Genomic DNA, 72,089 nt, shown 5'->3' on the forward strand with positions numbered 1-72,089 from the left:
CCAGGTTTGAATGCAGGTTCCCCTTCTTATTAGCTTTGCATCTAGAGTAGGTTTCCTCATTTGCAAAACGTAGATAATAGTACCTATCTTGAAAAATTGTTAAGTGGTTAACAATCCACTGCAACTGACTTAGTATTTTACTGCCAGTCTAATATAAAGACAGGCTATGACAAAAAGAAAATATCCAAGTAGATTGCTTCACTGTTTGGCTTGATATTGGTGGAAAAAAACCCACATGATTTCTAATGGTTTCTAAAATCATATACATGCTTTATTTATTTAAACATATTGGGCTGGGGTTGTGGCCCAGAGGTAGAGCACTCGCCTAGCATGTGAGGCACTGGGTTCCATCCTCAGCACCACATCAAATAAAATAAAAATATTGTGTCCACCTATAACTAAAAAATAAATATTAAAAAAATGAACATATAGAAATAAAAAAATTAACATATGTATTTCAACAAAGATCTGATTTAAGTGGGATTATGGTTTGGGTCTAGAATGGCCCTCAAAGACTCGTGTTGAAGGTTTGGTCCCCAATGTAGCAATGTCAGAGAAGTGATTGGATCATGAGGGCTGTAACTTCATTAATGGATCAACCCAATGGGGATTCATAGCTGCATGGACTATTGGGAGGTGGCGGAAACTGTAGTGGGCATAGCTCATCCCTGAACCCTGTTTATTCTGTTTCCCTGCTGCCATGAGATGAGCAAGCCTCCCCTGTCACATTCTCTTGCTGCCATGATGTTCGCCCTCACCTCAGATCAGACCCAAAGCAATGGAGCCAGCTGACCATGGGCTGAAACCTCTGAAACCGTGAGGCAAAATAAATCTTTACTCTTTTAAGTTGTTTATGTCAGGTATTTAATCACAGCAACAAGAAAGCTGACTATCACAAGAAGATAAAACATGTTGATTTCATCACATATTCGTTCCAGCTGTGAATTGGGGATTCCTGAAGACTCCACAGCTGTGATGGGACAGAAGAGATGCACAGTGGTTTCCTAGTCATATATACTCACTGCCTATGGGAGAAGACACCACATGTTACTTAGGGTGGCACACAGGAACCCAGGGACCCATCGGTGGATGTGAGAGTCAGGCTTTAAAGTACCAACAGGGTAAGGTGTCTGCTGGTTCCCACAGAGAATGTGCCTGGATTATTGCTTGAATAATTCTGCAAACTGGTTGGGGGGGAAACTGCTTCTGGTGCTCTTGATAAGGAAGGTTGTTCATCTACAGCACCTTATCCATTGGAGCAGAGCAGGGATGAGAAATTGCACTCAGAACATTCAAGGCCCTGCTGATTTCACCGTGTCAAGGCAGCACATAATACTTACCCTTAGGACTTACCCTGGTATGTCAACAGGATGGACCTTCCATTCTCTTGGTATGTGAACCAGAGGGCATGAAAGTTCCAAAGGTGACCATAATTTGCTAAAAGACTTTTTTCCCCATTTCTACACACTATACAAGCTTTAGACTAGATACTGTTGAGAAAGAACTAAGTATTTGGTATTTTAAGGAAACAAAAGATTTGATTTCTTTCCATGAAATATGTATTTATTTCTGTTCCTAAAACCTAGTTCCCAGTGTTGCAGCATGTTACTGTGGATATGATCATTGATTAAAAGGAGAACAAGATAGGATTCGCTTTTGGTCAATATAGATTTCATCAAAACAGAAAGAGCAGTAATTTTCTTATGTACTGTGTAGCCATTGTTTCACAACCCTCCCCTCCCCCCACTGTTGACAACTTCCTTTATTTTCTTATATGTTTCATAGAACACTTACCTATGTTTTTATTCTTGGCAATATTATAAAGCCTTAGAACGACAATAGAAGCTCTCTACTTTTTAGAGGTTATTATGCTCTCTCCCTTAGGAAGAATGGTCATATGACCCTCATTCCTACAATGGTGTCTCCCCAGAAGGAGACACTAGGTAACAGCTAAAAAGAATAAGATAAATCTGTAACATTATACAAATCATATTTGGAAGAAGTTGACCCAACTAGGAGAATATCTAAAATGGTGCTTAGCATATAGTACATTCTTATTTCAATATTTGGTAACGAATGTCTACTGTAAGTATGAATAAAATGAACCAGTGCATGGTCCAAAGAAATGAGCACACTTAAATGAAAACCCAGGGAGTAAAGGCTGACTTTTAAGGTCCTCAATTGGACCACCTACCAGTGTTAGACTTGAGTCAGATATTGGATCATTTCTGTTAGAATCACCTAAAATGGTTTCACTCTGTGACATCCTGGTTTATTCAGGCACAAGAACTGGCACTTCAGAAATGCATCCCAGATGCTTCTTAGACCAACTGCAGGTTAGGAGTATTTGGGCTAAATAATTAAATGTGTACATTTGGAAAAAAAGAAGGTGAGAGATACTTCAGCTACCTAGCAGATGTCCACTGAGTCTGCTATACTTAAGGTCTGAATGCAGGTGTTTGAGTCTTCCCTCAGCATCTCTTCTCCCTAACATGTTTGAGGGTTTCACAATGAAAAAAACGTATGCCTTTTGATTATGCTTTACAGGTTTCTTTTGCTTTGTCTTTTCATTCTTAGAATGTATTTTATTTTTTTACTTATAACTAAAGCCAACTAAACTGGAAACACCTTGGTCTCTGTCCATGCTTAGACTCCATTTTTGGATTCAGATATGGCAACAGCAATCCCCAAGCCCTCTGACAGCATAGTGGCCCTTTTTGGGGACACCAGCAGCTACACCCTGGACATACTCTCTGAGAACAAAGATATGCCTGCAAGCACTTGCTCCAATACGTGAAGACTGATTCTACTTCCTCCTGGATCCAGGAAGACTGCTCCTGCTAATGCTGGGTATGTGCCCTGAGTTGGTAGACTTTGGTGCCTCCACGTTCACAGCACCTGTGTGGTGCCAGATGTTGTCATTGCTGCAACCATCCCCATTTCTGCCCCTTTGTCTGGAGGTGCTGTGATTCCAAGACAGAGAGTACTTCTATGAACACACGTGTGCAGGTAGCATACTCCGTGAACACGTTTAGGAGGCGTGGTGGATTTCTTTTTATTTTATTTTATTGGTTGTTCAAAACATTACAAAGCTCTTGACATATCATATTTCATACATTAGATTCAAGTGGGTTATGAACTCCCATTTTTACCCCAAATACAGATTTCAGAATCACATCGGTTACACATCCACATTTTTACATAATGCCATACTAGTGTCTGTTGTATTCTGCTACCTTTCCTATCCTCTACTATCCCCCCTCCCCTCCCCTCCCATCTTCTCTCTCTACCCCATCTGCTGTAATTAATTCTCTCCCTTGTTTTTTTCCCTTTTCCCTCACAACCTCTTATATGTAATTTTGTATAACAATGAGGGTCTCCTTCCATTTCCATGCAATTTCCCTTCTCTCTCCCTTTCCCTCCCACCTCATGTCTCTGTTTAATGTTAATCTTTTCCTCATGCTCTTCCTCCCTGCTCTATTCTTAGTTGCTCTCATTATATCAAAGAAGACATTTGGCATTTGTTTTTTAGGGCTTGGCTAGCTTCACTTAGCATAATCTGCTCTAATGTCATCCATTTCCCTGCAAATTCCATGATTTTGTCATTTTTTCGTGCTGCGTAATACTCCATTGTGTATAAATGCCACATTTTTTTATCCATTCATCTATTGAGGGGCATCTGGGTTGGTTCCACAGTCTAGCTATTATGAATTGTGCTGCTATGAACATCGATGTGGCAGTATCCCTGTAGTACGCTCTTTCAAGGTCTTTAGGGAATAGTCTGAGAAGGGCAATAGCTGGGTCAAATGGTGGTTCCATTCCCAGCTTTCCAAGGAATCTCCATACAGCTTTCCAGATTGGCTGCACCAATTTGCAGTCCCACCAGCAATGTACCCTTTTCCCCACATCCTCGCCAGCACTTGTTGTTGTTTGACTTCATAATGGCTGCCAATCTTACTGGAGTGAGATGGTATCTTAGGGTGGTTTTGATTTGTATTTCTCTGACTGCTAGAGATGGTGAGCATTTTTTCATGTACTTGTTGATTGATTGTATGTCCTCCTCTGAGAAGTGTCTGTTCAGGTCTTTGGCCCATTTGTTGATTGGGTTATTTGTTTTCTTATTGTTTAATTTTTTGAGTTCTTTGTATACTCTGGATATTAGGGCTCTATCTGAAGTGTGAGGAGTAAAAATTTGTTCCCAGGATGTAGGCTCCCTATTTACCTCTCTTATTGTTTCTCTTGCTGAGAAAAAACTTTTTAGTTTGAGTAAGTCCCATTTGTTGATTCTAGTTATTAACTCTTGTGCCATGGGCATCCTATTAAGGAATTTGGAGCCTGACCCCACAATATGTAGATCGGAGCCAACTTTTTCTTCTATCAGGCGCAGAGTCTCTGATTTGATATCAAGCTCTTTGGTCCATTTTGAGTTAACTTTTGTGCATGGTGAGAGAAAGGGATTCAGTTTCATTTTGTTGCATATGGATTTCCAGTTTTCCCAGCACCATTTGTTGAAGATGCTATCCTTCCTCCATTACATGCTTTTAGCCCTTTTATCAAATATAAGAAAGTTGTAATTTTGTGGATTGGTCTCTGGGTCCTCTATTCTGTACCATTGGTCGTGGTGGATTTCTTTTACCTTGGCATAATCAGAGGAGGCAGCCTCAAACAACTGAGAAACCCTGAGGTGACCCTTTCTCCACGGAGCTCAATAGTCAATGAGATCTGCTTCAAATATATGTATATATATGTATATATATCCATTGTGTCCTCAGCTGAGAGGCCTGAGTACAAACTTGGTGGTCTTAGGGGATAAATGCATGTGCCCGGAGACCTAAAAGACCTTTAGCATGTGAAAGGAAAGAGCAGAGGGTGAAGAGGTGCCAAAGGTGAGATTCCGGTGGACCTGTTCTATACTAATTACTGTGGGTGGCTGGCTTCATAAGCTTAGAAGAAAGCAGCCTAGGGAGCTCTATAGTCTTTTGTAGGCTGTGAACTCTTCTCTGGGTATCTTCACCGGTTTGATGGGGCCAGCAGCATACCATCATGTATTGCACAGTTACCATTGGCAGTATATATGTATATACATATATATATATACACACACACACTCACACACATAAATCATGTCTCCTCTTTTGCTGACCTGTATAACTCAAAGATCAGCGTGTACTTGAATATGAAATACTCTCCTTAGTATAGTTCCAATTGCAGTTTCTCCACATTTATTGAACATGCCCGTTGCACGCTTTGCCTGCCGAGTAACATGGTAACACATTCGCTGCTCATGGCTTTTTATCAAGGCAGCTCTTCGTGGCTCCTCCACACGTTCTAAATCATAAATTGAAAGCATCTTCCATCCCTAGGCCTCTACCACATATGGATAAGCCAAGGGCTTGTTGCTCCAGCACCACCCCAGAAATCTCCTAGGAAGCCACTTTCTGGTCATTCAACTCTTTGGGTCAGCTGGGGCAAACCTGTCTCTGGCATCCTGACAGTGACCATCAAAGGCACAGAGATGTAGGGCACACTCAGGTGGACTCCCCAGCCTGTTCGGCCAGACCCTGTTCACTGCCGACTCTGCTTGTCCATCCTCAATCAGAGCCACAGTCTGCAAGGGGCCCTCCACAGTCTCCACCTGTCCATTGTGACCTATCACCACCTCATTGCCCTTTGACCACATCATCTAACAACTGGCTCCTCAGAGTAGGGGCAACACAGGGACCCCACTCCAGCAAATTGGCAACTTAATGGTGGGCCTGGGAAGGAAGGAGATGCACATGCCTATTCATGGCCTCCACCAGGATTGGCTCAAGGCTTTGCAGCTGCAGCCAGTGGATGATTTTCTTTTCTACTTCCTTGCCCTCTTCTTCCCTCCCCCATCTCCCTTCATTTCTTCTTACTCAAAAATAAAAGAGTTCACTTGAGAATCCAAAGGGGCTTAATTTTCCACTGGGGAGAAAACATCTAAAGGCAGGAGTGTATTCAAATTAGTCTCTCTGAAACAAAAAGGATTTTAGAAATAATTTCTACAGACCAAGGTGGCTTGCCCTCAGGTAGGATGGTTTTTGGTGTCACTATATGAACACAGGGTCCAACTCATACCAAGGTGGCAATTGCCAATTTTTCTTATGTGCTTTGAGGATCTCTCTCTCTTTCTTTCTTCCTTTCCTTTCTTCCTTCTTTCTTTTTTAATCACATAAACACCAAACAAGTTTGATTTATCATATAAAGAATCTGAAAGCATTTTTTTTAAAAACAAGTTATTTATGTAAATAGATATAGAAGGAAGCTTAGTAACCTTAGCTATTGCTGGCTGTATTTGAGCTATCTTGTTATATTTGGAGTCAGATAACATGGCGACATCAAATTTAGGAGAAACAAAATTGCAGCTGTTTAGTTACTCAGAATGCCTGGAGCTGCTCAGAAAGGTTGGATCTAAATCTGGAAAGCACTTTCTACCACAGAGGCCTGAGTTGATGTAATAGGGGACAATGATATAGTGACATGTGGATTAATAAATTCTCTAAGGGCCAAAAGCACTTGAAGCAAAATTGGCCTAGGAATAAATGCAGTCGTGGGAGGCTTTGGTTCTCCCCATGCTGGATTAGAAATGCTGTCAGCTACGAAATAAGGATCAGAGTCCAAGGTTTAGAGTCCAGCATTTTCAAAAAAACTAGGGTCAGAATCATATTATATCGGTGTCCAGAATTCTGGCAGCTTATATGAACTGGTCAGCTGGGAGTGGAAGGGTCTTTAAAAACCAATACATGGGGCTGGGGTTCTGGCTTAGTGTCAGAATGCTTGCCTAGTACACGTGAGGCACTGGGTTTGATCCTCAGCACCACATAAATATAAAATAAGGATATTGTTTCAACCTAAAACTAAAAAATAAATCTTTAAAAACAAACAAACAAAAACCCAATATGAGTATGGGCTGGGGTTATAGCTCAGTTAGTAGAGTGCTTGCCTTGTAAGCACAAGGCCCTGGGTAAGATACATGTAAAAATCATAGTTTTCACAAATTTCCATTTGATAGTGGTTGTTTACTTTGGAATCCGAGGCCGAGAAATATAAAATGACACAACACTTCCATCAACTTACTAAGAACATAACAAGCAAAACAAAAAAATGATACACATACCAGAACATATTCCTACATCTCACATTTTACGTAGACTTCTCTTAAGATATTTCTGATTTTTGCAAGGCATTTTGTTTAATCATGTGTTTGTGTTTGGTTTCATAAAGAAATTGGTGGGATCAAATAGAGTTCTGAAAATATGGGAACCAACCTACTGCCTTAGTTCTCTGGAGCACCTAGCTTAATGCTTCCTTATCGACAAAAACATCAAAGGTTGGATCATCAAAAAACACCATTGTCTTTTGACTAACCTGAAGTTTAGCAGAGTCTGGCTTCCCTCAGTCTTATTTTATTGTATCTATATTCTTAAACTTGTTTAAAACCCTATATTTTATTACTTTTGTAATACATAGTTGCTGTGGTCTGAATATTGGTGTCCCCTCTCATATTCTTATGTTGGAGGCTCTGTATATGAGAGTAATAGGGGATAGGTCTTTTTATTTCTTAAGAGAGAGAGAGAATTTTAATATTTATTTTTAAGTTTTCGGCAGACACAACATCTTTGTTTGTATGTGGTGCTGAGGATCGAGCCTGGTCCTCACGCATGCCAGGCCAGCGCAATACCGCTTGAGCCACATCCCTAGCCCCAGGGATAGGTCTTTTTAGGAAGTGATTAGGTCATGAGGAAGGATCCATCACAAAACCCTCATAAATGGGACTAGTGGCCTTATGAAAATGGAGGGGAGGCTTTCTGCCATGTGAGAACACAGCAATCACGAGGGCCATCTATGAAGCAGGAGTGCACACCCACATCAAATATGCTGGCACCTTGATTTTGGACTTTCCAGTCTAAATCTGTTGTGTATAGATGATGAGTTTAGGGTATTTTTATTATAGCAACTAAATGAACTGAGACGTTAAATAAAGAATTATTTGTGTTGTTTGATTAATTATTTTCACTTACATTTAAAAGAATGTCCTCTCATTTAGCTATGTCAGAATTGGAAAAGAGATGTTTATCCTTTTCTTTGGTCCAAGGCTCTAAGCCTGACTTAAGCATGCACTAGATACTGACTAAAACTTATTTGTAATGCTCATCAATTTGATGTATTTCATATATTCCATTTGCTTGTCATTTTATCTTTTAACTTTACTAACCACTAACCTACTTGCTTGTTCTTATGTATTATGTTCTTGTCTTGATGCTTGATCTCTACATTACATTTTCATCTCAAGGTCATTTACTGCCATCCATAGATTTTTTTTTTTTTTTTTTTGGCAGAGGTCGGGGGCAGGGGGTGGTACCAGGGATTGAACCCAGAGATGCTTAACCAATGAACCACATCACCGGTCCTTTTTTTTTTTTTTTTTTAAATTTTGAGACAGCATCTTGTTAAGTTGCTTAGGGTCTCACTAAGTTGCTGAGGCTGGCCTTGAACTTGTGATCCTCCTGCCTCAACCATCTGAGTTGCTGGGATTACAGGCATGAGCCATCATGCCTGGCTCATAGATTGGATATTGAATGTTCCTTAAAGGTTTGTGTATTAAAGGATTGTTCCTCAGGTGGGTGTTATTGGGAGTTGGTGAAGTCTTTTAAGAGATGGGGTCTACTTGGAGGTCTTTAGGTCATTGGTGGCATGTCTTTGAAGGGAATTAAGGGACCTAGACACCCTTCCTCATTCCCTTTTGCTTTTTGGCCTTTACTCTCACAGGTGCTCCTGCCATGTTGCTCTGCCTCATCACATACCCAAAGCAAAAGAATCAACCTATCAAAATCTAGAACCTCCAAAATTAAACCAAATAAGCCTTTTTTTCTTTATAAGTTGATTATCACAAGTATTTGTTATAGTGATGAAAATCTAACACATGTACTCCTCTATCATCTGAAGTCATCATCTCTCCTTTATAGCAGTGAACTGGTGGACCCAGATCATCTGGGATAACCCAATCACAGGTATCTTCCTTCTTGACATGTTTGATCTTTTCATTCCCTACCCAACTAACCTAGTCTTTCAGACAAAAACTGCAGTAATAGTCACCTTATCCATGCCACTCATTTTATGAATTGTAATCCCAAATCCTTTATGATTTACCTAATAACTCAGATTTTTAAAATATCATACAGGAACTGAAAATATGACAGGTAAAATTGCTCTGTATGCCTTTATCCTCTACACTAGGAGACAGCTTAACTAAGTTCCATAACCTTGGAGATGTATACACAAAACAAAGTCACATGGGAGGAAGACAGTGGTAGGGGGTTCTCTATATTGAGAGGCATGAGAGAATTTACCAGATTTCTAGTACATTCAAGAAATTTTTGAAGGTTTACGTGGTGTTGGTCACGAGTACTAGGGATTCCTTTTCAAATAGGCTGATATTACAACTTTATTTCCACTTATTTGTCTTAGATATAATTTTTATCATGTAAGTTTTTGTCCTAGGAAACTGTGTTACATTTTCCATTTCACATATTTAATTCTATAGGCTTTACTTTGCCCTCTCGTGGCACAAGTGACCATAGGAGCAGTTGAGCATTCAGGCAAACATGTTTCTGTGTGTAGCACCAGAGTCCTTTATTGATCTTTTATTCAACAGTTTTTTTATTGACAACTTGTTATGTGTTCTAGGCACCAAATATACAGAAGTGAGTAAAGTAAATACAATCCCTTGTGGCATTTATATTCTTTGGAGGAGACAAAAAGTAAATAAGATAGATAAAACAGAGAGAATTACTTCAGAGAAAATTACTATAGGTTGAAGAAGTGGGACTGAAGGTGATAAACAGACCTGGCAAGTCACCACAAAAGAGGTGATATTTGCACAAAAGCCTATGAAAAGAGAGGAGGGTAGCCCTGAGAATGTCTATAGGAAGAGCACCCCAGGGAAGAGGAATGGAAAGGACAAAGGTCCTGACTCCTCAGGGCCAGTGTGACTGGAGAGGAGACACACACACAAAGAACAGGGAGACCAGCAGGAGATGAGGTCAGAGATTGGGGGAACAGATCAAGCCCTGACTTGAGTCAGGATCAGGATTTAGGATTGTCCTCAGAGTGGGTAGGAAGCAAATGCGGGGCTTGGAGGAGCTTGAAGTTTATGTTTTCAGATGGTGCCCCTGATTGCTGTGTTGATAACAGAAGGAAGGGGTCTGATGACAGAGGCTGGGTAAAAGGCTGTGGTAGTCATTCAAGTGAGAGATGCTGGTGGCTGGAGCCAGGTAGTGGGAGGCAGTGGATGAGAAGGGATCAAATTCCAGATGTATTTTGAAGGTAGAACCAAAAGGATTTTAGGAAGAACAGATGGGAGATGAAGGGAAGAGAGGAGTTGAGGATGACTCCAAGATTTTTTGACTTACATGAGCACCTATCAAATCTTGATATTCCCAATCGTTTAGGAAATATTTTAAAACAATCATGTTGATAACAATACCCAAGTCTCTGTTCAAATTGTTATGCTTTGTTTTCTTAATTCATATGTATATATATGCATATATATTTTTTCACTGAATATAACTTTATATCTGTTTCTACTTGCAAAATTCTTTAACTAAATAATACCAAACCAATTGTCTTAATTTCAAGACATCAGATGTTGATGGCTTAGGCTAAGGTGGCAGTGGGGGCTGTTGGGTAGGAGGACAGTGAAAAGAATCAATTCAGGATCTAAGCTGAAGGTAGATACAAAAGGATTGTCTGACAGACCAGATTGAAAGCATTAAAGAGAAGGAAATGTCTCACTTGGGCTACTATAACCATGGATTAGGTAGCTTATCATCAACAAGAATTTATTCCTCACATTTCTGGATGCTGGATGTCTGAGATCAGGGTACTTACATGGTCAGGTTCTAGTGAAGGCTCCCTACTCATTTGCATACTGACAACTTCTTGTATGCTCACCTGATGATAAGAAACTGGGCTAGCTCTCTGGCTTCCTCTTATGAAAGTGCTAATCCTTTTCATGAGAGCTCCTCCCTCATGGCCTAATTACCTCCTACAAACTCCACCTCCTACTAACATCACATGAGATTAGATTTCTACATATGAATCTGGGGACAACACATTGAGTCCATAACAGAAAAGAAAGGAAGGAAATAAATTGTTCTAGTGTATTAATGGTGAGTGAGTTTGGTCACTAAAGAACCAAAGAATAGCAGATGATATCTTTGATTTCTGGGTGGGCTCATTCAACAAAGATTATCTAGTGTCTTCTCAATGCCTTGGAGCGAGAGACACATCAATGAACAAGATGAATGAAAGCCCAGATCTCAAGGAGCTTACATTCTAGAGGGTGGAGTATCTATATCTATAAAGATAACAGTAAATGCTAAAGGGGAGCAAGGAAGGAGGATGGAGAGTATAAGGGGAATACATGTGTAGTTAATTCTTAGAATATGTTAACTAATGTATGAGGTTTATTTCTTTTTAATAGCTTGGTACTGGAAAATGCATTGATTTTTATTAATTTGTCTACTAAGAAAACAGAACATGGTGTACACACTTAAGATTTCTGGATTCTTCAGGGTATTATAAAAGAGGCTCTTGAGCACTTGGACAATGTTCCTCATAGGGATAACAGGATATTTTAGTGACAAATCGTAAACTGTACTTGGTTAGACAGTAGTCATTGCAGACAATTGGGTTTAGACATCTACTTAAGATCACCTCTATTTAACCTACTCAGGTTGTCCTCATTAGGGCTTTTTACTTAGAACACTATTATAGCAATCATATACTGTATTTTTAGCATCTTATATAAACTTCCCCACAAATGCCCAAGTTATATAACCAGTCCCCCTCCCCCCCACAGGCTTTTCTCCAGTCTCTCAGATTTATGGTAGGGGCAAGGATGTGTGTGGGGTAGAGGATCCCTAGCCATGAAAAATGTCCATGTCACAGGGTTGGTTCCCCCTCCTCTGAACAGGGCTAAGTGTGCACCATCGAATGTGGTTTTTGATACCCTCTTCTTCTATTCTCAGCCTTCACCTTCTGCTGTTACATTTTCATCAGGTGTCACATTGCTGTGTTCCTGAGCCTGGGAGACTCCTTGCCTCCTATTATTGTGTTCAAACAAACCCCTAGGGCTTGGCTATAAGAGGCAGAAGACACTTTAGAGCTAATTCCAGTTCCCTTTTTACAGAGGCCCAGGGAAGCCAGATGACTTCTTTCCAGGCACAGAGGCATGGATACTGTCAGTATCAGTCTCTGGATTCCCTTCTCCAGTATGACTTCTATTAAACCAGCAGCTTCTGGAATCTTTATTAAAAAAAAAAAGATTAATAAAGTTAGAAATATGAGAAGTGGTCTCTAAATCCTCTTCCATCTGTTTACCATGTATAGAAACATTATGGAGTATGTGCTGCTTATGTGGAATTTTATGTTTGACTATTTTCAATGCAGTGACTAGAAGAACATTATCAACTAAAATCAGGAAGAGGTCATAATTTTGCTGGGTTTTTATTTTGCTACTTGGATTGAACCTATGGCTTTCTTAAGCATAAACTCCATCAGTGAGCTTCACTCGCATCCCCTGCTTGGTTCTTCAAAGTTTAAATTCAGTCTCTGTCTCTTTTAGTGATAAGAATGTGAAGAAACAAATGGCAAACTCAGAGAAAAAAAAAAGAAAAAAGGTTCAAATACATATCTTCAGCTGACTTGTATACAATAAAAGCACAGTGTTATGTGATTCTTAAACAGGAGTTTACCTAACTATATCAGGAAAAGTCTTCTGGTGTGGCAGTGGGTGGGAGGGATAAGCAGGGAATGATGGTGATAAGCATTTTCCAAATTAGGAAACAGATACGCTTTTCTTCTTACTCTCTTACATAACCGATCTATTTTAGAAGACAACTAAAAAACTGAAATGAAATACAAATCTCATGATTTTACTACTTTGCTAGCAAAGAATGACACAAGCAAGTAATGCTTGAAGGAAAAAAGAAAAGGAATCATCATATTCCTCCTGGTTGCAGGGGCTGTCTGCAGGATTCCCTCTTTTTTCCTCACAGCCTACTGGGTGAGTCAGAGACCAAAGTCTGAATTTTAGAAAATGAATGAAGATACTAATTTCTCTCTCTTTTGAATTTAAAAAGTAGTTGCATCAAAGTGTATGTCCCTTTTTGGTGGCATGGAATGATAGAAGAGTGACCTTTTACAGTGCTGGTGATTGCTATGCCTAGACTTCCTGATTCACAGGGAAGTTGTGCAGCATACAAAGGCCACAGTGGCAGTACAGCCTCTTACATAAATAAGTTACATAAATGAGAACAAGTTATGTAAATGTATAAACCAGCAAACATGAATTATAACCATTCACAAATGCCAAGGAGAACAGGGCAAGATTCCTCCTACAGTTTCATTTTCCCCCTCACATTATCATAATTGTGTCATTTTATTTCACATCATAAGCAGATTTTTTTATTTATTAGGGATAGGAACTCCTTCATATTATTTTCTGAACCATATACTTTTTTGGGGGGAAATCCCATAATAAAAATCTGATTTGAACTATATTTGAAAAGGAATCTATGAATGCTTGTGGACTTCTTCTACTCCCTGGATAATCATGAACAGATTTATGAAATATTTACTGTAGCTGCTAAGGACAAGACTGCATCTCAAAAGTTAATGTGCATGCGCATATGGATATTTGTTATACTAGTTGATTTTCAGGTCTCAAGTACATGGGCATCTAACTGAAGTCATGGTTCTGTTTGAGGGAGAGTGTAATTTAGGTAGTTAGGATTCGATTTAAGGTTATGCCCCTGAATTAGTCCCAATGCTCCCCAGCCCAAATGATTAGGAAGTGCTCCTCGGATCTCCCTGCAATTTGCTTCAGGTGCAAAGTGAATAATAATGACTTGTCTCTGCATCCTATTAGAACACATGAGCCTGGGATTTTCTCAGTCAACTCTTTTTTTCCCAATTCCTTAGGGGTAATATGTATCTTTTCTGAAGTTACACAATTTGCTCATTGTGTGGTAAAACCACATGTATTCAAATATTTTGAGCCTTAATTGCCTGTCCTGTATAAACAGGGATATTAATGAAATGTTAGCCAATTTCACACAGAACATGATGGTTAATATTCCATTTAACAACTTCCTTTACTTCGAAAATCTTTTAAAGAATAATATTTAAAGAAATATTACATGTTATTAAACCTTACATATCATTACAATCACAGTAACATTATAGTAGAAGGTTAGATGAGATTAAAATCTCTTACATAATATTGGCTGGGTGATTCTGGACAAATAGCTTTCTCTCGCTGTTTCCAAACATTTGAAAAAGAACCAAAAGTTCTCTTCCTACATCGACAATCTAATACCCTATAATCAAATCTATAAATATTTTCAACGGAGAGCTTTAAACTCGCTGCTGACAAGTTTAAAGGAAATGTAACGCTTTGTATGTAAGTCAGATAATATTTTCTTTTTCTTTCCTCCCGTAGGCAAAACTGAAGACCCCCTTGAGTTGTCGTGATCTGGTGACAGCCATGTGAAAAAGCCTTAATCCTCGTGTTCTTTTAAAATATCAAATGCAGCACCCTGGTGTTGTGCCTGCAGTTTGGAGAGTATCTGAGGAACTTGGGGGCTTCCTCACTCGAAAGCGGGGCGGGGGGTGAGTTTCTGAGTTTCAAACAGGAAAGACGGCACTAACTTGGCACCAAAAAACCCCTCTTGCCCTCTAGAGGAAGTAGGCACAGAAACACGGGTTTTTTGGTTTGTGCCTGAAGTTGCCCGATTACAGACTTGAGGCGTCACAAAGTCATCGTTTTGCGCATTCTTAGTCCCGGTGCCTCTACGTGTCCAACTGTAACCTGGTGCACCCAGAACCCACTCCTCACACAAGACTACGCCCGGAGGATCCCACTCGCCGAGAGGAGGGTGGAGGTAGGGGCCGTTCCCACCCTGGTGGGCGGATACGTCAGGAGTGGGTGGACAATAAGAGTCTCGGTTCCGCCGGGCGGGCCTCTGGGCAGAAGAACGCCCACCTTGCAGGGGCTGGGGAAAAGGCATAGCGTGGTGGGCGGGGCCCGGCGGCAGGCGACCCGCTGATGGAGGTTCAGGGTTCCTCCGGGCTTTGTTCAGTTGCAAGCCATGCCCTCCTTTCTTGAGAAGCCAATTAGATCCCTGCTGGGGGATCATCTGACCTTGCGTCCCCGGCCAGGAGGGGCTCGAAAAGGGCGGGGCCGGGCGGTCGGCTCTCCGGGAACTGGGCCGCGGGTGGTGTAGGGGAGTCCGGGGCGCGGTCGACAAGCCGGGCCCCGCCCCGGGCCCGCCAGGCTCCGCCCCCGGCCCCGCCCCGGGGGCTTCCCGGGCGCGCGCCGCCCCGCCATGTCCGCGCGCCACGCCCCCCTGCTCGCGGGCCGCGTGCGGAGCCGCGCGCCCGGGAGGCTCCGGGACTGTAGCGGCGGGCGGCGGCGGCGGCGACGGCGGAGCAGCCCTCCGCTGGCCATGTCTTCTCCCGTCGTGGCGAGGGGATCCCCAGGAGGGAGTCAGGAGATGGCCCCCAGGCCGCGGAGTCCAGGCCGATTTTGGGAAGTGGGCGGCGGCAGTGGTGACCGATTGGAGCGCGCGGCCGCGGAGTCTGAGCCCTGGGAGTTGCTGCTCCGCCGCGGAGAGCTGCTGGCTCTGGGCGGCCACCTGAAGGGAGCGCTGGAGGCGTACGCGGCGGCGTTGCGCCGCGGGGCCCCGGTCAGGCCCGAGTGTCTCGGCACCCTGGTGGACTGCCTGGTGTTCAACTACCGGCTCCGCCACGGGCTGGGCTGGAGTGCGACTCCGGCTGCGGGGGCCTGCGGGCTCCTCAGCTGCCTGGGCTGCCGGGGCTTCCTGAGCGAGCCGGTGACGGTGCCCTGTGGCCACAGCTACTGCCGTCGCTGCCTGCGGAGAGAGCTCCGCGCCCGCTGCCGCCTCTGCCGGGACCGGCTTCCGCCCGCCGCCGCTAGTGCCACTGATGCTGAGGGGACCAGCCCGCGGCCGCCGCCTCTGACCGCCGCCATCGCCGTCTCGGACTTCCGAACCAGCGTCGTCCTCAATCACCTGGCTGAGAAGTGGTTCCCCGGCCAGCGCGAGCGGGCCCGAGCGGCTGGCCGTCTTGGGGAGCTGCTGCACCAGGGGCGCTACCGGGAGGCCCTGGCCGCCGCCTGCGAGGCGCTGCGAGCAGGTGACCGCGCGGGGATGCGACGCGGGCCGGGCGACTCCACCCTCATCTCCCGGACGGGCCGGGTACCCAGAGCTCCTCTGCTCCCCTAGAGGCACTTCTCCTTCCCGGGGAGCCAGTTGGCCCCCCGTGTGTAGGATCTCGGGGTGCTCGAGGGTGTGGGAGGGGGCGGCGCCCCGGGGTGCTTTGGTCACAATGGGGATCGCCCTGGGAGCTGACTGTGACGCGGCGCGGGGAGGGGCGCACGGAAGCGGGGTTCCCTCGGCCACGGCTAGCGGGGGGTGCGCGCGTCTGGCGCGGAGCGGGTGACCCCCACCGAGGCCGCCCGGGCGCGGGACGAGTGGGAGAGGGGCTAGCCCGAGTGACCGCTGGCTTCCTGCCTGGATCTTTCCGGTAATTGGCCTGGTCGCCGCGGGGAACAACAGTCAGGTCGGGGAGAGGATCCCCAGTCGAAGCTAGGTGGGCAGCATTTACCTTCCTCTCGCATAAAAGTCACCGGGGCAATTGGAAGCCGCGGGAGGGCAGAATTGCATAAGCTGGGGTGGGGGGAGTGTTGTGTAACGGGTGACGTCCGGTGGGCGTGTCGGGAGCTCGGCGCGGGCACCCAGCACCGGGAGGCCCAGCCGGCCGCCGTGCTTCCAGCGGGTGTCAGGGCGCCCACCGGTGGTCACCTCTTATCAGACACTGCTTGTAGAATTGGTTCTTGTCAGTGTCAGCCTATTTCAAGTCATACTTCACATATACCTATGTGCTTAGTTTCAGATGCACCTAGGTTTTGTAAAGGTACAGAGAGTCTCTGATCCAGAGTGTTTGCTGCGCTTCTTTTTTGTTTCAACATTTCTGATCTAGCTATAGGGAAAGGCTTTGTAGGCTTTATAAGTCTTTTGTCTATTTCTTCCTGTCGAAGAAGCAGCAGCTTTGGCTTCCTAACCTTGGTTAGAACTTTTCTTAGTTTAGCTATGAAAGAGGGTAATGTCAAACTTAAGAAAAATGAAGACTTGTTCTTTAAATTGGCAGTTCTCCACCAATGGGGGAGTGGATTTTACCTTCCCGTTCTCAGGGACGTTATATAGGGACATTTTGCGTTGCCACCCCTTGTGGGAGTGTTGCTGATACCAACATTTAGTGACTGGTCCAGGGGTCCTGCTAAACTTCTCACAACGCTTAGGACAGCCTCCTATGTAAATAAAGAAATATCAGGCCACAAATGTCAATCATGTCACTATTGGTAAACCTTATAATAAACATATTTCAAGATTTTATTATCTGTATTGTCAGTAATCTCCAAGAAAATAGACGTCTAAAATAAAAACTGACTATATGTATTAAGTATGTTTTTGAACTGTGTAACTGAAAATATCATCCTGTGGGTCTTTTATTCTGAGTGCTTAGTCATATTGAAGTAGTCACAATATGTTAGAAAAATACCTTTAGGGTTCAAAGCACAAACCTGGCATATTCTCATATTCTTTATGAGGAGGAGTAGGCAGTTTAGAATAAAATGATAGACCCAGAGCAAAAGAAAACTATTTGGAGTCCAGAATTCTGGTACAGATGACTCTAGCTCTCTGGGTGAGTTAAGTGGTGTGAAGAAGCTGGACTTGGTGATAAACCACCCAGTAAATGACCAGAGTCTCATCTTAATGAGGAAGCAGAGCCAGGTCAGCAAAATGACTTGTTCCCAGTCATCCAGCTGGCTGTTTATACAGGCAACTCTACATCCTCCACTTCTATATGTTGATCTAGAGTCATTCTATCTTTATAGCTTATCTAAGAGGATTGTTCAGGGAAGTTTGTTCTTGTTTATTTATTTATTTGTCTAAAGTATAGAAGTATTACAGCACTATCAGTGTTAGCTTTACCAATATAATTATTTGACCTTCTCTTAAATTAGGTGATTCATAAAATTTAGGTCCTAATCCATGGAAGAACAGTGAGCACATTAACTAATTAAGATCTAACATAACATTCTGTGATCACAATTTTAATTGAGGAAATTCTAGGTCTTGGATTGGAGATGATTATTTTTAACAGAAAAAGGCTCTGAAAGATTGACTCTTCTTTTTATAAGTTGCATAGACTGCACATGGGAATTTTATACCCCAGTAAGCCACTTAACTCTACTTTTGCAGGACTAGAACTCAAGTCTTTTTGACTTTTACCTCATTAGCTTATGTTTTCCTCTTTGTCTTTTAAAAAAAATAAATTCTGTGCTTGAAAATAAATGTGTCTCAATGGCACTAAGATATGGTATTTTGTTAAGGTGTTTTGTTTTAATGTGAAGTAGAGAAGAAATTTTAAACCAAATTTTAGTGGATAAAGGATGCATTTGTTTCATAATTTTTAGTGGATAAAGGATGGATTTATGTTTCATAATTTTTAGTGGATAAAGGATGGATTTATGTTTCATAATTTATGAGCATAAATAAGAGGTTAGTGGTATAGTTTAGTTGTAGAGCACTTGCTGTGCAAGGACCTGGGTTGGATCCCCAGCACTGCAAACAAAACCCAAAATAAACAAATATTAGTTAAATAACACAAAAATATTAACTAATAGAGCCATAAATCTCTTTGTACTGTTGTTAGGTTTTAACTTGGGAGCTGGCAAGTTAGCTATCGAGCAATCTGAAATGTATTTAAATAATTATACAGTTGTGTGAAATGTATTTAAATAATTATACAGTTGTAATTTTTAAAAATATTTTTTAATTGTAGTTGGATACAATATCTTCATTTTGTTTATTTTTATGTGGTGCTGAGGTTCGAATCCAGTGCCTCACCCACATTAGGCTAGCGCTCTACCACTGAGCCACAACCCTAGCCCCAGTTTTAATTATTAATGATACTGTCATGTTGATAATGAAAGCAATCTTCACTATGATTTCTTCATGTATTTCTCATAATGAAACAAATACTATTAAATAGAAAAAAATAATCTAGTCTACAGTTAGCCCACACACATCTAAACTTATCCTTGTCAACAGAAAAGGAAAGCTTGAAAACCTTTGCCAAAATCAGAAGTTTCCCATTGAGATTACATAAGTTTCTGTTGCATTGAATATATTTAGATAACATTTAATCCATTGATCTTTTGGTATTAACTCTCAGATGTTTCATAACTTTCCTTTTAGTATTCAAGGATATTATGTAAAAGTCTTTTCTGCTGGAGTCTTTATACTCAAGTCTGTTGAAATGATCTCACTATATAACGCTGTCTTTTGTTCTTAACAGAGTTTTACACTGACTTGCCTATTTCCTGTGTTCATCCGTCTCCCTCAAAGGAGACAACAGAACAGTATAATTTACAGTTTGAACTGGTTTTAAAATATAAAGGTCACAGGGGGCATTAAAGTATTTGGGGAAGGAAAATTTTGTCTTTAATATTAATTCTGTAGCCCTTGACTGTTACCAAGTACTTTTTTATCCTATATATCATTTGATCCTGACAGAATCCTTGGAGTACTATTATCCTCAGAAGGAAATTGAGGCAGCTAGAGAGAGATGCAGTATAACCTGAGGATGAAAGCTATGTGTGCTGGAAGCAGATTACCTGAGTGCAGCGCTCCCCTTACTTTTTGACCTTGGGCATGTTGCCTGACCACTCTGTTTTGGTTCTCTTATCTGAGAAGTGAGCATAATTTCTGCCTCATAGGGTTATTTTGAGAATTAAATGAGAGAGAAAATGTAGGGTTTCAAAAAGTGCTTCACACAGAGTGAGTTCCCAGAAAACAATAAAGTATTTTAAAATTTAAAAGTTGTATTATGGTTAGGTGATACAGTGGAAATTGAAATCAAAACCTTGTGATTTTTTGGTCTTATTCTGTTCTGTCTACTAAATTAATTTTACCAGAATCAAGGTTAAATTCTCATTCCAGTTTGCACATGTTAATCAGTGGTAACACTTTAAATATATGTTGATCAAGTCATAGATAAATACTGAATTTTTAACAATTCAACTAGGTTAAAATGAAGATATTTGAATTTAATTAATGACTTATTTATATCCTTACTATACAAAGGACTTGGAACATTGACATTTGTTTGGTGCTTTATAATTTACAAAATATTATTGCTTCCATTATCTTAGTTAATCCTTACAAAAGACTGAGCTAAAAGAGCAGATAACTAGTATTGGTAATTCATAGATTAAGGGAAAAAAGCCCCAGGAATTTCAGGTGACTTTCTTATGTAAGTAACCAAATTAGAGCTAAAAGTGATATATGACTATTACTCTGAGCATAAACTGGATATAAAAATTAGCATACATGAAACAAATCTTTAAGTACTCTTACTATTCATTCAACAAATACTGAGTACCTTCTATATGCCAGATATTGATTCATATTCTAGAAATATAGACATGAACAAAATAAAATCCTTCTCCTTATACAGTTCGTATTTTTTTTATGATCATAGCAAATTGATACTTAACGAAAATCTCCAGAAAATGAGATTTATTGACTTCTATTTAACTGAGCCTATATGCAGAATATTTTTGGTTTGTTTCATTTGTTCTTTGCAGTGCCTCAGAGTTACTAAAAAGATCAGTTATAATGGTATATTCCTTTTTTTTTAATCTTTTTTAAAATTTTTTTTAGTTGTTGATAGAACTTTATTTGTATTTATTTTATATGTGGTACTGAAAATCGAACCCAGTGCCTCACGCATGCTAAGCAAGTGCACTACCACTGAGCTACAACCCCAGCTCAGTGGCTTATTCTTATTGATGTAAAAGATGAAAAAACTAGTTACATAAATGACTGTGAAGTGACCTGTTTTAAATGAATAATTTCCATGTTTTACCTGTTTTTTTAATCAATTTATCAAAGTATACCCGAACTTATTTTAGATTTCTAGTTACTTGTCTGGTGACTTTTTGTTTATTCAGAATCTTTTTTCTTTTTAAATTATTTTATTCTTTTTAATTCTAACATTAGGATTCATTTTGACATAATTATAAAAGCATGGAATACAATTTGCTCTAATTTGAGTCCCCAGTACTTCCTATATATCTCCTTGTAAATATACATAATGGTGAAATGTGGAATATTCATATAGGTACACAGAAAAGTTAGGTCAGATTCATTTTACTGTTTTTTCCCTTTCTTCCTTTCAGTCCCCCTTATTCTACTCCACTGATTTTTCTTCTATTTTGATGGAATTCAGAATCATTTTTCTAAGTGTCTTAGAAATAATTCAAGTAAAATTTGAGATTAATTTGTACTTCTTTCATTTCAAAGGTATTTTTAAAAATTGGAATTGTTTATTATAGAAGATGAATGATTTCAGAGTACTCTCAAATGTAAGAAAAAAGCTTCTGTTCAGTTTTTTTTTTTTTTTTTCTTTAGTAAGATAGTATTGTCTCTTGCTTCCCCTCTATGGCCTACTCTGGTCCTACAGATCCCTAAGGATGGTTCTCCTCTAGTCTAAGGTTTATGTGGTTAAATGACAAGGTAAAACATACTCTTGTATATCTTGTCTCAAGAGGTAATTATTTTTTTTTTAATTGATGTGTTCTAAAATATTTTGTAATGTTTTCAGCCACAGTTACTATTACAAATTGAGCCCTGTGTGTCAGGCAGTGTATTAACTGTTTATGTGCATTATTTATTCAGTCTTTACAGAAGTCTTAAGATGTAAGTATTTTTTTAGGTGAGGAGAGTGATATTTTAAGAGTTATATAAACTACTCAAAGGGAATCTGAACCCAGATTTTTAATCTAGTGCTTATGATCTTAGTTTTATATTAAACTGCTATTCTTCCACATGATTTATAAATCATTAATAACATCAGTTGGCATCTTTCAATTTAATTATGATAACCAAGTTTTACCCTACTGAACTTTTTTGGAGGGGGGTACTGGATATTGAACCCAGGGATATTTTACCACTGAGCTGCATCTCCAGCCCTTTTTTATTTTGAGACAGGCTTTCACTAAGTTGCCAAGATGAGCTTTGAACTTGAGATCCTCCTGCCTCAGCATCTTGAGTAGCTGATTGATTACAGGGGTGTACCACCACACTTGGATCTCAGCTCTTTTCTATTAAGCCAAATTCTGCCCACCCCATCAGAACACTCATTCTAAATTAGGTGCTACCTGATTCTAGAATTATAAATAAAAGCCAATTAGCTCTTTAAACTAATTGTGATAATCTTGTCTTTTGATAATACCAGTGCTGGGAAAAAATACTTTTTAATTCTTAATTTCTTATATCTTTAAATTTTGTGAATAAATATTTTAGAACTTTTGCAATATGAAAAACATTCTTAAAAGATAGGCCAAAGAGAGAACTTTAAGACTCCTATTACTTTGGTCATGGATTCCTAAGGATGTCACAAAGATGGGTGTCTCTAGAAACTTTCTTCAGCCCATGAAGAATTCTGGACAACTCAAGACTAATTTTCTTCAGATGTGTGACATAGCTTTTTTTTGCCTAATGACTTACAACTAATAAAACTGGTTCTAAGAGAAGAGAAAATGAGAGTATGACTTGAGGAGCTTAACTGAGTCAGATTTTAATGTTTCCCCTACTTTTTGATACATTATCAGAGCCATGGCCTGAGGATTCAAAGGTGGGAAATAATGGAGGGAGCTCAAAACTAGATATTCAAATTAAACTACTCAAAAATGCTGTGCATATGCAGTGAAGAAGCATAATCATAATAGCAAATAAATAGTACTTTCCACATACAAAGCCCTATATTAAGTACCTTACATATATGGATTTGCTCTTGAGAGTAACTTCATGAGGTAAATATTATAATTAACATAGCATAGAAATAAACAGAGAACTGTAGAGTTTGAATCCATCACCAACTGATCCCAGGCAAACTACTTGAACTCAGTGCTCAATTTTCTTACCCTTTAAAAATGTCTACAATGCTGGATCCACATAGGATTTTTTGAAAATTGTAAGTCATTTAGAACAGTGCTTGGTTGGTGGTATTTTTAAAAAATAAGTTTTTCCTTTTTTGGTACCTGGGATTGAACTCAGGGTCACTCAATCACTGAGCCACATGCCTAGCCCATTTTTGTATTTTATTTAGACACAGGCTGTCACCAAGTTGCTTAGCGCCTTGCTATTGCTGAGGCTGGCTTTGAATTCACGATCCTCCTAAATCAGCCTCCTGAACTTCTGGGATTATAGGCATGAGCTACTATGCTCAGCTAAAAAAAAAAAAAAAAAAAAAAAAAAAAAATGTTTTCCTTACACAGTTTCCTTAGCTATAAAATTGAATGTATAAATTGATTTGTAATTTGCCTCCGCTCATAATCAGTGGCGGGGAGGAGCAGAAATTGAAGCCACGAAGTGTGACTTCAGGGGTCAGACTCTTGATCTTTAGGATCAAGATGCTTTCCTTTAACAAAGATATCCTAAAGATCAAGAGTCTTGTTGGATAGAAAAGTTATCCAAAGATGAAAGGAGGTCTGGGTTAGGAATGATATGACTAACTACAGAGATCTATGAGCAAAGGAAGGAGGCATGAAATAGGGCATACCTGGAGCGGGATGAGTGGTAAAGTATTATTGAGATTTGAAGTGGGAGGTTGATAATGATAGGAAGTAGGGCTGGAGAGAGAGGCAGGAAGCAGACGTGAAACAACTTGTATGTTGAACTAAATAAGACCTATTTTATCTTGTGGGTGGTGAGGACCTAGGTAAAACTGGAGGCAGGAGATAGTTAGAAAGCTATCACTGTAGTAGTAAAGAGAGATTTGGGAGCCTAGTGTCAGGTAAGTTACTATCAGGACGACTGGAAAGGCAAGTTTGAGAAGTATAGGAGGTGAGACAAAGTTGAGGATGATTTTGGTTTAGGGAGTCAGTGATGTCATGAAAAGATTATTGTGAAAAATGTTTGAGACCATGCTGTGTTTGAGGAAAAGTATAGCAGAACAGTTAGAAATTTGAGGACACTGGAGTTAGGGTGAAAAATCAAGACTGAAAATGAAGGTCTGAGAAGCAAGTCATTACCCAGAACTAGAACATCTGTCCCTAGTCCTGGTAGACAGGAAACAAAACTAGAACTATTGAGTGATTTGGAATAAGATCACAGAGTTAAGACCTGTAATCATCATGTTCAGTACAATTAGCTCAAACCATGTCATCTTTATATTTTCAATTTTTCAGCAAATTCAAAGTATGTAATATGCCAGACATTTGTTGGTACCATAGATACTTATAATAGTGGATTGGAAGAATCTTCCCAAATGACATGGGCAAGTGAAGTAACTGGTTAACTGTCCTCAAGCTCAGGTGGAGAGCAGAGACTAAATAATTATTGACTTCTTCAAACTTGAGGTAATGACAAAGTCAGGGTTGATTGCTTTTTTTGTCTTTCTTGAAAAGTTTTTACATGGAAGACAGCATTCTGTATGCTTTGATTATTTAAAGGGGCTCAATTAGTGAATTTGGCTCTTTTTTAGAATTAAGGATTTTAAATAAATGAGGTGAATATATCTGTCAGCTGTGACCAAAATACATGACGTAAACAATTTAAAGGAGGAAAAGTTCATTTGGGCTCATGGTTTCAGAGGTTTCAGTCCATGGTTGGCTGGCTCCATTGCTCTTGGCCTGAAGTGAGGCAGAACATCATGGCTGAAGAGCATGGTAGAGGAAAGCTATTCAGCTCATAACAGCTGGAAGCAGAAAGAGAAAGGAGTTGGGGACAAGAAACCTAGGGCGTGACCACAGTGACCTACTTTTTCCAGTTGGGCCCCTCCTCCTGACAGCTTCTTCTACCTCCTAGTAATTCATTCAGCTGCCAATGAATTAATCCACTAATGAGGTCAAAGGCTTCATGATCCAGTCACTTCCCAAAAGCCCTACCTCTAAAGGCCACTTCAGTGGCAAGCCTCCAACACAGTTGTTAGGGGTCACTTATGAAACATAACATAACCACCATAACAGTGGTTCTGATCTCCTAAAAAAGTACTGGAGCCAGGTGTGGTGGCACATGTGTGTAATCCCAGCTACTCAGGAGGTGGAGGAGGCAGGAGGATAGGAAGTTAAGGCCAGCCTGGGCAACAGCAAGACCCTGTCTCAAAATGAAAAATTAAAAGGACTGAGAATGTAGCTTAGTGGTAGAGTACTCCTGGGTTCCATTCCCAGTAATGCAAAAATAAAACATTAAAAACTGGGAAATTCGAACTCATTTAATGGACTTTTCTCTTTTTTTTTCTAATAGAGTTATCTAGGATAATTATTCAATTAACATTTGAAATTATCAATGAAAACATTCTCTACAAGGAGTTTTAAAGTATGGGTCTTTTCAGAGTACATCTTTTCATCCTAATATGCACTAATTTCTTAGGACTCTTTTTAGAGGGGGTGTTTCATCCTGAATGTTTGCGTAGAGTGGAGATTTGTTTTGCCATGTATTTTTTTTTTTTTTTTTGAAGGGGGATACTGGGGATTGAACTCAGGGGCACTTGACCATTGAGCCAGTTTTGTATTTTATTTAGAGACAGGGTCTCACTGAGTTGCTTAGCACCTCAACTTTGCTGAGGCTGGCTTTGAACTCATGGTCCTCCTGCCTGAGCCTCCCGAGCTGCTGGGATTACAGGCGTGTACCACTGTACCTGGCTTGCCATGTATTTTTGAATTAACACAATAATTGTACTTGTTTATGGAGCATTGTGAATTTTTGATACATATATACATTGTGTAATGATCGGGAGTAATTAACATATCCATCAGCTTTATAGATGGATTTAACTGGGTTTTTCCAAAGATGGGTCTTCTCAGTCACTTCTTTCAGTACTGCCCTAGAGAAGTTATATAAAGGTGAGGGGCAGATGTTCCACAATTCTGATTGTGCATTGCCCTAAGTACCAGCGAGAACTTGCTGTACAAGAAAAAAATTGAAATGAAAAGCCCACAAGGGGTATAAGCATGGAATGAGCTGCTTGTTTCTGTAGTGAACTCCTTCTTGGTGAAGTCTGTCTCAAGGGTATCATTGGAAGCCCTGGAGCTGTGGGTGGAAAACCGCACTTCTTGCACTGAGTTTTTTTTTTTTAAATATTTCTTTAGTTGTTGATAGACCTTTATTTTATTTTATTTATTTTTATGCAGTGCTGAGAATTGAATCCAGTGCCTCACACATGCAAGGCAAGTGCGCTACTGCTGAACCCCAGCCCCAGCCTTTTGCACTGAGTTTTTGATGAAGTTTTACTGTTCATTCTTAGATGGTATTGGCATACACCTCTCTGTTTTCTCATCTCCAGTTGTGCTCGTCACATCTTTTAAATGATGCCCTTTCAAAATTCTCTAGCTAGATTGTAAGCTCTGTAAAAATAGGAATAATAAAGATAGTTTTGAGCACCTACAAGGTCTTACTTTGTGCTGGAAACTCTTAATTCTTGATTGATTAAAAATGTGGAGCTTTCGATTTCTGTGCATTTTTGTTCACAGAGGATGATTTTCTATATATTGCTTTAAGGAGCAAAAACCAAACATTTCTTCCTAAATAAAGAAGATATGCCTCAAAAAACTTTAAAAAATTTTATTGATATTAAATTGAGGGAAGATTATAATTCCAGTTTTCAAGCACCAGCAACTGAAAACTGCCTGTCTAAATTAATTGGTAAAGCAAGACTTCTCTGTAGAAAAGCAGTTGTTTAAAAACTAGTGTGCACCAAGGAGCTGTTAGAGTAGTATTAATTTTATTTTTAGAGGCTTAAGGGTCTGTGTCCTCTCATGATGAATCCTTTATTTTTTAAGCATATGTTTTTGAAGACTTCAAAGACGAAAAGCCTTAAAAAAAGACTGAAGTTAAAATTTATAGATATGACAAACATAATTGTTTGCTTAGCCTTTAGTTTCATGATTTATGTACCATAGTAAATGATTACAATAACATAGATGAACCAGCTCAATATCTGAAATTCCTTATGCTGTTGGACAATAGATGGTCTCAAGTAGAGATTAGAGAATAGTGAAATTAACAACAGTTTGGTTTCCTAAGAACATATGAAATTAAATGTTTTCAGATGGTCTAAGATCATTGTTGCTAATGGCAAGTGTTAAAATCTTGACCTTCTAAAAGCTGACTCTTAACCTATTTCCTTTAGAAACAGTTATATTTTTATATCTTGACTCATTTCCTCCAGAACCTACTATGTATTTCCTCTAAGACTACTATAATAACCTCAAAAGATAGAACCCTGTCTAGTTCCTTGTCATAAGAGAATGTCCATTCTAAATCTAATAGATGAAGATTTAGAAGATGTAAAATTTAAGATTTACATTTTAGAAAAGGCAAGTCTCAATATGTAACATGTGGGCTTTAAAATCTATAGGTTATTCCTTTTTAAAAATACCATTTTCTTAGGGGTAATTATTCATGTTATAAAAATATTTCTATATTCTCAAGAACAATAATTTTTTCTACTAAAATTATCTGTTTGTAATGATTTGATAAAACTTCTAGGTAAGATTCAGCATGTAAAGTGGGTTACCCTGTGTTGTACTTCCGCTTTAGCTTGATGAATTTAGACCCTGAAATTGTAAGTCATTTCTTAGGCTAGCATGATAATATTCTGTGGATTATACAGTAGTCTTTGTAAAATAATATATCCTTATAAAATATTTATTTCAGAGCCCCGCGACCTGACTCTCAAAATTTACAGAGCAGAATCCTATGCTGGTCTCCAGGAGTTTAAAGCAGCCATAGAAGATTTAAATGCAGTTCTCTTTCAACTTCCAAATTGGCCTGAGGTAAAATTGCTTTTTTATATTTACATTTAATTTAATTGGTTACAAGATTTAACAAAACAGATGGTCAAATGAAATATATAGTTTGCTAGAAATTTAGAGCCAATATTTTGAGTAGATGTCATCTGGAAATTTTTTACATCATCAATCCTTTGTTTTATAATCAAAGAATAAATTGAATTCCTGACAAGGGAAAAAACCCAAAGATGTTATTATACTAAATTTTTGCAAAGAAATACACTTCGCCATATTGTGAAGATTCATTCAAACTGAACTTCACTAAAGGAGATTTATTAATGGAAAGAGGATTAAGTCCTTGAGGCTGGAAAATTGTTCAAGGCATTATAATGACAATGAGGTGTTTAGGCAGTGAATTTAGAAAGTAGATGTGGGCAGAGGAGAGGTTGGCTTGTGCATGTGGTTTCAGAGTAACATATGGTTTGCCTCATATGTTATTGAGGAATAACATATAATTACATATAATCAGTTTACTAATTCTCCTTTTCATCAAATTCTGAAGGCAAATCAATCTGTCTCCCATAAGTATTCTTTAGGCTAGAAATTAAAAATGCTGCATTTGCTCTCCAAAACTGCCTTTGAGGATACTATGGTGAGTATGCTCTAAAAATTATATATATCAGTAAGGAAAATTATAAAAACTCCCATGATGGCATGACTGGTTGGTACAAAACAAAAGATTAAGAAGAAAGTAGTTGGTATGGAGAGCTTTAAAACTGTTAAGAAGGAAAGAACCCTCTGGACTTAACACTGAAGTAACGAGTGGTTACTAATCAGAAAGGTGGTTTTTTTCAGCCATTTAAATGATAGCTAAAAAACTGAGTAGAATATTCTTTAGGTTCCTCTGAAGTTATTAAATAGTTTGTTCTGTGGCTTATAAAACCTCTTTTCATGCTAGTTACAGACCTATTTAAAACTTGCAGTTGATACTTGTTGGTAGATCAACCCACAAATTAAATTTTGGCTTATCAGTAGCAATTAGTAGGATTCAGCTTTTTTCATAGAACTTTATGAATTCATATCCTGAAGGACAAAAGACAAAATAAGGATTTATGAAAAGTATCATATCTATAAGTACTTTCTTAAGAAATGGTATAGGCAAAGATAGTAATCTAGAAGACATTTCCCATATTGCCCTGATTGTAAAGTGAACTTTTTTTCCACATTTTAGTATTTCTTTAATGTTGATGCATCTTAAAGTTTGTATAAGTTTACTATTTCCTCTTTCCTTTAAACAACTGATACCAGTAATCTTTAAATTAGTACTTTCTTGAGAGTGAGATAACATTGTATTTTTGGTTTTGCCAAACTCTAACTGGCTGTGAAGTCTGATGAAGGAATCATCTGGGTCTCAGTTCCCCAGTAGTGCTTTTCAGGGTGGGTAGATGAGCCTTTAAAATACTTTGGCCTCCCTGGGGTCATTCAGTTTCACATTCACATTTCTGAGCCAACTGTTTTTTTTTTTTTTTTCTTTACTTGATTTTGTTAAAAGCTTTATAAAGGTTTCATACATGTGCTTTTGTTGAAGGTCTATTTCAGGAAAGGAAAAGTACTTCAGGATGCTGGCTTTTTAGGAGATGCCTTACAACTCTTTCTTCAGTGCTTGGCCCTTGATGAAGATTTTGCACCTGCAAAGTTACAAGTAGAAAAGGTAATCAGTTTACCAACTTGAATAGTTCAAGACAAGTCTGACACAGGTCTTTTTAGAAATGATTATTAGAAAATTAAATAAAAAGTACACACTAGATGCCCTTCAATAGATGAATGGATTAAAAAAATGTGGCATTTATACACAATGGAGTATTACTCTGCACTAAAAAATGACAAAATCATGGAATTTGCAGGGAAATGGATGGCATTAGAGCAGATTATGCTAAGTGAAGCTAGCCAATCCCTAAAAAACAAATACCAAATGTCTTCTTTGATATAAGGAGAACAACTAAGAACAGAGCAGGGAGGAAGAGCATCAGAAGAAGATTAACATTAAACAGGGATGAGAGGTGGGAGGGAAAGGGAGAGAGAAGGGAAATTGCATGGAAATAGAAGGAGACCCTCATTGTTATACAAAATTACAATATAAGAGGAAGTGAAGGGAAAGAGAAAAAAAAACCAAGGGGGAGAAATGAATTACAGTAGATGGGGTAGAGAGAGAAGAGGGGAGGGGAGGGGAGGGGAGGGGGGATAGTAGAGGATAGGAAAGGCAGCAGAACACATCAGACACTAGTATGGCAATATGTAAAACAGTGGATGTGTAACCGATGTGATTCTGCAGTCTGTATTTGGGGTAAAAATGGGAGTTCATAACCCACTTGAATCAAATGTATGAAATATGTCAAGAACTATGTAATGTTTTGAACAACCAATAATAAAAATTTAAAAAAAATTAAAATTTAAAAATTTAAAAAAAAGTACATAATAGGAAACATTTGACAGGCAGTTTTCAGTTTCACAAACCTAGTATATTTAATTCTTAGAGAAATCAAAATATTTCATTCACAGATATTTTAATGCAATATTTTTGTTTAATTAATTTAAATATTCCTTATTATGGGCAAAATATCTCTAATTTGAAAATGTAAAATCTGAAATGCTTCAAAATCTAAACTTTTGATCATGATGTGATGCCACTTGGAAAATTCCATACCTGATGTCATATGACAGGTCACACTCAAAATCCAAAAGCACTAAAAATACTGTAGAAGATTGCTTTTGGGCTACATGTGTAAGCTGTATGTGAAACATAAATGAATTTCATGTATAGATTTAGGTCCGATCACCAAGAATAGTGCATTATGAATTTGCAAATATTTAAACAACTCCCATCCCCCAAAAAACTTGTAGTTCCAAGCATTTTGGAAAGGGATTCTACCTGTAATTTGTTCAGTCAAAACCAGATTGACATTCCTTAATTAAACATTGCTTTCATGATGTTGCTGCAATACTGCCGCAGTCAGCATATTTGCCTTAGTTTTCTCAATATTTCATATATACACACACACACACACACACACATACATATATATACATATATATTATAGATCTACTAACACATCATAGAACAAAACTATGGAAAATGACTTTATATACATTATAATATATATGGGAAAGTGATTTTATTTATATATGGAAAGTGGTTACATATATATGTTAATAGCTACTTAAACATTATAGAACAAAATTATGGAAAACATGAATTGCCATCATATAGAATATACTCTGGCTTTTTAGTGGTGATGTTGTTCAACATACCATTTTTGAGATAACAACCAGGAATTTTTTTATTTTTCATTATTGAACAAGTGTTTCATTTCATGAACATACTACAGTTTGTGGTATTCAGTTAATATTGATTTTTCATTTGTTTCCAGTTTTGCTGGGGTATTTTTTTGTTTTTGTTTTGTTTTTTTTTACTGTTGTGAATAAAGCTGCTAGGAACATTTTTTGTATAAGTCATTTCATAGACATTCGTTTTTATATCTATTTGATAAATACCTAGGAGTGGAGTTACTGGGTACCTGTGATTTTTTTTGTTTTTTTAATATGAGGGAAGATGTTAAAATCTATACACCTTTTTAAATGGTTTTTTTTTTCCTTTATTTTGTGTGGTGCTGTGTGTCCAACCGAGTGGCCTACATGTGCTAGGCTACCATTGAATTACATCTCCAGCCCCTAAATGTTTCATCATTAAGTGGGGTGTTAGTTGAGCATCTACTAACACTTTTATTTGTATTGTACACATTTTTATATATTTATTTGTGGATAATTCTAGTTTGATAGAGAGGGCCGCTGAAAAACAGAATCTCCAAATTTAGGTTTTAAGAAATGCTCTACTATACATGTAAATACAGTTTATTGGACAACCAAAAAAACCCCACCAGAATCCCTATAATATTTTTGCAGCCGAGTTGTTCCCCTATCTTAACCTTCCCTGTTATAAGCCATCTCCAAGTTTAATTCCCAGTTGGTGTAGGGCAGCTGCCATCTGGTGCTCCCATCTAAGTGCTGAGCATTAGTGACTGACCACACAAGTTAGTTGTTCAGCGATAAATTCAGTGTAAATACAAGGAATTTTAAAATTTTATTGTTAGAGGGTCAAATTCTTTCTTTCTTATAAATATTCAACAATATACTGTGTCTAACTAGAAAATGCACATAGGTGTGAACCATGAGCTGTTTTGACAGGATAGGTTCACTAATATTTAGAGGTAAATATTTTCTGCCTTGTGATCTCTTTATAATCCTTACGTTAAAAAGTAACCCTTGGGCTGGGGATATAGCTCAGTTGGTAGAGTGCGCAAGTTGCCTCACATAAACAAGGCCCTGGGTTCAATCCTCAGCACCATGGAAGGGAAAAAAAGTTATCCTTCACTTTGGGTACCTTCTCAGGCCATTCTGTGTCTTCCTTTCAGAGTATTGAATTATTTTGTTGTTTTGAGGTGATTTGACCCATTGAGGCATACATCAGTTTTGTATGACTTTATTGTATTAACCGATCTGTTTTTCTCATTATTAATAATGTCTGATATAAACTTTCTAGACATTCTTCAATATTAGATTAATTTAGTGTTATTCTTAAAAAGACATTATATATTCTTCATTATTTTTATAATATTTCTCCTACAGATTTTATGTGATTTATTATCACCTGAAAACTTAAAAGAAGGCTTGAAGGAATCTTCCTGGAATTCGTTACCATGTATTAAAAACAAACCTTTAGGTTTTCCTTCAGTAATGGAAGAATCTCACACTTCCAGTGAGCTTAACCTGAAGCAGGTAAGGGGTAAGAAGAAAATATCATGGGTGTAGTGCATCTGTTTTTTTGTTTTTAATATTTATTCTTTAGTTTTAGGTGGACACAGTATCTTTATTTTACATTTATGTGGTGCTGAGGATCGAACCCAGCACCTCAAGCACGCTAGGCAAACGCTCTACCACTGAGCCACAACCCCAGTCCCTCTTTTTTTTTTTAAATGTTAAGATCTTTGCTTTCCTGGTTTCAAGCACTTGAACCCATTCAAGCACTTATAACTTGTCTAGTTATCTTAATAGAATTTTGTCTGTAGTCGTTCATTTATAGTAAAAGTTTTCATGTGAAATATTTACTGATCACAATTTTAGGTCACTTAAATGTCAGAAAACTTAGTTTCTTTGAATATGTAGAACATTATTTTAGTACTTTATAGAACATTGTATTTATTTTAGTACTTTATGAACAACTATATTAGCATGACTACTTTAAACCTCATTATAACATAAGTCAGCTTATATTAATACTGTCAAACATCATTTACTTGAGAGGGGCTTTGGAATTAAAAGTGGGTGCTATTAGTGAGCATCAAAGTGAACATTATAAGGCACCAAAATTTCATTTAGTTTGATTTTTGGCTAGAATAATAATGGATAATAAAGAAATGGGGTTATCTTTGTTGATTATATTTCTGTAGACTGAAGAACTACCAGAGGATACTTCAGAACCTGTCAGAGGAAGTTTAAACCGTGCTCAGTCAGCACAGGCTATCAATTCAAAAGATATGCTTGCCAGAGATGATTGTTTAAAAAGGGTATCCTCAGAACCTTTACTCTCTGTTCAGGAAAAAGGTGTTCTGCTAAAAAGAAAGCTGTCTCTCTTAGAACAGGATGTGGTTGTAAGTGAAGATGGAAGAAATAAGCTTAAAAAACAAGGAGGTAAAAATTTCACTGTACTCATATGAAATAATTTATTCAGTATGTCCTTTAAACTTTTTTCTAAAGAAGAAAACCCTGTTGTTTGTTTGAATAGAAACGCCTAGTGAAGTCTGTATGTTTTCATTAGATTATGGCGACATCCCAGAAGAATTAATAGATGTCTCAGATTTTGAGTGTTCTCTCTGCATGAGGTCAGTATGTAAAATTTTCTAGATAAATATTTTGTATTAATGTAAATATAAATAATGGTAATAATAGGCAATATAAAGTAATAGAATTCTGGACTAAATATCAGAAGATACAAGTTTTTAGTCCTGGATTTACCTTTTATACTTTGGGCAATTAACCAAATCTCTGAATTTCAGTTTTCCTTGTTTAAGAAGTAGGGTCAATATTGGCATTGATTATGTCCAGCATGTGAGAATCCAGTAGTTTAAGTATAAAAGAAGAATCTAGGAAGTTGTAAGTACTATGAAAGTTATAGATATCATATTTAAACCTAGATATAGCCATGGTTTTAGATTTGGATAAGAATTCTAATTGTACATTTTATGTTTATGATTCTAACTTGTTTTTATTAATCATAAAATCCTTTTTAAGTAACGCTGGATAAGGATATCCATTGTGCAGACTACTTGTAATTCTTTAAGACTGAATGTTTTGAAAGAATATTTCTTATTTATATAAATTGTAGTAAAATCAAGGATTAATGAAGTCAAGAGCTCTGAAACAGGTTATACTAAGCTGGGAGTAATTAGTTGTATTCCTGAGCAAGTCTATTAATTCTTAGCCTCTGAGGTGAGGAGATTATACCAGGTGATTTCTAAAGTACCTTTAAATCTGACAATATTTCTAGGGAATGCAAAATATCATGTTTTAGGAAATAATTATAAAGTTAGTAAAATCAGTTTTTCTGCATTGAGTATTGCATCTAGTATTAAGCCTAATAGTTATTTAGGATTCAACAGTAATATGTAGTTTTAATGAATTTTATATAGTAATGCTACTAAGAGAACCATTTTTAAGTTGATGATAAATTGGGAATCTAAAACCATACAAAAATAATAATTAAATTATTTATTTTCACTAAGTCTTTGAAATCTGGTGTGCATTTTATATTTACTGTATGTCTCAATTTAAACTAGTAGCATTTCAAGTGCTTAGTTAGCCTCATCTGTTCTATAGCTGTCATATTAGTCAGCACAGGTTTTGGCTCCAAGTGGCCTTTGTTGATTGAGAACTTTAGTTCAGGAAGGTATAATTGTGCTTATCACTGCCCTTCCCCTCCTTTTCCTGCTCATCAGGCCCTCCTTCTTCTTCTTCTTCTTAAGTAGAGGTTAGCATTGGTCTATAATTTAGTGTAAGCTTTTCAAAATTGGATAGTTTAATTTGAAAACTAATATGTATTTTGGTTGATTTCAGGTTGTTTTTTGAGCCAGTAACAACCCCTTGTGGACATTCATTCTGTAAGAATTGTCTTGAGCGCTGTTTAGATCATGCACCATATTGTCCCCTTTGCAAAGAAAGCTTAAAAGAGGTAAATATATATATTAATATCTGTTTATTGGTCTTAATTTGGTTACACGATCTGATTTCTGTTCAGCCATAGAAATAGTGGCTATAGTGTCCAAAATAAGGTATGTTACCTATGCTGAGTGACTAAAAAGGAAAATATTTTATTATCCATATGCTAATGTAGGAGAAAAATGAAATTGAGAGAGTAGAGGAAAGAAGATAGGTACAAAATACAAAGCCCCTTGTAGTTAAATTTGTTTTTAACAAAAAGAATTATGGTCAGTTACTTGGTCATAGATAAGTTCAGTTTTATTTTAATATTTTAAAAATTTTTATTTATTTGTTTGTGGTGCTGAGAATTGAACCCAGAGCCTCACACATGCTAAGCAAGCGCTCTTCCATTGAGCTATAACCCCATCCCAATAAGTTCAGTTTTAATGATGACAATATTAGAGAAATCATACTGCATTGCCTTTTGCCCTTGATAGTAAGTAAGCCAGATTTTAAGCCTCTCCCAGCTCACTTAACATGTAGAACAGTAGAGCCTTCTGCACTGATAAAAATGCTGTATATCTTTGCTATCCAGGATGGTAGCCACTAGCCACTTATGACTGGTTAAGTACTTGAATTGTGGCTTATGTGACTTAGGAACTGTGTTTTAGTTTTGTTTAATTAGCTTAAATTTAAGTAGGCACATGGCTACCACACTACATAGTGCTGCTCTGGAAAATGCTAGACTAGAAGGAAATAGGTGGATGTAGCTTTCCACAGTCCTCTCTGAGTCTGTGATCATTGCCAATGACCTGTGGAATCAGTAGATCTCAGTGTAGTCTCCTGCCCCAAGGGGAGGACAGTACCCTCTCAATCATGTTTGAATGATCAACTAAGGTACAGTGCAAGCCTTGTGATGCTGAGCAATGATGGGGAAAGTGATTCTGTCTGCTGTGACTGACGGGATTGTTTACAGGAAAAGAAAGTCTTCCAAATATGAATAAAAAATTTATAAAAGCATTTTGATTATAGTTATTTCGTATATTAGAAAACAAGACTCTTTACAGATAATAGCCTATGCATACTGTTAACATTTGATATATGCTTTACACACAATGCAAGCTGATATGTAAAGCAGTACCGTATACAGAATGTTTGCAAAGTCAGGATACATAAAATAAAGTTATTCTTAAGAAGTTTACTCATTACTTTTTCAACTAATATGATCAGTGTTTTCAGATAAAGTATTCTAAACCTGTTTTTCTAGATGTTTTAGATACTCTGTAGTATAATTATGCTTCTTTTCAGATTAGCTGTTAGATCCACTGATTTCATTTAGAGACAGTTTTTTCTTAAAAACCATTGGAATTCAAAGAAAAACATAGAGCATGTTATTTGAAAACACAGCCAACATACTGTTTTAAAATGTGTATCCTCTCCAACTTTGAAGATACTTTGCATGATATAGTTTGTAAAATCTAAATATATGGAATTTTAAAGAGGTGGGTGTAGTTTTCCATAATCCTCTCTCAGAGTCTGTGATCATTGCCAATGACCTGTAAAACCAGTAGATCTCAGTGGAGATATTAATAATATCAATATTAATTGATATTATTGCATAATAATTAATAACATCAATATTACATTATTCTCCACAGTTTTATATTTTTTCTACTTGTCATTTTAATTTGTTCATTTTTACATTTAAATATATTTTAATGACCTAATTTTGAGAGCAGTATAACAGTAAAATAATTTAGCATTTCTCTATTGTTCAGTTTAGAAGTTGTTTTCTTCTTCTTTTTTTAATATACCATGCTTTTGTGAAAAGAATTTTAAAGTAATGATTGTATGAATTGTTGATTGTTCATTAGGTTAAATTCCTGGGAGGTGAATTTACTGGATCAAAAGCTTTATAAAACTCTTAAAACCAATTGCCAGATTATCTAGCCCACAGAAATGTTACACATATTTCGAATTCCTATTAGTAATGTAAAAGAGGCCATTTCCCCACAACTTTAATTACATGGGCATTCAATTTTCAAGCGTCTTTATCAATTTAATCGATAATAAAGAACTGCTTTTATAGTGTCTGTATTCTGATTAATCTTATCATAAACTCTTAAATTATCTCTGTACATATTTTCTGCTTAAGGGTACTTCTCTAAATCTATAGCCCAATGGTTCTTAAAATATGTTCCCCTGACCAGTAGCATCTGTATCACCTGAAAACTTGTTGGAAATACACATTCTCAGACCCCACTCCATATCCACTAATCAGAATCTCAGGTAGAGCTCAGCAATTCATATTTTAACAAGCCCTGATTGATTCTTAAATTTGAAAACCACTTCTACACCATTTTACCAAAGTCTCACATTTCCTAATGTATTTGTCATTGGATATTGACACATACCTATCCCCCACCCTTTTTCTGGCTCTACACATTAAATGATAGGTTCTCTTTGTCTTGTGATTGTCTCCCAAGAGTTTTTCTTCACTATGTGTATTTAATAAAATTTATATTGGCATTTTCTGTGTACTCAGTCTTACCTGGTCCTTGGCCCTAAGCAATTTTTAGTTTAATTACCGAGTACAATTATCCATATTTATATAATACAATGCAGGGAATGGTAAGTTCTTGTATATGGTAAAATATGGGGATTTAGGGAGACAGAAAAATAAGGAAAGCTTTATAATAAAAAGGTAAATTTGGAGCCCGTCTTAAAGGATAGTTTCTTTTTATAAGCAGGAGTGAAATAGATGGTTTTTATCAGTTGAAATAGAAAATGACACAAAAATGCACAAGGACTGCAGTTCAGTGTTTAAGAAGTAGCATAAATGTACCATTTTGTATAGGGGATGGTGGATCACACAGTAATAGTGTATTCTGATATAAGGTCTGAGTGACCGTGACAATAATAGGAAAACCTGAAAGAAAAATTATCCAGAGTCTTTGCCTCTGAAAGCGGTAACCAAAGAGAGGAATTGTTTTGTTTTTCTTCAATAAGGGAAATGCATTATATTCTTCTGCCTTATCTTCATTTTATTTCTGAGTCAAAATGATAGTTTCAGTAAGTACCATGAGCTGTCAGGTGGAAACTGGACTGTGTTGTGGGAGATGGAAGGGGCAAGGCTGACCACTGCTAATGAAGGATTTTTGATTATAGCAGGAAATATTCTTAAATGCAGTGTTTGGTTCAGGTTGCAACCTTGTACCTTGAATGCTTTTGAGGAAAGCCTCAGATAGGTTTACTCGTGCAGGGTGCAGCGTTATCCACTGCTATGTCCCCTCCCTAATTAAACTTACTCAGAATCGACTGTATATGGAATAAAAGCTTTAATATATCAGTTAAACTGTTTCACATGTTTTATACCATAGGAAAACAACTGGAATGTAAAATAATATTGTCTTTTAGTATCTAGCAGATAGGAGGTACTGTGTCACACAGCTGTTGGAAGAATTAATAGTGAAGTATCTGCCTGATGAACTGTCTGAGAGAAAAAAAGTATATGATGAAGAAACTGCTGAACTCTCACAGTAAGTTTCTTCTCATAAAAATTAACTTGATCAAATCATAAACCATTACCCTTGAAAATAGTAATGAAAAATCTTCCCACAGTAAACTGGATCCTGTCCTTAAGTCACTCTAGCCAAGGCATATTTTTAAAAAATAGTGATTAACTTCCCCATATCCTCAGCAGACAAAGTTTATTTTAAAAGTTCATTTGGTAGTATCTAGGTGTTCTAATAGGGAGTTTTTGACTCATTTCTTTGGACTGAAGTATTATTGAGGTGGGAGAGGAATTTCCTGAGTGACAGTCAAGCAGTGGAATGGGAGTTAGAGAGATGGAGCCTGTAACAGTAACATGGATGGTAACAGTAGCTCTCTTGTCTCATGACCCTGTAGGAGGTAAACAGTAAATGACTTAAGTTAGTAGGGGATTTTTAGCCAATTAGAGGTTTGGAAGGGGACCAAAGACTGAAATTTGAAGGAATGACTTAGAGGCCAAATTATCAGAAAAAAATACCGAATGGGGGCAGAACTAAGATAGGATCAGACAGGTGAAACTCCCAAGGTGCCTTTGGTATATAGTAACACACCACTGTTAGGGCACAAACAACTGATTGGAGCTGGGTAGGTTGGGCCTGACTTTCATTGCCCTGTACTACTTTCTTATACTTTTCTCCCCTTCTTTTCCTTTAATGTCTTTCCCTCTTTTACTAGTCACTGAGGTCTCTCTGAATTTCTTTCACAGGTTTTTAATTTGTTAACTCTGGCTTCTTTCACTTTGCTTTAACTGAACACCCTGAAGAACAATATTGTAATCTTATATGCTGTTTTTATTTAACAACTTTTTTGCTTCTATCATATTTCAAAACATAAATGGAACATTTTCTATTTCTGTTTCTAAAGCAAAATCAATTGTACTTGTAGACGTTTCTTTTTCGATATGTGCCCATCAAGTGTCAATAGGCTATTGACCTTCAATAAAAGAAAGATTTCTATTGTTTTCTTTATAGAAATTGATAGTAAATTGTCTTTCCACAGAATTGACATTTTGTGTGGTTTTATGATAGAAAATATTCTGATGTGAGGGCTGTGAACCTTTTTGATCAGCACTGAAAGTCTAGATTTAAGAAAACTGCAGTTTGACCTTTTAAATCTTAGTGATGCAACCTGACTGCTGTCAGAGGAGTGGTAAAAGCAAGGGAAGGAGAAGCCCTAGCATGCGGAGATCTGAGGGTGGTGGAAAGAAGCTGAAGGAAATCTTGCTTGTTACTCGTGGGGCTATTTTAAAAAAATTAAACATATTTTTATTAAGTATTATATTTACATAAGTAATTTATGGTCATTTTGAAGAAGACTACAAAATGAGCAGAAACACTATATCTGGTAACCCAAAAAAGAATCACAGGTGACATTTTGGCATGTCTTCCCAGACTTTACTGTATAGATAAGTTATTTTTAAAGAAAGATGGGATCATATTATTTATAGTGTTCTCTAACCTCCTGCTCACATCAACACAGTTTTTCTAAGTCAGTGTTGGACACATTGTCTTTCAGTGGAAAGCATAGTATTTCATTTTAGTGATAAACCATACTTCACTAGTCTCTTGTTTTTGCTTCCAAGTTTTGGCTACTATACAATGCTAAAGTGAGCATTCGTATAGTAATTACAGGATTATTTCTCAAAGAAAGCCTGTTAGTTCCAAGCACATGGACATTTCCTATCAAAAACAAAATTTCTGATCTACCGAGCTAAGTACTTATTTGGCATGCTTAATACTATTTAAAACTGTCCCATGGTGCTAGCCCCCCCCCCCGCCCCAGTGTAGCCTTTATTCTTCTTTTCTGTCAATCTGGTAGTGAAAAATATTATACTATTTTAGGGTTATCTGGAAAAAATGTTATCTAGTTGATTTTTATTTTATTTTTTGGTACTGGGAATTGAAGCCAGAGGCGCTTAACTGTTGAGCCACGTCCTCAGCTTTTTTTATATGTATTATTTTGAGACAGGGTTTTACTAAAGTGCTTAGGGCCTTGCTAAGTTGCTGAGGCTGGCTTTGAACTCAGGATCCTCCTCCTGCCTCAGCCTCCTAAGCCACTGGGATTACAGGCAGACAATGCCACTGTGCCCAGTTGAATTATGTTTTTTGATCATTTGAAAATATTTTAATGCCTAAGAAGTTTTAATTACTTGCTTTTTTCTATTGTGGGAGCTCATCTTATTGTGTAATTACAGTATATTTTATGGATAAATGAAATTAATACTGACCTTTGTTACAAATATTTTAAACATATTTTAATATAAAATATTAGTTATAATAAATTCCCTTTTGATTTATAAAGGTACTTATCTCTGTGTGATAACCTAGTATTTTGAAATTCAAACTTATAAATAAGAGGATCACAAACAGGTTTTTAGAGTTAATATGGCATCAGTGTGAGTTTAATGAAGGTGTTGCTGGTTCTTATTCTTGCCAGGAATTAAAATCATATTATTTAGAACTGATTTGGTTTTGTTTTTCATTTATTTAAAGCTATTATAAACATCACTTGTTTTATTGTATGTTTTGATCTGTAATAATGAAACATCTTTTCCTTCAGCTTGACCAAGAATGTTCCAATATTTGTTTGCACTATGGCCTACCCCACTGTGCCTTGTCCTCTTCATGTGTTTGAGCCAAGATACAGACTGATGATTCGAAGAAGTATACAGACTGGAACCAAGCAGTTTGGGATGTGTGTCAGTGACACACAAAATAGGTATGCTTTTTGTGAACTTAAATGTTTTTATTTATGCTGGAACTTTCTTTGAACAAGAATGAGAACTTGTACACTTACTTTGACACTGACCTGATTTTTCTTTCAGTTTTGCAGATTATGGTTGTATGTTACAAATTAGAAATGTACATTTCTTACCTGATGGAAGGTCTGTGGTTGATACAGTTGGAGGAAAGCGGTTCAGGGTTCTAAAAAGAGGAATGAAAGATGGATATTGCACTGCAGACATTGAATACCTGGAAGATGTTAAGGTATTTAAACTATTATTTTTCTAGCACACCCTGGTCTACCCAGTGATTGTGATGCAGGCATACAGGCTGATATTTTCTAGGCACATGAATCAGTTCTTACTGTCGGAGACCCTCATTACTGTCCCTTATGAGAATTAGCTCCAGGTGCCTTTTTCTTATCTTGAGTTTGAATTGTTATACATTCAGGAGAATTTGAGAGCCTAGAACCTCCATCCTCTTCATTTTTGCATGCTTGCCCACCAGCACAGTGTCTAGATTGTATGTGTTGATACGTACATACATGCATGTGTGTATATGCTTGATAGTTATTAAACAGTAGCAGTTGACTAAGTTGAACTGCCAACCCATCTAAGTTTTCAAAAGTTGCTAATCTGTCTTGTTTTATGGAATTTGTTTAGTAATCAAAGGTTGATACAATTAGTAGACTGAAAGATAAACATTAAAATCTTCACATATTAAAATTGTTCCTGTGCCTAAGATCACCTTAATGATAAAATAAATACAGTTGAATGCTGTGTTAAAACTGTCAGGCATCACAGATAAAGTACTGTCAAGTATATGTATTGGTGATACCTCATCTGGGAAGGGCATGATGGAGGTACCTTCTTGGATAGGATTAATGTGGCCCTTTTGATGTTTCCAGAACCTAATTCACCAACTTCAGTTAATTGAGGTACTGGAAAAATGACTTGTGATGTTATAAGTATCAAATTGAAGCTACTTTCTTTGGCAAAGGAATTATAAAAGCAAATCTTACATTAATCACTTATTTATTGATCTATTTATGTCTTTCATTTCAGTCAACATTTATTGAATGTTGATTTTAGACATTTTCCTAATCATTAGTTCATTGAATTTTCACAACTATAAAATAACAGATGAGGAAAGTACAATTCAGAGGTATTAACTAATTTACCCAAGCTTCTGTATGTCATGTAACAAAATGATTCAAAGCCAACTATTTGCTCCCAAGCTATGTGCTTTATGTTTGTACCATATTGCCTCTCTGGTGATAAACTTAGTTTGCTATCACTTGTCTTATCTTATTATATACATGCCATTGGGACACTTTGCTCTGTGCAGCAGACCAAAAATATTGGGTAGTTGAAATTTTGAGTTGAAGGTATACTTTGTACTTTGGGCATTGGTTAATGGAAACTTTGCCGAAGGTAATGCTCTATGTAAGACTAATAACCCTATTTTAATTTTATGTAAATTTACATCTTCATATATTGCATTTGATGTGAAAATCTCTTGAGTGTATAGCTAAACATATGTGTGTATATACACACACAATAGGGTGATTTACTGAAAACATGTTTAGAAAGTTGAATCTTTTGTGTGGTCTTAGGAATTTATTTTTTCTCACCTTAGTAGCATCTAAATAGTGATTTTCTTGTCCATCCTGGAAACTCTTCTCAAATTTGTTTCTATTTCAAAGTATTTTTTTCTTATTATAGTAATTATTTTTGTGACTTCTAATGAAAGTTTAAGTTCTATTATATTATTACATAGAGTTCTAAATCTAGCTTTTAAAATTCCTGTATGCTTCCTGGTTGGCTCCTTTTTCTAAGACTCATGGGGTTATTCCACAGCCCATGATTCATTTCTTCAGTTTTGTAAGGGTGTTAGAGATAATTTTTTATCTATTTTAATAATTTGATAGGTCACAAGTTTGTTTTTTACTCATATCAATTCCTGTGTATGTTAGCAGGTGACTAAATCTTGTATAGTCATTGCAAGACCACAATTGTTCAATCATAAGGTCTTTTCTCCCCTTTTTCAAAATTTTTAATAAAATGCACGCAAAATTTACCATTTTAGCCATTTTTAAGTGTACAGTTCAGTGACATTAATACATTTGTGCTGCTGGGCTGGGGTTGTGGCTCAGTGGTAGAGCACTCGCCTAGCACATGTGAGGCCCTAAGTTCAATCCTCAGCACCACATAAAAAAATAAATGGATAAGATAAAGGTATTCTGTCCAACTACAACTAAAATATATATATAATATAAAAAATACATTCATGCTGTTATGCAAACTATAGATCCTTTTAAAAGTTTAGTTCTAATTTTCATTTCAATTTTTCAAAAGAAAAAAGTCTGTTCTTTTGTCTGTTGTATGCTATAGTCTTACCTTTTATATTTTAAAATCTTTTCAGAGTCCTTTTGTTGTTTTCATGTTAGTCATCCTTGAAGTATGAAAGGCTTAGTCAGCCTGTAATTTGTTCAGATGAGTTAATATATATGAAACAGAGGGTGAGCTGGCAATGTAGCAAGTGGGATGTAAGTTTGTGTCAAAGGAATGGTTATAAGATAGGTGAATTAACCTAGATCTTCCACCTGTGTTCTGTTGGATTCTTCTTCAAGCTGGAAGACTGATGCACCTATTTTATATATGCAGTTTGGTCATTCAGTAAGCTCAAGGTTACACTGAGGTATTGTAGAGTTACCACAGATATGATAGCTTTGATATAGCCTTGTGATGTTAGAGCAGAAGTCAAACATTATATAAATTATCCTCAAATTTTTTATCTCCTGGCATTGTATAACATGGTTATTTATTGCTATTTATTGTTTGGTTTTGTGTTTTGACCCAGTTTCCTGGTAAAAGATGTATTTTTGTCCTCCTCCTGTTACTACTTGTTGCTATGTGTTCTGCATTCTGACCCCTATTTTTCTGTAGACCTTTGAGCCAGAACTTACTCCCAACCTTACAGACAGGGAACTATCTGTAGGGCTTAGCAAGGCTAGATGGAAGTCAGGCTTTGCTGTCTTTCTTTAGTCTATCCCTTTGGCACTATGTGAGGCAGAAATATATTATAGCTAAAGACCAATATTCGGGTAATCTTAGCACTAAGGTAAGTACTCCTTGTTTTCTGATACTGTTTTGCATTTCTGTTAGTTTGGTGATGTGGACAGGGAGATGAGACACAGGTAACTTACTGACCATTCTTTCTAGGTTGAAAATGAAGATGAGATCAAGAGTCTCAGAGAGCTTCATGATTTGGTATACTCTCAAGCCTGCAGCTGGTTTCAGAATTTAAGAGATAGATTTCGAAGCCAGATTCTTCAGCACTTTGGATCAATGCCTGAGAGGGAGGAAAACCTTCAGGTATGATGGCTTTGATATTGCTTCCAAAAGTCTCACCTTTTTTTATAAACAAAAATTAATAGCTTTTCATTTTCTCTTTTTTTAAATAGCATTTTTTACCCTCCCCCACTCATCTTTAGAATTGACTACATTCTTCAAAGCAGGGGTATCTACTATGTTTTACATAGCAGAGGAGCAGAGGATTGAAAATAGTTATCAGATAAAATGTCTGTGGGAGGAAGTGGCAGAGAAGGAGAAAGTAAATACCTGAAGATTTTCAAAAGGAGGGATAAGGAATTTAAAATGGGACATTATCCGCCCTTAAACTGTGACTACAAGATAGCTGTGTCTTTGAGCTCATCAGCTGTTACTCTTATTCTTTGACACTGAAGAGTTGTACAATTTTCTGTACTTGTTAAAAATCCTTTCTTACCTCTTCTTTTATTCCCAACATCTTACCCACTATTTTAATCCATTTGTTTAATATTTCACTGTTCATGAAGCTATTATTCTTAAGGTCTTATTCAGGTACTTGGAGTTTACATGTATGCTTAATCTAATTAATGTGTATCAGGCACTTGTGTGCAGATCTGTGTAGTAGGTACTGCAGGAGGCATATAAGAAGGGTTCCTCTCCTGGGAAATCTGATTATAGACTCATCAAATGCCAACTTTTAGGTACAAACATTTTGAATTGAATGAAGTGTGATAGATTACATAAAGGAATGACTGTAAACAGTTATACAAAGATGGAGAATCTACAGTGATTCATACTGCTTCACATTCACTTTTTCGAGGGTTGGTCTAAGTCTATCTGAATCCCAATTGAATCCTTCACCTGTACTTGAAATTTCAACATCAGGCCACCTCCAAATTGAGAATAGTACTCCTTTTCTGTCTAGCATATTATCAGTTGCCATGTGTTTGTTTTATCCTGGCTGCTTGAATCTAATTAAATGTGACCAAAATGGGCTCTAATAAAAACAAAACTGAACATGTAAATTTTAAATCTTGGGGGGAAAAAAAAAACTTAAATAAAAATTCATCATTGCTTTCTTATCATCTTCACCACCCTGCTCATTTATCTTCAGTCCTTTCTGTTAATAATAGTATGAACCAGGATTTAGTCAGGAAAACAGAAGCAGCCATTTTGCATATTCCAGGAATGAAGGGTTTACTATAAAACATAAAGTATATACAATAGTTGGAGAGCTGATAGAGCAAAGGTCAGGGGTGTTTCCATCAGAGGTCAGGGAATCTGTTGCCATAGATAACCTGCAACAGTGAAGCAGGGTGCTTCTGAATAAACTGGGGAAGCTGTTATAATTCTTAGGAATTATAGGCCCTACCAGTATTTCTACAGCAGTGGAGCCGGTAGTTTTCAAGAATTCTCTGTAAAGCTGCTGCCCTCACTTTGTAGCAGTCTCCAGAGAAGAACAACCTCTTTTCCAATTTCCACATCTCCCAAGAGTGCCTCTAACCTGGAGTGAAATGGAGGAGGAAATTCTGGGAAATGTAGTTTTTGATGTTGAAAAGCAGAAGGAGCTACTGGTGAGGCTGGATTGAGAACAGGCATTACAAAATATAGAAATCTAACTTGGTTCTAAAAGAAGCTTACTGAGATCAACACTCTGGCAGTTCCTTTTGTCATTCTGAAACTTCACATTTCAGGTCCAATGTAAAGCAATTATGTGCAGTAAGAGGCTTACGAATCCTTTTATGTAAATTCCTAGTTCTTTTGGTAGCCACTGGTTAGCCCTTGAAACATAGAGGGACTTCTTTGTGGAGATATGTTTCTTTTTCAAACTAAACTGGAAGCCAAGATTTTTTTTTCTTATATCTTTTTTAGGATTCCATAATAAAAAGAAAATTTTAAATATCAATTAACTTTTTAATGCTTTAAATATGTATTTTAAGGAAACAGTTAACTAGGACTAGTTTTTCTCCCATGGGACATTTGACACTATCTGGAGGCATTTTTATATATCATAACTGCAAATGTGCTGTTGGCATTTAGTGAATAGAGGTCATAGATGCTGCTAGTACTACAGTGCACAGCCTCACACTACAAAGGATTATCTGGCCCCAAATATCAATAGCCTGAGTTGGAGAAACCATGCCTTAAGGCAGTGTCATCCAGAGGAAAGAGGGCTGGCTGTGGAGCCAGATCTGGATTGAAATATTTGCTGTGCATCATACAAGCTAAGAGATCTTGGACAATGGAATTATGTTTCCAAGCTTTAGTTTCCCCATTTATTTAGGCTTAAAATGGTATCCTGCCATTATGATTGTTAATGGAATGCGAGATGGCACCTCACACATATTGAAGTGTTCAGTCAGTAGTAGGTTTTTAGTTATTATTGCATAAATACTTGTTTTATTAATACTATTAACTGTTTATTAATTTCAGGCAACCCCTAATGGACCTGCATGGTGTTGGTGGCTTCTTGCAGTTCTTCCTGTAGATCCTCGATATCAATTGTCAGTCTTGTCAATGAAGTCTTTGGAAGAACGGCTGACAAAGATACAGCATATACTGACCTATTTTTCTAGAGACCAATCTAAATAACTAACTGCTTGGATCTTACTTTAACGTAATCCTAATCTGGCTGTGTGAACAGCTAGATTGTCCGCTGCCTTTGCACATCCAGTGCTGGTCTAAGAAATGTAATGAAACGTTTTTTTTTTCCTTCAACCTCCTGAATCTTGGATTTTCAAATGAATACCTTCAACTAGGATTTAGACCACTAAGAACTTGCACAGAAAAACACGCACTGAATGTGTGTTAAACCTCTACATTGTGATGAAGTTGCACTATGTACTATATTCTAAAATGAATTAAGAACTCTGTGTATGTATGTAGTATGTATGTGTGTATGTGTGAATGGGTGCGCCTGTGTGAGCAGTATGTGTGTATTTTCTCTGGCTTTAAAATTTTAAAAGGAAAAAAAAAAAAAAGCCATAGAGAGCAGAATTTGCCGAGGGTCATTTATTGCCCAAGTTTACAACAATAGCGATAGAAGTTTTTGCAAATTGAATTTGCCTCAGATTTATTTGTCCTAATGCTTATATTTGCACAAGTATGTAAAATATGGTACTGAGTATCATTCTTTGTTGGAAATACTGCTCTTACTGAACTGTCTTGACCAGTAACTATGACACAGTTTCTTTCTTATTTATGTAAATAACTTGCATCCCAGTGACCGACAGGCATTGGATGCAGAACCTAGAGCCAGTTTTCAGGAACAATTGCAAACCTGACATGGTACTGTGCATCTATTCATAAAATACTTAAAACTGTGAAAATATCGTTTACATTTAATTGTACATAAAGGTAAATGGAGAACTCAATTCAGTACCAGTTAGTTTGTACATTTTAGGGGGCTATTCACATTAACTGCCCATCTATGTAATTTATAGTTTGACATGATGTGTTTGTTTAAAAAGTTACGTAGTATAAACCCATTAAGGATCTGAGGAGAGAGAAGAAGCTTAATGTAGAACTAAGCTTTTAAAAGTTTGTTTTGTTTTTAATTCTGGTCTTGGTGCGAATGTTAGTTATGCCTTATTCATACCACAGTTAGGTCACCATGCTGTGACATGGTTTCTATTCATGCTGCCCTAGATACTTTTGTAATTATTTGTTGCAAACTTGTGACTGTCCCTATTAACTTTCTTTTATGTAAGTAATTTGTAAAAGTTTCTTAAAATTTTTGCTTTTGCTTATTTAATTTTGAATAAAAGCTTAATTCATAATAGTTTTTCTCTTAAATATTAGATCAGTGTCAAAAAAAAAAAAAAAGATCAGTAGAGGAACCAAACTATATATAGTAAAGAACAAATGGGTTTTGCTTACTGTTTTATGTTAAAACATGAGCTGTGGTTTTCAAAATGCTTTGTTTACTTTTTTAAGCAAAGAATGAAGTATCTTGAGGCTTCTGAGATCCTAGAGCCATCATTTAAAACAGTTTTAATCTTTTAAGAAATCCATGTCCCTTTAGATAAAATTCTTTCTTAATGCTACCCCACTTGAGACTCCTGTGTATTAGACTTGACTATTTCTGCCCTCAGTTCCCCAGCCAAGATTTTCCAAGTATAAGTAAGTCATCTTTTAATATTCAGTATTTTTATAAAAAATAGTGAAGACATGACTCTCTAGAAGACCACCTTCACACTCACAATTATGCCAATTAGGACTCTGTTCAATAATTCTGCAGAAAATATCTAAGGAATGAGCTATTCCCTGAAACATCAGTAGTTTTTGAAATATTCAACTTTCTTATATTTACAAAAATGCGTGATAAGGGATTTGTTAGTATAAATGAAGATTTTATCTATATATTTCTCAAAATATATCAAATGCAAAAGGAATTAACCTGGGTGTCAAATCCACATTTTTAGTATATAATGGACACTCAAAGGGGCATTTAATGATTTCCATATATGTACACGTTTTTACACATACCAATAGAAATTTGTGGGCCTTATTTATTATTTGATCCTAATTTTGTGACAAATGATCTCTGACAATTACTCTAGATTTTTTTTAGACCATGATAATTTTTTTCCCACTGCATCTTTCATGGGGAAAAGAGCAAAAGAATCAAAGATTTTTTCCCTTATCACTTTAGGTGCCTAAGTTATGTCATGAATTCAACATTTCAAGCCAAAGTAGCTAGCTGTCGCTCTTTATACACCTGTCTGCATGTCCAGTTCTTCCTGTTCTTCAAGGTCCAACTCAGGTAGGAGAACTCTGAACTCCATAGCATCTTCACATACTTTGCTATGTACTGATGGGGGTAATTTAAATAAATACACCAACCAAGCTCTTTGGAGTATTATGACAGTTTAGTAGTTCAGACAGATTTAGGATTTAAGTAGTCATTGGTTAACTGCTAAACATAATTGGGATAAGTGCCAATTAAGAAAAGAGATTAAGATGGTAGGACTGCACAAATACTTTCATCTCCTCCTCTTTCCTAAATTAAAGAAAATGAAACATAGTGACATTATGAAACCAAAATCTCATCAACTCACCAGTGAATTTAAGGACCATCTGAGATATATACTTACAATCTGATACATAACTTTGCAGCAATGGAGGACTACTGGTCAAATAGGAGTAACTAGAGGGAAGCCCCAAGCTAGGAAGGGTCTTGGCAAATTCCCCTGGGAAGGCTATGCTTGAAACAGCTGGATCATTTGGCTGTTTGCCCCACTTGAACCGGGCAATAGACAACAACAGCAATTGTTCTCAGGCCAAAGTATTGGATGTAGGCCTTGGGCCAGAGAAGGTCCATAATACTTTCCATAGCTTCAGATTCTAGTAGAATGGGGAGCCCTCAGGCACAGAAAAGCCACTGGCCTACTTCTAAACTGGCAATGTGTTCTAGTGTTTTCCACGATCAACATAGGTAGGCTACCTTTCACTGAACCATCAATCCTAAATGCTTGATCCCAAACAACAAAGATGAGTATACAAAGAAATCCTAGAAATTTGGGGAAAATGAGTAAAACAACAAACTCAATATCCTTAGATTTGAGGATGTTGCAATCCCCCAAAAGATCTTAAAAATGAAGAGTGTCCTGGTAACCATTAGAAAACTTCAATAAATGTTCGTTGAATCAATGAATTAATTAAGAAGATAGAGTCTATAGACAACTACATAGAAGAATGAAGACGGGTAAAGAATGAGGAAGAGGATTAAGTTGGGGGCCTTTCCAGACAAAACACAATGCAGAGTGTTCAAAAGAGTAAAAATTGAAAGAGAGAAATTGAGACATGAATGATAGATTCAAAGTTTTAATATTTATCTAATAGAGTTTTCTTAAGGAGTGGTCATTTTCTAGAGTCAAGACTAATAAAGTATTCTGTATGCATTCCAAGGGACCAAATTTATCCATGCCTAGGAAAATAAGTCCAAAAAAACACAATTAAACTGAGTACAAACAAAATAGTCATAATTCAGTTTTCTGGCTTTGATCAGCAATGAAATGACAGACTCGAAGAAATTAATTTAAGGACACATTTTTTTCTTCCTAAGCCAATGTTTAAATGTCAACATTTTAAAATGATTAAACATTTTTTATAGACATTTAGGATGCAGCCTAATAAATGAGCTCTCTTGTAGAACTGCCTCTAAATGGATTTTGGCTCTTCACCAAAATTAAATCTCCTTAAAGTCCCCCCCACCCCCGAGGGTTTTTTTATTTTTTCTTTCACATTTTTGGATTTTGAAAAAACATAGTCTTTAAAAGAATATATGCTTAACTTTAAAATGTGACCGAATCACATTTAACCCTCAGAAAATCCTGTGAATAAGGTATTCTCCTTATATAGATGAGGAAACAAATAGTAGTTAAGTAATTTGTCAAAGGATTACATAGCTGCTATGTGTTGGTATGGCTTCAAACCTAGGCAGTCTTTCTCTACCATCCTGCCGTGTCAAGAAGTATAGAAGATTTGTGATGAAGTGTTCAGAAATGCTTGACAACTCCCTAGCACAGCAGGCTTTACATGTGAGGGTGCATTTAACAGGTATTGAATTAGAACATATTTTTAAGTACCTTATTGAGATTGTAAGATATTCAAATCAGGTTCAAGACTATATTTTGGGGAGCAGCATGCATTGAAAACGATATTTTTAGAAAGTAATATTGTATAAATGTATCAAGGTCATTAAAATGTTTATACTTTCTGACCCAATCCAATTTTGGAGAAATTAACTTGAGGAAATAATTAAAATCCACATGCATCACAATAGATACTACATTTTTCTCCAATATCTCTAGAATAGCAAAAACTTAGAAACTACCAATGCCTCCTATAGGTGGCAAAAACTCAAATGAGTATTATTCAATAATTTAAAATAAACTAGAGACTAGCTGGATATGGTGGCACACTCCTGTAATCCCAGCAACTTGAGAGGCTGAGACAGGAGGATTGCAAGTTTGAGGGCATCCTAAGCAACTTAATAAGGCTCTAAACAACTTGGTGAGACTGTGGCTCAAAATAATAAATAAGAAAAAAAAAAAAAAAGGACTGGGGATGCGGCTTAGTGGTAAAGCATCCCTGATATAAAATAAATGAATTAATCAATAAAATAACTACAGAGACTAATATGTGGAAATACATAATTCAGAATTGTAGTTATACCATGATTACCATGTTGTATTACCATATAATTAAAGATTAGAAGATACTAAAAAATGAAATTGGTAAGATTGATCAGAATTTACTTTTCTTTAGAAATTCTATATGTCTTTCCTGCACGGAAAGCCAGCTATCTAAAGCTAATCTACTCAATTTATAACCATATTACACTTGGGTTTTAGCATCTGAGATTGTGACTAACTATGCTTTTATGCATTGTGATTACATTGGTAAATGTTGTTATATTTGAGATACATAAAAACCTGATGGCTTAAAATTGGAAGCAATAAAGTGGCAAAGAATTATCGAGTAGGCATATACCTTTAAAAATACCTTCAGTGTGTTAGGTACCATCCTTTCACTGTTCAGTAATATGAAATGTAAAGAGAGGCTGATATGAAAACCTAATATAACAATTAAAAATATAATCTTCTTAAAGTTTTAAAGTGTTTTGTAATAGACAAAGTAGAAAATAAAGTGAACTGAGTCATAGGATGGCATCTCGACTACTACAGTATGTTTTTACTTGAAGTAGCTATATTTCTTAGGATACCACTTGATGAGAGCATGAAACAATGAGGTTTAAGTCCTGGCTGCCTTACTAACTAGCTGTTTGGGCTTAGGTGGGCCTCTTAGTGTATATGAGCCTCAACTTTCTGTTCTTCAAAATGGGAATTGAAAACAACATATATAAATATCCAGCAGAATAGTACATACTCAAATGAGAGATAGCCATTATTACTATAAATTATAGCAAGGAAGCTCTCAAGAGGGAGTTCTCTTGAATCATTAAACAAGTATGCTCTGGGAGGGAAGGGAATATGGAAATGCATAAGTGGAGAAAGTTCTGTGCTTTGCAACTTGGGATTTACAAAAGACTTCTACGTGAAATAAATAAATACCTGCTGACCTGACATTGCCTAATGACACTCTGCTCTCTCTTGAATTCACTGGATAAATTAAGAATTTATCCTAAAAGAACAGGAAACAAGAAAGCCAGACAAGTTTCAATAGCTATTACATAATACAGTCACAACCTTGTTTACAAGATGTATGTGGGAATTGTCATTGCTTGCAGGGGTTAGCCACAAATCTTTAGCCTGTGGCAATTATTAAAGTACTTGCAGATGAAATAGCTTTGTCTATGAGTTGAGTAAAGAGGAATGGAAAATTTTGAGGCTGGAATTCAGGTTTGCTTTTCATTTATATCTCAGAAACAGCACTTGCTGTCTTAGAAATTTATATTCAGGATGTAAAATAGCAATATCTAACACCATTGCCTTGCTCAAAATTAGAGCATACAGCTGAATTAATTATTTGTGCCACATGAATGATCTTATGTTGGATAAACTTTGTTTATATGTAGTTATATAGCTAAATTTTTACACAATTAGATATATGAAGAATATATTGGAATGTTTGTATTCTCTTTATATACCCACAGCTATTCAGAGTACATCTAGTAGGTAACTCGGTTTTACATTTCTGGCTTCAAGGGAGGTGGTGGCCTGGCATAAAGCAGAAGTAGCCTGAAGTTCAGTGCTAGTCTTGTCTCTGGTTAAAATCTGAACCATTGAAGGGTTTACGTGAAGTTCTAGGAAGATGAGAAGAGAAGCAATGTCATTAACAGAAAAGATGTCTGATATTGAGGTTTGTGACTCTTTAGAGAAAATTGGGTATTTTAGTCAGCTTTTTCACTGCTGTGACTAAAAGACCTGACAAGAACAATTGGTGTGTGGCGGGGGGAGGGGGGCCGTGCTGGGGTTGTGGCTCAGCGGCAGAGCGCTTGCCTAGCATGTGCAAGGCCCTGGGTTCGATCCTCAACACCACATAAAAATAAATAAATAAAATAAAGATATTGTGCACAACTATAACTAAAAAATAAATATTTTTATAAAAGAACCATTAAAGGAGGAAAGCTTTATCTTTGGGCTCTCAGTTTCAGAGGTTTTAGTTCATATATGGCCAACTCCATTCCAGGCCATGAGATGTTGCAGAGCATCATAACAGAAGAATGTGGCAGAGGAAATCGACTTAGGATATCACAACAGGGAAACAGAGAGCAAGCTCTGTTCAACAAAGACAAAATATATACCCCAAAGGCATGTCCCCAGGGATCTACCTCCTGCAGCCACACTCTACCTGCCTATAGTTAACACCCAATTAATCCCTGTTGGAGGATTAGTGCACTGGTTAAGGCTCTCTTAACCCAATCATCTTACCTCTAAATCCTCTTGCATTGTCTCACACAGGAGCTTTGGGAGACACCTCACATTTAAACCATAACAATGGGGGGAACCCTTATTCTTCTCAATAGCATTAGATCTTGGTGGGGAGGTAACTTTCTGATGCAACTAGGGAGTTAGGGACCCTCAGTTATAGTATTCTAGATTGCCACAGATTCCTTGTGCCTAAAGAATGGTGTAAAAGCAGTGGAGTCCCCAGACCTGCAAGAGACTTATATGTTGGGATGATGACTAATCACTCATAGTCAAATACTTTGGATTTTATTTTTATTTTTAATTTATTTATTTTTCAGTGCTGGGAATCAAACCCAGGTCCTGATGCATGGGAGGCAAATGTTCTACCACCGAATGCACTTGCAGCCCCCAATACTTTTGACTTTTAAAGCCTAGGATATTTGTATAATTTTGTTGTGGGCAAGAATACACTATTAAAAATGATAATGGTTGAGGGGCTGGGGCTGTAGCTCAGTGGTAAAGCACCTGCTTCGCATATGTGAGGCACTGGGTTTGATCCTTAGCACCACATAAAAATAAATGAAGATACAACTAAAAAAAAAAAAGGTTGAATTCTTATCAATTCTTATTCCATCTTATCAGAGTGTATGTCCAGAGTTAGAATTTGCTTTATTTAAAGAAAATGAAGTACGCTTTTTTTTTTCTGGGATGGGGATGGATTGAACTCAGGGGCATTGAACCACAATCCCCAGCCCTATTTTGTATTTTATTTAGAGACAGGGTCTCACTGAATTGCTTAGTACCTTGCTTTGGCTGAGGCTGGCTTTAAATTCATGATCCTCCTGCCTTAGCCTCCCAAGCCTCTGGGATTACAGGCATGTGCCATTGTGCCCAGCAGAAAAAGTACACTTCTTTGTACACCTGAATTTGTAAACTGAGAAACTTAGTCCCTCTTAAGTTATGTTCAGGATCTAAGAAAAACAAACAAGTGGCAATGGTAATGAAAAATTAATCTCTAGTTCAAGAGACTGCACTAAAATAGAACCCAATGGACTTCCCAATTGACTGAGATATGTAAGAGGTAAAAGGAAATAAGAATTCAAAGATGAGCCTGAGATTTCAAACCATTAAACCTAATAGAAAAAGGAAGGTGGTGCTAATTTGCAAGAGAAAATTTAAAATAAAAGATGGTAGCAGTTTCCTGGGTTAAAGTGAGATTGTTTAGAGCTGCTGAGACATAAATCCTTAGAAAGGGATCTTGGGAAAATTTCCACTGTGTATCTTCCCAGTGTAACTGGACAAGGAAGTTCTTTCACTCTGGCCATAAAAATAAAAGCAATTAAGTAGATTAAATCAAGTTCCTCTGCCCTTTCCCTTGGTTCTAGAAGCTATCAGCTGCTATTAGCGATCAAGAATTATATCCAGGTCCTCTGATTCTTAAGGAGGGAGTCTGAATGTATGTGCTTGCATAAGGCATAGCAATTATCCTTCACCCTCCTTTACTAGTTATGCAGGTGATATTTATTCATTCACATTTCCTAAACCCTGTGGTTGGAACTCAGGGAAAATCAAAGGTATAAATTAGAAATAGATTCTCAAAGTGGTGGGGAAGAAGATGCTTAAAAAATTCTTCCCACTTTTAATGTTCTCTTTGGGGGACTCAACCATATCCATGGCTTTCATTAAAATCAAAATGTCAGGATTTCATATATATATATATATATATATATATATATATATATATATATATATATATATATATCAATTCAGAGCTTTTTCCTAAAGATCAGAGTCACATATTCATCTTCTAAATAGGCCCAACTGAATGCTCCAGAGATCCCTTAAACTTAACATGGGCTCAAAATGTGTTCCCTTTCCCAGATTAATGGTATCTCCTCTACCCTAGAAATTCTGAAGTTATGTTTACCATTTTCCCTCATTTTATCACCATCATGTCAATTTCTTTTTACATCTCTTGCCTTTTCCCTTCTCATCATCATCTATTTCCTACCCTTAATTTAGTTACATGGTCTACAAATTGGGGCAAGTGTACCCTGGAGGCATGCAAAGCTTTTCAAGAAGTAGGTGGGCATGGATAATTTCAAGGAAATCCATTTTCATTACTTTGTGCCCAGTCTGGCTGGGCACAAAAATAACCGGGAGGTCACCAGCCACTTGTAGGTTCAAACAGGAACTACTTTATTGTCCGAATCCAACGGGAACACTCCAGAACTCCACGGAAGCTCCACGAGAACTCAACGGGAACTCAAAAGTAGCGGGCACCCGAGGTAGCAGGAGCCGCCTTATTGCTGGACAGCAGAGGTTTATATACACAACTGAATACACAGCTTGTTTCAATTTAGCATCATCCAGTTACAGCAATCAGTCATTATCTTAATAATTATACACAGCTTAAATTAATTATCATCATCTTAATGGCTCACTGGTTACTTCTCAACCACTCCTTCTGGCAAAATGCCAGGTGCCATCCTGACTTGGTTGTGGCTCTCAACAACTTTGACTTTCATGTGTAATTTTCCCTAAAATTGAACTGACCAAGAATTCACCTGTGATGAAGGAATGGGTACTTAAGGGCCCCCACCCTTAAAACAGCCCTTCTCTCACTTTTCAAGGGAAGTATCCGTGTCTCACCTATTCCCCATCTTGTGAAACTTTATAACCAACTCATAAAGGACTAATCTAAAATGTTGTGGTTGATGTTGAGAGAGTGAAAAGATCTAAGAAATAGATTTTTAAAAATCTTTGCAAGTCAGGTAGTTTCCAATTCTGTGCTTTCCAAAAAAACTGTAAGAGGCCTGAGTTGTCAGCTCATGGATTGTTTAAAATTATATTTGATGATATAATAGTGTGATTTGAGGCATGTAACTCAGAAAAAACACCAATAATTAAATGACATTGTTGTATCAAAACTCTTTGATATCTGCATATTCATAGTATTCTTATACTTGAACTATTTATCAATGTTCTTAATGCTTAAGTCTTTAAAAATGAAAGAATATAATCACTAGTGAACCCTGTATCATTCCAAAAATCAATCAATAAATAATTTTTATCATATATGTGAATTAATTTGAAAAAAATTTCCACTGAATTCATTAGTAGGCTCGTTCTCAATAAATTTTTACTTTTTAGATCTAAATTGTCAAAATTTATAATATATTTATGGAATTTTGATCAATTGTATGTTACCTATATTTGCAATGAGAACTCAGTCCAGAAGAAAACAATTAATGCTTTAAGATACTGTCCAGGAAATGGGAAAAAATTATAAAATACAAATAATATATATATGTGCGTGCACGCGCACGCACACACACACACACACACACACACTTCTGTCACAAAGAAATACATCATGAACATTAATATACTTTAAAATGTAAAACATATGACCATGACATTCTTGGAGGAGGAGTGGAATAGGAATGTAAGTTAAAAGATAAAAAGAAAGGATTAAAAAAGACATTGTAAATTTTATAAAACATGGATATTGGTAAGAAACAAATTACTATTACATTTATTCCATCAGATATGCTTTAAAAATACCTTTATAGAATTTTGTTTTAAAATATCAATTGTTAAAATAAGCTGAAAATGACATGTTTTGCCATTATATACTTCAATGTAAAAATATGCAAGGAAGAACACGGTTTCAAAAACTTGTTTTAGGGAACCCATGAGCAGAATTATTAGAAGACTACTTATTTACTACTTTTTAGACCATCTCCTCTTCCCTGAATTATTCTGGCATCCTCTTCCCCCATCATTTACCTCTCTTGTCTCTGCAAAAATAATCTCTCTATAACACTGTTCCAATCATCCATTGTCTGCTTAGAAATCTTTGATGTTCCCTGACTGTGTTAGTCAGCTTTTTGTGGCTGTGACCAAAATACCTGACAAGCACAATTTAGTGGAAGAAGTTTATTTTGGGCTCACAGTTCAAGAGGTTCGGTCAATGGTCAGCTGTCTCTATTGCTGTAGGCCCAAGGTGAGACAGAACATCATGGCAGAAGGTCATCGTGGAATAAAGCTATCAGCTCTGGCAGCCAGGAAGCAGAGAGAAAGAGAAAGGTTCATATTAGGAGTTCGCCCCTGGTGATCCACTTTCTGTGGCTATGCCACACCTGCCCACAGTTACCACCCAGTAACCCCTTCAAATTACTAATCCATCAAATGGATCAATGTGCTGATTAGGTTACAGTTTCATAATCTAATGGTTTCATCTCTGAACATTTCCTGCATTTACAGCTTTTGTGGGGACACCTCAAACCAAATTATAACACTGTCAAAGACAGGAACAATCAAAACTCTTCAGCTCTGGCTTCAGCCTACAGTGCTTCTTAGATCCTTCCTGCATTTTTGTCCCATAAAACCATAAACAGTCTCAAGGAACTTTTGCTCTGGTTCCTTGCCTTGGAAGCTGTGTTCTTTTTCTCTAAAAGGTGAAATTCTACTTATCCTTGAAGGCTGCTCTAAAACATCACTTCTGTTCAACTAAATGCCAGACCTCTCAAGCAGCATGAAATCTCCTCTGTGCCTTGTAGCACTTGCTGTCTGTCCTAATGATAACATCCATTAGTGTAATGGTTTGGATCTTAAATGCTCCTCCAAAGACCCATATGCTAAAGGCTTGGTCATCAGCCTGTGGCACTATTGGAACCTTTTGGAGGTGGGCCCTAGTGGAAGGAAGTTAGGTCACTGGGGGCATGGCCTTTAAGGGGATTTTGGAATCCCATACCTTCCTCTCTCTCCTTTTGCTTCCCAGATGCCATGAGGTAAGCAGCTTTCCTGTGCCACATCCATGATATCCTGCCTTGCCATAGGCCCAAACTAACAGGACCACTGGCCACAGAGTAAAACCACAAGCCAAATAAACTTTTCATCCTTTTATATTGATCTCTCAGGTATTTTGCCCAATCAGCAAAAAGTTAACTAACATAATTAGGCATTATAATATTTTTTCCATGTTTTCTATCACTCCTTTCAAGTTTTATAGAGAGTGTTTTATCCTTCCATGTAGTTTCAACGGTCAGAAATCAAATTTTAGAAGACACACACACACACACACACACTAAAAAACCTTCCTTGCCTCACCCAAAGAATGAATCTGGCAGCTGAGAGAAATGAGAAGTCAGAGCTTTTAAGCAGGGCATGTGTGGTTTGGTTTGGATGTCAGTGTCCCCCAAAGGTTCCTGTTAATATAGGAATATTCAGAGATGAATTGATTAGGTAATAAGAGCTGTAACTGAATCTATCTATCCTAGTTTGAATGGACTGACTGGATGATTGGTAACTGTAGGCAGGTGAGGCATGGTTGGAGGAGGTGGGCTGCAAATGGGCCTTGGATGGGTGCCTCTTCCCGGAGACTCCTGTCCCCTTCTTTTTCTGCGTTTTGATCCCACTGTGAGCTGAGCAGCTGCTCTCTCTGGGCCCTTTCACCATGATGTGTGCTGCCTTATCTTGAGACCAGAGCAATGGAGTTGTTCATCTATGGACTGAAATCTCTGAAATGATGAGCCCCAAGTAAACTTTTCCTCCTCTAAGTTGTTCATATTGGGTATTTTGGTCACAGCAACACAAAGTAGACTAAGACAATGGGGGAGAACATTGAAAGTAGAGAACACAGAAGGCCTGGCAGGAACCCCTGCTCTCCCATGAATCCTCAATAGGATGTCAGCTCATTACCCCTGTTGTCTGAACAGTGGATAATATGGTACTACTTTAACTTAAAAAGTAATAAAAAAATAAAAAGACAAAATAACGGAACCATAATATATAATATTTAAATCAGGTAAATCTCCCAACGCCATGTGCACAATATTTATAATATCTTCTGTATTCTTCAAGATGCTTTTACCACTGAGGACTCAATGAGTGCTTCCAAAACCTTAATTTGCCTAATTTATTTATAAGCCAATGGTATTGGAATTAGGTTGCTCCAAGAAAGAGAGGGATCACAGCCTTCCAAAGGTGAGGCAAAAGGAAGGAAGGAGGGAGGGAGGAGGAGAGGGAAACAGGGAGGGGAAGGGGGGTTTACATGAAGAGCCTCTGAAGTGAATTTTACTATTACAAACAAATTGAATGTGTAAATAAAGAAAAAATAATGTAACAACATACAGAGCAAATCATTGTTGAACTGTAGAACTTGCTGAAACACATGTGGGCAAGGACAACAAAAAAAAAGTGGCAAGGCAAATGTTTTAAAAATACTTATTCATGGTAGGGAGTGACAGCAAAATAGACCATTAGTCCTAAGAATATTTCCATATCGGTGAAGGTAGAACAGATCCCTGGATTATCTCCCATATTCAAATGATCAATTCCCAAATAGGTAGTAAGTGCAAATGAAAACAAAACAGCAGCAAAACCCATGGAGAATAATAAGTGTTGAGATTTTTGGAAAAAAATAAAACTTGCATACATTGTTTGTTAATGGGATGTTAAAATTGCACATCTACTTTGGGGAATAGTCTAGAAGTTCCTCAGAAGGTTAAATGTTTTTATTATATGATCCAGAAACCCCAGTAACTAGGTAAATATCCAGAAGAGGTTTCTGTCTTTGTGTAAATATATTTTCATTTCTCTTGGGTGATTTCTTAAAAGCAGATTGTGTATTAAGTATATATTTAACTTTGTAAAAACCTCTCAAGTAGGTCACCAAGTGGTTATTGCCATTTACAGTCCCTTTAGCAACGGATGGCTGCTTCAGCTTCTCCACATACTGGCCAACAGTTGTTTTGTCAGTGCTTTTAAGTTTAAATATTCTAATGAGCATCTAACATTAATTCACTGAATTATTGTAATTTCCAACTCCCTGATGTCTATTTACATGGAGTATCTTTTTTATGTGCTTATTATCCACTTTTTGAAATACTTGTTCAAATCTTTAACTTATTTTTATTTTGGGTCATTTGGTTTTTTTTTTATTATTGAGTTATAAGAATTATTTTGTATCCCAGTTTTAACTCCTTTGTAAGATATATGTGCTCTGAATATTTCTTCCTAACCTGTGATTTACCTTTTATTTCTTAATAGAGAAAATATTTAACATTTTTTTTAAAGTCCAGATTTTTTTTCTTTCTTTTTTTATGGATTCTGCTTTTCAAGTCATGTCTAAGAAAACTGGCTTCTTCTAAGTAGTGCAGATTTCCTATGTTTTCTTCTAGAAGTTTGGTAATTTGAGCTTTTACCCTTAAGTCAGTGATCAATTTGGAATTAATTTTTGAGTAAGATGGGAATATTTTTTTCCTATGTGGATGTCTCATTCCATTTTATGTTGCTAATACCATGGTCTGGGTAAGTTATAAAGAAAATGGGTTTATTTTGGTTCTAGGTTTTCTTCCGGCATCAAGGGACTGCATCTGCGATGGTGCAGTGTATCACATGCTAGAGATGGAGCATGTGAGAGACCTATCCAAGCTATTTTTTTTTTTAATAGCCAACCCACTCTCAAGGTAGCCCCTTAACCCATGAATTCATTCATTACATGACAGGACTAACTCTTCGTTAACAGAACCCTAATCACACCTTAAAGTTTTCACCTGGTCCTACCTCTTAGTATCTTAGTATTAAATTTCAACCTGAGTTTTGGGGAGGACAAACCATATCCAAACCATAGTGATGGGATAGCCAATATTTCTAGAATTATTGGGGGAAGATTAAGCTTATTAAGTTATAATTTACATTTATGAAATTCAGAATCTCTGGAGTATAGTTCTATGGTGTTTCACAAACATGTAGTCACGTAACTAGCTTCGAAATCAAAATTCTGAGCAAATAAATCAATCCTCTAAAGTCCTTCATGCCTCTTTGTAGTCAAACTTTCCCCCAGCTCTGGTGAGCACTGATCTGTTTACTAGCCTTGTAGGGTATTCCTTTTCCAGAATGTAGAACATGGAGGTTGTTGAACTGTTTGGTAAGCGTAGTCCTTGAGTCTGATTTCTTTCACTTAGCATGATGCATTAAAGATTCATCCATGCTTCTGTGGGTATTAGTAATACATTTGTTTATATTTCTGGGTAATATTATATGATATAAAAATATCACATTTTGTTTATCCATTCACCAATTGAAGGATATCTAGGTTGTTTTTAGTTTTGGACTATGAAGACTAAAGCTGCTTGTTATGGGTTGAATTTACATGTTGGAGTCCTAACCTCTGGTATCTATGAATGTGAACCTATTTAATAAAAGGATTTTTGCAGATATAATTAGTTAAGTTAAAAGGAGGTCACAGTGCAGAGAGTGGATCCTTAATTCAACACAGCTGATGCCAAATATGAGAAAAAGAGACATAGAGGAGAAAACATGTGAAAAAACGAGAAACACACAGGAAACATGCCCTGTGGCTATGGAGGCAGAGACTGGAGTGCTGTGTCTACAAGCCAAGGAACGCCCTGGCTTAGAAGCCGTGAAAGACAAGAAAGACCTTTCCCTAGAACCTTTAGGAAGAGCATGATCCTACAACACTGTGATTTGGAACTTCTAGCCTCCGAACAGTGAGACAATAACTTTTGTTGTTTAAGACACTCTCTGTAGTACTTGGTGATGGTAACCCTAGCAAAATAAGACCACATTAATTTGAGACAACAGGGGTGATAATACAAGGCCTGCTCAGGAGTGGAACTGAGACAGGCTCAGAGCTCCCTGTTTTAGATTGCAGCTGTGTCTAGGAACTGAGATTGGAGAATTTTCAAGTAGAGAGCTAAGGTCTCCCAAAATGAGGACAAAGCAGCATATCAGACATATCAGACAGCTAAGATTCTGGAGACTTTGGAAGGTTTCTTTCTGGTGACAACGAACTCAGGGAGGATCTTCCTGTGGAGTTCCAGCTTCCCTTGCAGAGACACACCAGCGTCACCCAGTGGCCAAGAGCATCAACTACAGGCTGAAGTATTAAGCCTTTGAAAAATCTTTCTAGCCTTTCAGTTTTCCTTCACAGTCCTGGGAAAAGTGTGGAGGAAATGGGAGGATTTACTTGTCAACATCTAGACTCACATTTCCTTTCTTGTCTCCCACTGGTAACCATAGTGTATAAAATGCAGTGAAGAACACTGCTCATGCCCCAGAAAAGCTAGGCCCTTGCCACTGTCCCTGCCAGGCCTCTGTGCATGCTCTTTTGAGATGGTGCTTTTATTGGCTTCCTTTTCTGTAATTAGAAATATAATGCATACCTTTAAAAAGAAAAATAATACAGGCACTTAAAAAAGCTAAAAGCAAAATATTCTTACCGTTCCTCCTCACTATTTCAATTAACCCTATAAATGGTAAGCCTCTGTTCATATTTGGATATGATTTTAGACAGATAAGGCTTGTTAGAGGTTTCTTTATAATAAATTGGTAGAAAATTGGAAAAAATATTGCACCAGGAAGTACCATCTGCCACCTTTCCTCATTCATAGCGATGTCTCAATAAATTAAAAAATACACCTACAAGCTTTCAAAGATCCAAAATTCGTAACAAGTGATGCTAACGTGAATAAATACCAAAACTTCAACCTCACACTGGGTATTAAAATGGCACTGTTTAAAAATACATGACACATTTTCATTCCCACCATCATCTCTCACTAGTTTATAGCATATTTGGTGGATACTTCCATGCCACCTATGTCAAAGAGTGAAAAGTCAGAGTGAGACCATTGTCCATATGAAATTCTTGGGCGTTCTCTGATTCTAAAGACATGCATTTATGTCAACATGTTACAGTTCTCTCCTTTTACTATATTAACACTATTGACTGCATACCAGTCTCAGTTGGAGGAAAATCACCAGATATACTCCCCCAGATATATCCACTTATGTCTCTTCACAGCTGTGAGTTTATGTAATCATCATTCCTTGTGACATCTGTGACATCCCTTATACCTTAAATTCAAGCCACTCTTTTCCCCACCCCTCTTCCCTTGCTCTTGGTTTTACAAAGTGCATTGTAAATGCTCTGGCTATAAAGTTACCTATGAGTGTCTTTTCTAGGGCTACTATAAAGCCGCAGTTACTTCTCTGAAATTCATCTATACGTTGGGCTTGTAGTAACCTTGATATCCACAGGCCCCATATGTACAGATTCAGCCAAATGTGGATCAGTTCCCTAAACAATACAGTGTAACAACTATACACATAGCATTTATATAGCATTAAATATTATAAGCAATATAAAGATGATTTAAAGTACATAGGAAGATGTTTGCAATATGCAATATGCAAATACTATGTCATTTTATAAGTCTTCCATATGTATGTGTGTGAATATATTATATATTAATATATATTAATTAATATATAATGTAATGTATATAATATATATATATATATATATATATATATATATATATATATATATATATATATATATATATTATTGCTCCTAGGGCCATGATGAACAAAGCTACACAAAATTAAGCCTCAATAATAGTCAATATTCAATCTCAGTAATAGTCAGGAATATATAAGAAGTTATTTTTTAACCTATTAGATTGGAAAACAATTTAAAGGGTCATTAACAGTAATTGCTGAGGTATGGAAAAATGCCCTTTGAACTCTATTGATGGGAATGCAAATTGGCATGTCATAAGAAGGGGCAAACTTTGAATTTTTAATTAAAAATGTTAATATTCTGCCATCCAGAAATCTTATTTTCAGTGATATTTCTTAGAATGATTCAAACATCTGCAAGGAGAAAGATTACAGGGTATTTGTTATAGCATTGTTTATGGTGGCAGAAAATAGAGAACACCTAAGTACTGATCAGTAGACTGGATAGTTAAATATGCTATTTAGTTATAGACAAATAAATTATTAGGGAGCAATTAAAAAAAAAAAGTCCTGTGTTCCTGCTGACACGGAAGGCTCTCCAAGAACATTTCCCAAAATGGAATGACTCAAGTCTCCTTACTGAGAGGCCTGCCACATAGCCCTCATAATAAATGGGAAAGGCCTTGCCATGGTAAGTCATTGTGAAATTACAGAACACCTCTGCTTTCTCTTTCTGAAAATCCTATTAGACCAGAGATTTTTCCCCGTTTAGTTTTGTTCTTAGCTTCTAGTTTTCTTCTGTCTCCTATTTTATCTATTTTCTTCTATGTGCAGAATTCATGGGATTTCTTAGTTACTACTTTAATAAATTTCAAAGGATCTCTAATTTTTTTAAAATACATTTGTTTGAACATGAGATTCTCTTCTGATAATATGAAGTGAAGCTCTTTTCCTCCTTCCTGGAGTCTTTTATTTCCACCGTCTGCATTTCCCTGTTGTTTTGGTTTGCTGAATGTGTGCTTCACAGAAGGCTCATCCGGCAGGGTCCTCTCCCTCAGGGCCTCTGCATGGCTAAATTTTTCTACAGTACTTTTAGTTTCTCCAAGAAAGAGTGTGAGTAGATTATGGAAAGGAGGTTGGTGGCGTGTGTGGCTTTGCCTTGTTTCCCTCCATTAATCCTCCTGGTCTAGGCTCAGCCTGCTTGTCTCTGAGGTCATCTCTAAGTATTGAAGATTTTTATCCCCTTTGGGCTTATCTCCAGGTCTCTTTGTGGAGTAATAACATTTTTCTTTCATTACCTCCATTTTGTGAAATATTGTAAGGAATTAAGCATATTTGATCATTTTATTTTTAGTTAGGAGCCAAAATTAATCTGTTGCTCTTACAAATGGGATTTAGGCATTGAATGAAGAAAATGACTCATTCACTAGGTCTATGTCTCTGTTGTGCCACTAGGTGGTGCTGCTGGGTCTGTAGGAAACACGGTGTTTGCCAGCTTCAGCAGGGAATGGACAACTGACTTTTTTTCTGCTCTGCACAACTGACATTTTTTCTCATTTAAACAACAACAACAACAACAAAAAATTGTACTTAAGTATGGCCATTCATTTTCTTAATAACTTTATTTCTTTTTATTATGTGGATCTCTAATTTTTTAAAAATACATTTGTCATTTTCTTCATTCAACACCTAAATCCCATTTGTAAGAGCAACAGATTAATTTTGGCTCCTAACTAAAAATAAAATGATCAAATATGCTTAATTCCTTAAAATATTTCACGAAATGGAGGTAATGAAAGAAAAATGTTACCCATGTCTTTGGAGCCTGAATCATCAATGAATACTCATGTATCTTGTTTAAACAGTGGGAATTCATTCTAAAAAAATGTCATTCGATTTTTGTCATTGTGTAAACAGTATAGAATACACTTACACAAACCTAGATAGTATAGGCTATATGGGGTATAGTCCATGTAGATATATAGATAACCACACACACACACACACACACACCATGCTGAAAAAAAGCCACATGAAATTAAATCAAACACAAGAGAAATTATATAATCATGAGATATTAAGTATTATATGAGGCTGCTATCAGTATAACACAGGATATTATTTTACAGTAAACTTTTTACAAGTAGAAGGAGCATACTCTAAAATAATGATAATAGTATACTAAATACATAAACCAGTAACATACCCATTGGTCATTGCCAAGTATGTTCTGAACATAATTGTGTGTGTTCTACTTTTATATGATTGGCAGGACAGTATATCTGTTTACAACATAATCACACACATGTGAATAATATATTTGCATTAGGATGTCATGGCAGCTGTGATGTCACTAGGTGATAAAAAATTTTCCAGCTTCATTATAATCTTATAGGACCACCATCATATGCATTTTTGTCATTATGTGGTTCATGAATGGATTTACTAAATGTGAATCTGGATATGGTAAAATAATAATTTTTTCCTAGGGAATTGAACATTTGTTAGATACAGGGATATAGGGTGGTGCACCAAAAATGCTAAGATTGGTGGCACTGTTAGAATAAATATTGTCTTTGAAAATTATCATTTCAAAGTTCAGTGTGATTTATGGAACCATTAGCTTAAAAATGAATTATTCTCATTCCCATTTAGACATATCACACTTAAATGGCAAAAGAGATGTTTTATAATGAAACAATGACTATTTCTTTTTAAATTTTGAAAACATATGTAGAAGCGCTCTGGATTCTTGGAAGTATTCTATAGTCAATGGTTCAAATGAACTTGATCTCTTTGAGGAATAGAACCAGATCTTTACACTCAGAAGATCATATAAGCAATGTTTTCCGGGATCTTTGAGAACTATGCTTCTACCATCTGCCTTTTTGGTTCTTCCTTGAGCTGCAGTAAAAACCACAACATCTTTGTGGTGGAAAAAAAGAGAAAAAAAGAAGCCACGTTGTCCTTACAATAAGTTCTTTAATTTGCTCACCTTAGCCTGATTTAGATTGTGTAATTTATAACAAAATGAACTTTAGCTCATACAACAAAATAAACTAGTAAATTGCTTTGGGAGCTTCAGGATTTCTTTTAGGGATGGAACTGGTTTTTCCTGAGAAAAATAAGTTGGAGAGTAACTCAGGATTTATTTCAAAATCCCTAAGGCATAACTTGGCAGGAGAGAGATACGCTACTACAAAAGAAAAGAGCTGGAATTTGAAAGTGGGGAAGGACAATGTGGTTTGTGTGTTTATTGTAGCTGAGCTCCATCTCTGGATCAGAACATAAAACCAGATCAGGTTCAACATCGGGATCTGGAAGAACAGGAGAGTATATACGGTATAGATATCTACAAGCTGAACAAATCAAGAAAAATGAAAGATAGAACCAGAGGTGACCCAAAATTGCTACAAATCAGGCTTTTCTGTATAAACCTGGAAGGAACTGGAGACACTACCATGTGGTATAGACTCAATACTTTTACTTTGATTCCTAAGAATAGGGAGCTTCTGATAATGGGATTACATTTCTAGGACCACTGTAAAAAATTAATTTTCTGGTTCAAAACATCAGCTGTTACTTTCTTGTCATACCTTAATTTTATCTCACTCCATTTTTTTTTGCCAAGATATCTCACTTAAATTTAATTTTCTAACAATTATCTCAGTTATCCACCTAATTGACCAAACCACATATATTCATTCAGCATAGGTTCACTGAGCACCACATAGGTACCGAACTTGAGGTTGAATGTTGTTGCCTTCTTGTATCTTCACATGTAGCTGGAGGGATAGAATATCTCCTATAAAACAATGAAGTACAATAAAAGAATCAAATAGGACAGGGATGTGAAGATCAGGACTGGATGACCTATTTTAGATAGGTGGTTAAGGAAAACATTTTTAATGAGCACAAGAAGTGCCAGCCATGGGAGGAGTGTTACAGATGAAGCAATAGAATATGTCAGCCTCTGAGGTGGAAAAGATCTTGCAATATTTGGTAGTCAAGAAGGTAGCCTTCTGGAAATGCAGTCTCCCCGAACCCAAGAGAGAGAATGGTTTAATGAAGAGTTGGGAGAGGAAAGACTTTGAAGAGATTGTTCTCTTCCAGGAAGCAGTTTAGTTACTCCTCAGACATGGTGATAGATGCATTTCCGATCCCTAAAAGATTTGCTTGTACCAGCCGTAAACACCTGATATAGAAATGACTCATGTCCTCTCTAGGTTTTCCAGGCTTGAAAGAGTGAACTTCATAAATTCTATCCTTTGTACCAAATAGGCTCTTTTATTTCTTTGTTGGGGATCAAACCGAGGGCCTCCTGCTCATGGGAGTATTCTGCCACAGACCCCCAGCCCCCTGAATGGGCTTTTATCTGGCTCTGGGGAAGTGCCTAAGAAAACTGGTACCACAAAACTGTAGGCACTGACTCTACTGAGGTTCTAAGATTAATGTGTTACAACAGGCTCTTGTTATTCTTTGCTTCCAGAAGCCACGTGTGAAAATTGACATCATTGTCTTTTAGACAAGTCTCAACTCCTGAAAACTCTGAACATGAGAATATCACAACAGGGCCAGGCAGACTCTTGATATTTCCATGAGAAAGGGAGAAATTACTAGGTTACAAACCCAAATCTTTGCTAGGAAGAGAAACCAAAGGGATCCTCTGAATATGACAGTCGTTCAATGATGCAAAGGATATTATTTGCCTTTAATAGCAATTCCACAACCATTGACTTTCAGAAAAGTAATGATATTAAAATTCTTAAGTTACAAAAGGGAGACTTACTATTTGTGAAAGAGGAAGGCATTCTTCCTCAATATCTTTTTTTAAATATCTTTATTTTGTTTATTTATTATTTTTTTTTAATGTGGTGCTGAGGATCGAACGCAGTATCTCACACATGTGAGGCAAGCATTCTACCACTGAGCCACAACCCCAACCCCCTCTTCCTCAATATCTTAATGGAATTTTTATCCGACATATGATAGTTTTAAAAAAAGGCATTTAGATAGTCATTGAGAATTGAATGTCATCTCCAAAATATATGACCTTTGGCAAATCATTTTTTTTCTGGATCTCGTTTTTTGCATCCATGTATTAAAAGGCTCAGATTAAATGTTTTCAGGTATTTCCTTCAGTTCTAAATTTAATAAGATAAAACAAAGTAGAGTAGGCCATACACAGTCAAGGTTGAATTTAGCAGAGCTCCCTATGAGTGTCAGCTTCTTGATCATCGATCAGTCATTTGAAAAACATTCTTAAACTTTCTAACCTCAGTTTCCTCATCTCTCAGAATAATAAAAATAATACACAACTTTATTACATCTGGTTGAGGTCAATGAGATGGCAGATGTGAAAGCTTTGTGAACTGTACAAGGCAGCAGAGTAGTGAGTTTTATTACTCTAATTATGTTTGAAATGAAAATGAACAATGATAACCAATATTTGTACAAGTAATATTATATATTTATTTACCTGTTATTCTAGAAGCTGTTCCTATGTGGTCTCTTAATCTCCATGCAATTCTATAGGGTTACACAATTTACTATTACCATTTTCTGGAGGAAATTGAGGCAGAGGAGATGAAATGACACACCAATGACAAAGAGGTCGAACCACTGCGAGTGGCAGAGCAAGGCAACTTGGTTCCAAGTCACAGCTTGCCTTCTGGATTGGCTCTAATCCTAAAGCACCTGATGCCAAGGGGCATCTTAGACAATTTGATCATAAATAACAATTTGTTCTAATTTAACCATAAATAACAATTAGTTCTACTCTTACAGCTTGTATAAAGCCATATCTTAAATTGAAAAAACCATATATATATATATATATAAAATTATCCCACAGGACTGAAATATTCATAGCCCTGCAGCATAATATATGGTTTTAAAATTTTCCCTAAAAGTTCTATGTTAAAAGAAAGCAAGATGACCGCCAAACAGGGCTTTACACTAGAGAAATTTTAGAAGGGAAATGTAGCAAGCTTAAATATACTGTTCCAAAATCTTTTAAACCACCCCCAAGAATCAAAAGAAGGACAACAAATGCTGAAACAAGCCCCGCCTCTTCAATTTTTGTATGCATATCCTTAATCTCTGGGAAGCCGCCTTCTCTGCTCCACCCCAGGCAAGCACTTAGGAAAAATGTCTGTGTGGCAATTCCTGACTAAAACCTCCAACACAAAGGCTGTGCTAATGACAGCCAGAATTCTATGGCAGAATTTCAAAAGCAGCAGGCAACAATTTAATTAGCACTGAGTCAATAAATCTCCATGAACCCCAGCAAGTCAGTAAACCATAAGCCTCATCAGCAATTATCTGCAAAAGATTATTCCTGTAGAATATGATGCCTGATACTTGGCAATACCCAACACAGAATATTTATAGTGTTTTAAGAATGACTAGTGATGAAGAATGACATTAAGATGCATCATAATTAATTCTGCTAGAATCCTCAATTTAGAAAGAACTCACACCAATGGATGTAACATGCAGGAAAACCCCAATTCATTGATGGTCACAGCATAGATTTGACAAAATAATTTCACAGGCACTTTGTAAAATTTTTCGCAGGAAAGCAACTGCATGAATATTTTATATAAGAAATGTGTCAATTGTGGGTCATACTTGTGGAGTGGGCGTGGGTCACACTTGCGTTATTCATGTATGTATTATATATAACCACTCATAATTCCTTCACTTGAATAATTTCTTGCATTAAGCAGCCCTGGGAATATGCTCCAGATCTCATTAATGATGCTAAGCCCTGCTTTGGGTTAAGATGTGCTTTTCAGTTTTGAGTGATGGAAATGTTCTGATTTGAGAATCTGTGAGAGTTTTGATCAAATGATCTGATGAGATAAGAGTTAGGAGCATGCCTACCAGGCTCCCAGCTTCACTTCCCTCAAAACACACTCCACCCGCACATACCCCTTAGTTGCAGTACTCTTCAAATTCAGCAGAGGTATCCCAGTGTGTGGGGGCTTCTCCCTGACTACCCATAGCAAGTCACATACAGGATTTCTTCCTTACAAGGTCATAAAAATAATTCACATTTTCAAAGGAGGTAGGCTAGCAGAATGGTGTTTTATTATATTTTCATAGGATTACTCTTTTTTGCCTAATTCTTTTAGAGTTTTAACTGCCTAAGCCTGCTGACTTTGCTAATCAGTATGTATTAGGTTTGGCTGGGAGTGATGGAAAACTTCAACGTTTTCTTAATAGGAATAATAGGAAATAGGAATCAAAGCAGATGGGCCCCTGTGCTGCTTCACAATGACCCAGAGCCCTTCCATCTTCTTGACCTGTCCTCAGCCCCATTATCCAAGATGGCAGAAGCCATATTCTAGACAGCAGGTTGGAGGGAAAGATGGGGATGAGGACAAGGGCCCATGCACATAATGTCTTTAGGGAACAGGTCTAAAACATATCCAAAAATCCCTGGATGTTCCCATCATGGAGTGGAGTATGTGATCCCTCCTCTTGAACTCAGGAAGACCTTAAGTCTTCAGAATGTGGCAGAAGCAATGCTGTGAGATTTCCTAGGTAGGTAAGGCATAACACCTCTGCTAGTTTCCCTTAGGCGACTCCTCCTGGGAGCCTTTAGTCATGAAGAAAGTAATTGTGGTGTGTTCATTTGCCACTCAGGTAAGAAGGCAGA

At 37.0% G+C, this 72,089-nt stretch overlaps 1 protein-coding gene across 2 annotated transcripts; it reads left to right on the forward strand.

Moving 5' to 3' along the window:
- The first annotated feature begins 15,453 nt into the window (after positions 1-15,453).
- Positions 15,454-48,550, forward strand: Lonrf1 (LON peptidase N-terminal domain and ring finger 1). Of its 2 annotated transcripts, none has more exons than XM_046463484.2 (12): positions 15,454-16,245; positions 27,840-27,958; positions 29,502-29,624; positions 32,597-32,746; positions 33,418-33,658; positions 33,786-33,849; positions 35,081-35,195; positions 38,582-38,703; positions 41,276-41,434; positions 41,541-41,703; positions 44,664-44,816; positions 47,205-48,550. In XM_046463484.2, exons 1-12 carry the CDS (start codon positions 15,537-15,539, stop codon positions 47,361-47,363), a joined length of 2,277 nt encoding a protein of 758 aa, XP_046319440.1. In that variant the 5' UTR covers positions 15,454-15,536; the 3' UTR covers positions 47,364-48,550. The 2 variants fall into 2 exon arrangements, with proteins under 2 accessions (XP_046319440.1, XP_046319439.1); XM_046463483.2 differs by having other exon boundaries at positions 15,455-16,245; positions 33,753-33,849.
- The last annotated feature ends 23,539 nt before the right edge of the window (positions 48,551-72,089 follow it).

The sequence above is a fragment of the Marmota monax genome, unplaced genomic scaffold (genome assembly GCF_021218885.2).
Source record: "Marmota monax isolate L192 unplaced genomic scaffold, Marmota_monax_Labrador192_F-V1.1 WCK01_AAM20220418_F8-fsc00438, whole genome shotgun sequence".
Taxonomy (NCBI): Eukaryota; Metazoa; Chordata; class Mammalia; order Rodentia; family Sciuridae; genus Marmota; species Marmota monax.

Excerpts from the sequence above, each read along its gene's own strand:
- Lonrf1 (XM_046463483.2), top strand. The coding sequence starts at position 15,537 with ATGTCTTCTCCCGTCGTGGCGAGGGGATCCCCAGGAGGGAGTCAGGAG. Across the intron at positions 29,625-32,596 it reads CAAAGTTACAAGTAGAAAAG|ATTTTATGTGATTTATTATC; the intron begins GTAATCAGTTTA and ends TTTCTCCTACAG. Across the intron at positions 33,850-35,080 it reads GAGTGTTCTCTCTGCATGAG|GTTGTTTTTTGAGCCAGTAA; the intron begins GTCAGTATGTAA and ends GGTTGATTTCAG.